This window comes from Martes martes (genome assembly GCF_963455335.1).
Source record: "Martes martes genome assembly, chromosome: 9".
Classification (NCBI taxonomy): Eukaryota; Metazoa; Chordata; class Mammalia; order Carnivora; family Mustelidae; genus Martes; species Martes martes.
The window spans coordinates 555,254-611,143 of record NC_137896.1 but is presented as its reverse complement, the minus strand read 5'-3'; the positions used below and the strand labels follow the sequence as shown (position 1 = coordinate 611,143).

At 66.0% G+C, this 55,890-nt stretch overlaps 5 protein-coding genes across 5 annotated transcripts; 2 read left to right on the top strand and 3 right to left on the bottom strand.

Moving 5' to 3' along the window:
• Positions 1-5,429: 5,429 nt before the first annotated feature.
• Positions 5,430-6,972, top strand: PPDPF (pancreatic progenitor cell differentiation and proliferation factor). The gene is made up of 5 exons (XM_080812694.1): positions 5,430-5,608; positions 6,014-6,094; positions 6,259-6,336; positions 6,432-6,528; positions 6,607-6,972. Exons 2-5 carry the CDS (start codon positions 6,040-6,042, stop codon positions 6,719-6,721), a joined length of 345 nt encoding a protein of 114 aa, XP_080668820.1. The 5' UTR covers positions 5,430-5,608; positions 6,014-6,039; the 3' UTR covers positions 6,722-6,972.
• Positions 6,973-8,545: 1,573 nt separating this feature from the next.
• Positions 8,546-15,076, bottom strand: PTK6 (protein tyrosine kinase 6; the record flags this gene model as incomplete). Its single annotated transcript, XM_080814715.1, is given in 13 exon segments — positions 8,546-8,754; positions 8,982-9,135; positions 10,284-10,462; positions 11,450-11,608; positions 12,097-12,156; positions 12,159-12,249; positions 12,923-12,978; positions 12,981-13,082; positions 13,330-13,336; positions 13,341-13,414; positions 14,227-14,288; positions 14,848-14,941; positions 14,944-15,076. Coding segments are annotated over 13 exon segments (1,380 nt in total).
• Positions 15,077-17,960: 2,884 nt separating this feature from the next.
• On the bottom strand, positions 17,961-24,375 carry SRMS (src-related kinase lacking C-terminal regulatory tyrosine and N-terminal myristylation sites; the record flags this gene model as incomplete). The annotated part of the gene is made up of 8 exons (XM_080813966.1): positions 17,961-18,154; positions 18,377-18,533; positions 18,617-18,798; positions 19,209-19,367; positions 19,467-19,650; positions 20,287-20,450; positions 20,894-21,015; positions 23,999-24,375. The coding sequence occupies 8 exons, from the start codon at positions 24,373-24,375 to the stop codon at positions 17,961-17,963; spliced, it is 1,539 nt and encodes a 512-aa protein (XP_080670092.1).
• A 6,573-nt stretch (positions 24,376-30,948) lies between these two features.
• On the top strand, positions 30,949-31,950 carry FNDC11 (fibronectin type III domain containing 11; the record flags this gene model as incomplete). The annotated part of the gene is made up of 1 exon (XM_080813837.1): positions 30,949-31,950. The coding sequence occupies one exon, from the start codon at positions 30,949-30,951 to the stop codon at positions 31,948-31,950; it is 1,002 nt and encodes a 333-aa protein (XP_080669963.1).
• A 2,505-nt stretch (positions 31,951-34,455) lies between these two features.
• Positions 34,456-49,215, bottom strand: HELZ2 (helicase with zinc finger 2). Its single transcript, XM_080813894.1, has 20 exons — positions 49,179-49,215; positions 47,213-48,310; positions 46,725-46,908; positions 46,540-46,647; positions 45,652-46,169; positions 44,936-45,577; positions 43,151-43,934; positions 42,813-42,888; positions 38,922-42,729; positions 38,675-38,793; positions 38,449-38,580; positions 38,203-38,364; positions 37,974-38,121; positions 37,767-37,883; positions 37,485-37,677; positions 37,193-37,327; positions 36,801-37,019; positions 36,492-36,648; positions 36,234-36,401; positions 34,456-35,960 (listed from the first exon to the last, which is right to left on the bottom strand). Exons 2-20 carry the CDS (start codon positions 48,226-48,228, stop codon positions 35,836-35,838), a joined length of 8,811 nt encoding a protein of 2,936 aa, XP_080670020.1. The 5' UTR covers positions 48,229-48,310; positions 49,179-49,215; the 3' UTR covers positions 34,456-35,835.
• Between the last annotated feature and the right edge of the window lie 6,675 nt (positions 49,216-55,890).

Genomic DNA, 55,890 nt, shown 5'->3' with positions numbered 1-55,890 from the left:
CTGTGCGTCTCCACAGCGTTGAGCTTTTCCTGCGCTTTTATGCCAAGTGATTTTGGATTTTATCCTGAAGTTCAGTATTTGTGATGAATAAACTCTTTTCAGCTTGTTGTGTGCCTTGGGTTGAACTTCAGAGCAGTAAAATGGTTGTTTCTGGTAGTTTTTCCGGCTTTATAGTTGCATTTTGGGGAGAATGTTTGCTGACCTCCTCACTCCTTCATGCTGGAGATCCGTAATATCTTTTAGCATTCGAGTCGCTCTTCCATCAGATATATTTAGTAAATGTCTGCGGCGTGACAGATCCTTTCTTGGCCGTGGGGAGCACAACAGATACAGTCTCTGTTCCCGCAGGCGGGGCCACCCGGCTAGGAAGCAAATTCGGTATTTGCAGCGGTGAAAAGCACTGTTAACGAAGCTCGTGTGTACCTTCGGCTGAGCACCTGCCCTGTGCTCGGTCCTGGTCTGCGTATTTACACGAAGGATCTTAACCTCGACGTAGCCTGTGAACCAGGCTCTGCCTGGCTGCTGCCCCAGGACATCATCTGGCCACACGAAGGCCCCCACGTAGTAAGTGCTCACCAAATAGTAGTCAGGAGCTTTATTTTCCTCTGCGGATGGTGACCTCACCTACAGAGGCTCGTGCTAGGGAAGGCGGCAGCCGCTGCCCTTCAGGAAGGAGACTTCTGACCCTGCAGGTTGGGGGCAGAACTGCTATGCCCCAGGCTCCTGGCTCAGTAAATGCAGCTTTTATGTTGACACCGGAAAGAGAAGTCATCTCCTTTCCCGTTCTCTGTCCTTGAGGATGCTGGGGAGGCTGCGGATATGGCAGCTTGCGTGGGGCCGGCCCCGCGGGCTGCGCGGCCCTGAGACGCGCTCCTGGAAGGAAGGGCTCGCCTGGCCGGGGGCGGCCGGCCCAGAGCCCTCGCAGCCCGCTCCTTCAGGGCTGGACTCGGCCGCAGAGCAGCCTTACCCCGGGACTCCCTCCTCTGGGCAACTGCTCTGGCTCTGAGTGACAGGAGCCAAAGGCCCTCCCAGCTGAGCCTGAGCAGGTCACCCCTGGTATGCCCTCTCGCCCCAGGCCCCCCACGGGCCCCACCGCCCCCGCCCCCCCAGCTCCCTCCCAAAAACACGCTGTGCGTCTCAGTCTCCGTCCCAGTGCCTGCTCCTGAGAACCTGGCCTGGGATACTTCCCCACGAGGGAGCCCCAGATGGGAGAAGGCCAGGCCAGGTGCCTTGCCTGCCCAGGCTGCCAGAAATGGCCTACCGCAGCGGGACCCTCGGCATGGCCGGGGCTCTGCTCAGTGCCCACAGCGCACATGTCTGCAACCAGCCAGAGGCGCGGGGGGCGGGGAGGGGTCGTGTGGCCTGAGCAGGCTGAGGAAGGGCCTGGCAGGTGGGGGTGAGAGCACCAGTGTGAACAGAACCAAATTCCATCCAGCCCACCGGCAGAGCACCAAACGGATTGTCTCCACGTGGTTGTAGGACAGGTTCTCAAACGTGGAAGAGGGAGAGGAAGAACCTCGGGAAGTCCCAGCTCCAGACGAGAGAGGCCCGGCCCGGGGATTCCTCCGGACCTCTGCTGTGAGCATCTGAAGCTTCTGCCCGGGATGGGGCTCTGGAGGAGGGTGTCAGGACCCCAACCGCCAGGCCCCTCCGCACTTCTCCCTGAACCTTCCACGCCCAGGGGCCCAGGCCTACACCTGGCCCGAGGAACCCTGGGGCCTGGGTCCCCTGGGGGGGCAGACGCTGCGGCAGCAGGGCTCTCCTGGGGGCCAAGCTCTGTTTGTGAGCCCAGCGCAAGGAGGGGCTTTGAGACCACGGGGCAGCCCTGCATGGGCTGCAAGGAGTGAGTGCTCTACCTAGTGTGCCCACTCTGGGTAGTCCCTGGGACACCTCGCCCACTGCTCCCTACCTGGAGGCAGGACAGAGTTTCAACCCCCCACACACACCTAGAGCCCAGCGTGCCAGGGATCTGGGGGCCGGGGCCCTGCACCTCCCAGCCTCAGGGCTGCCACAGCACCTTCTCCACCTCCGGGGACTGAGCTGGGGGCGGCCCGGCTGTCCACCCGCCCACCTCTACGTACACGGGCCTTGCACGGCCTGGCACATGGTGGGCTTCCCATCAGCTCCGGATGAACAGAGAGTTGGGTCCCAGCCAGGGAGCCCGACAGCAAGGCCAGACCGGCCCCCGGCCCCCGGCCCCTTGCCTCAGAAGCCCTGGCTGCCCTCCGCTGGCCCTATCCTTGGGCAGCCCCCAAGTCCCAGCTGTCCTCCTGCTCCCACTACTGCTCTCCCCGCCCCTGGGGAGCACTCTTCGACCCCCCAGGCCCCCAGGGATGACCTGAGCCCCCACTGACCCCCCACCTCCAAGCTCTGCCCCTTGTAACCACCATGCCCGGATTCAGAGCAGGCACCCCACCACCTCAGACACTGTGATCTGGCCGCAAGCCCAAGCCCCTCTTCCCGGCCCTGGGAGCTGTCCAAGGCCCTGGTGGCCCTCAAGCTGACCTCTCGAGCTTTGGGCCCGGAAACCACCGACCGTCCTGCAGGAGGCACAGGGGAGACACACCACAAGGCACCCACACACTCAGCCACGGACCGCGGCGACAAGGGAGTCTAGGGAAGGGGCAGAGCCCCATGGCTGAGGGTCCTTCAGAGAGGAACAAGCCTGGTTCTTTTTTTTTTTTTTTAAGATTTTATTTATTTATTTATTTATTTATTATTTATTTATTAGAGAGAAAGAGTGAAAGAGAGAGCGCGCGAGGGGGGAGGATCAGAGGGAGGAGCCGCAGACCCCCCGCTGAGCAGGGAGCCCGATGTGGGACTCAATCCTGGGACTCCAGGATCATGACCTGAGCCAAGGGCAGTTGCTTAACCAACTGAACCACCCAGGGGTCCCAACAAGCCTGGTTCTTACCAGAATGTTCCTCCCACCTGGGGTCAACGGCACTGACCCATCTGCCCTCTCAGTGACCTCAGCGGCCCAGCAGGCCTGGCCACCTCTCCAGGCTCAGGCCCTGCCACTGCGCTCCCCCATGCCAGGCTCTACTGGCTTCCCTGCTTGTCCTTCCCCCCATCTCCACCTGCCTCGGACCCCTGCTGTCTTGTCTCACCAGGTGGGGGCCCCTGCCCTCTGGACCGGCCCTTCCGCTGCAAGGAGCTCCGGGCTGTCCGGCTGAGCCATGGCTCACGGCGCATGCTCAACAAACCCACGTACCAAGTGTCACAACAGCACAAGGTCTGAGTCAGGGCCAGCCCCGTCCTCCCGGTGCCATGAGAGCCCCTCCCCACGTCTCACTCTGACACCCCCTCTCCAGCATCCCTGCCTGACTCTCTGTTCCTTACTGCCCGTGAAGGTAGGGGCTGTTGGCCCCCACAGTTTTGTGAACCCAAATACCAAATCCCATCACGATTTAAGCCCACCGGGAGCTGCCCCTCGCTCGGGGATGGGGCCCAGAGGCTGCCAGCACGCAGTCCTGCTTCTCAGGGGAGGCTGAGTCAGGAGAGGCACAGGCACCGGGCAAGCCTGCTGGGTGTATGCTGGCCGGCGGGGGCAGGGGGCTCTGCCGGCCACTTCAGGCTAGCATGTGGTCAGGGACTGGCTCAGAGCTGAGACCAGAGGAGGGAGGCTGCTGTCACCCAGTGGGTGGCTCCGGGGGCCCTGAGCAGAGATGGCTGCACCCCAGCATGGGCCCCGGAGAGCCAGGAACACAATGGTGTGGCTTTGGTGCACTTGACCCACTACCAGACTCTAGGTTGGGTGAGTGCAAGGGTGAGGCGGGGATGGCAGATGTCCCTCAAGAATTAAATTCGATTCACACTAAAGTCACACCTAGTTTATGATCCCGAATTAGCCCCCTGAAGGGGGCCAGGAAGCCAGCCCAGAGGCGCCGAGAGTCAGTGAGAGGGGAAGGTCCCCAGGCATGAAGCAGGTTTTGGGGAAGTGGCAGAACGTGAACCAGCTGGCGGGCGCCTGTGGCCATCCTGCCCAGTCAGGTTGTCCCCCTCGTGTGTGAGATCCCCCCGACCCTGGTGAGAACCTCTGCAGCGGGGACTGGCCCACCGGGAAGAGATAAAGGAGGTGGAGAAGGAGCTCCCCTCGGAGGCCCTAGACCACACTGCGGCCCAAGCCAAGTCCCGGTCAGGAAGTCTACAGCCCCAAGCCTCACCCAGCCCAACGAAGGGTCCTATCCAGGGACTGCCAGGCCCTCCCCTCCCAAGGCCTTGACTTCCTGTCTGCTGAGTGAGAGGTTGGGGTGGCGCCAGGAATCCTGGAGGGGTCCTTGAGGGGGCTTGAAGACGGGAAGGGCCCCGGGGGAAAAGGTTATGAGAGCTTCTCCCGGAAGCCCCTGCAGACTTCTCAACACCCGCCGGTCACGAGGGAAGAGACCCCCCCAGCCAGAGCCTAGAGTACAGAGGAGGCTGGGGCTTGGGGCCTGTGAGAAGGGACTGAGGGGCTGGGGGGAGGGCTGATCTCCACCCCAGAGGAGGAAGTCGTCCTCCCGATCTGCAGACCAGGTGTGGCAAGGCCCCACATGCTTCAGGGTTGCCCGGAATAGGGGGCCGCTCTTGACAACCGCCCGTTCAAATAAGCCTCCCTCTGTGCCCCTGCTGCCCTCCCGCTCCTGCCCTCTCTTGCAGCCTGGGCCTGGCCGGCAGCTGGGTGCAGGGAGGCTGAAGCCGGAGGCCGGGTGGGAGTTCCAGAGCCACCGAACTGTGGGGAGGGGACACCTGCTTTGAAGTCCGGAAGGGCAGCAGGGCCCCACGCACGCACACGGTAGCTTCCGGCTGCAGCCCGGTGCCCACCACTGGGGCGAGGGTATGCTGCTGGGGGCCTGCAGACCAGAGGCCCCAGTCTGTCCTGGATGAGAGTGGGACAGGCTCCATCCCCAAGGGAGGAGGCAGAGGAGAGGGTCACTGCAGAGGCTGAACCTCCCGGGCCGGGGTCCAGCGCCCCCACAGCCTCCGAAGGGCTGGAGAGGTTGAGACAGGGTGGACCACCCGCAGTCCCGGAAAGGCGAAGGAGCCTCGCTCTGGGACGGGAGAGAGGCCTCCTTTAGGGCAGGAGAGGTGGCGGGATAAGCCCTGCTCCGGGACCTGGTAGGAGGGTCATTTAATCACCCCAATCCCAGGCCAGGCCGCCCCAGCTTGGACTGACGCCGTGGGCCCGGCCCCCACCAGGGCGGGCGGAGGAGAGCCCGTCCGGGACCGGCCTCGCGGAGACGGGAGGCGGGAGGCGGGAGGCGGTGCGGGGAACGGTCTGGCATGAGCTGGGCGGGGCCGGGGCGGGGGCGGGGCCTGACCGAGCTGTGGGCGGGGCCGGGGCGGGCCGGGGCGGGGCCTGGTCGGGCGGGGGTTGGGGCCTGGCCAGGAGGGGGCGGGGCCTGGCCAGGGGGCGGGGCCTGGCCGGAGCCGAGGGTGCCCCCGCCCTCCGTGACGCGAGCGCGGCGCCGCGATCCAGGCCGGCGCGTCCGCGCGTGCGCACCCCGCGCGGGCTTCGGTCGCGGGGCGGCCCTCGGCGGTCTCTTCTGCAAATGGGCTCCGTGGCCTAGTGTCCCCGTCCCCGCCTCCTGTGGTCGCGCGCCGAGGCCCGCGAGGGGTCGCCGCCGAGGTGAGGCCCCTGGCGGCGCGTGAGTGGGGTCGTGCGGCCCGAGGGGGCACGGGGGACGGCCCCGGGCGCCGCGGCTGGCGGGACCCACCGACGGGCGGACGGAAGGCCGGACGGCCGGGGGCGCGGGGTAGGGCGGCCGCGCGGGCCGGACCGGCGGTTCCCGGAGCCCCAGGCCCGCGGCCCCGCGCACAAAGCGCCTTTGTTGCGGCCGGTGCGGGCCGGTTGGCGCCGCCCGGGACCCGCGCCGCCGCCGGGACTGGCGCTCCGGGAACCGCCCCCGCGGGTCCGTCTGGCCCGCGGCCCTGACCCCGGCGTCTGGATGGGGGCGGGTCGGCCCGAGGGGGGAACGCCCTTCCCGAGGGGCGGCGGGTGACCGGAGGGGCGCCCCGACCCCTGCGTGCGCAGGTCTCCGCCAGCCCCCAGGCGACGGCATGGCAGCCATCCCCTCCAGCGGCTCGCTCGTGGCCACCCACGACTACTACCGGCGTGAGTAAGCCCCTCGCCCTCTGCCCCACAGGCCTCCTCTGGGAGCGGGGAGGGCTGCTAGGGACCTGTGGCTCTGCCTGGGTGCTGCCAGCCTAGCCGGCGCTTGGTGGACAGGGCAGGGGTCGCGGTGCCCTGCGGAGCTGACCCGGGCCTCTCTTCTCCAGGCCGCCTGGGCTCCACGTCCAGTAACAGCTCCTGCGGAAGTGCGGAGTGCGCTGGGGAAGCCGTCCCTCACCCCCCGGGTGAGTGCAGGTCCACTCCCCGCCGGTGGTACCATCTGGGCGGGACCCCACCAGGAGTGGGCAGCAGCACCACGACTCCACTTTGTTCCTCTCAGGTCTCCCCAAGGCCGACCCGGGCCACTGGTGGGCAAGCTTCTTCTTTGGGAAGTCCACTGTCCCGTTCATGGCTACAGTGTTGGAGTCCCCAGAACGGTGAGAACACGTTCCTGGGGGCCAGCACGGGAGATGGGGGCAGGTGGAAGTCACCTCTGACCACAAGCTCTCCCCCAGCTCGGAGCCTCCCCAGGCCTCCAGCGGCACCATCACCAGCGACTCAGCTCTGGAAGCCGTGAGGAAGCAGCCTGGCGGCCGGCCTGGCAAAGCCCACGTGGGGCCGCCATCCTGAGGGCCGAGGCTGGGCTCGGGGAGGTGCTGCGCTCATCAGAGCCCCTCCCCTTCCCTCCCCCTCTTCCTGTAGACCAGGCCGCCTGGCTGCTGCGGGCAGAAGCAACCGGGTTTTATATCAAAATAGCAAAACACCAAAAAGGAAGTTGAGAGAATCCCACTCTTCACTGTCCAAGCCACACGCAAACCTTCCACACACCCTGGAACCATGTGCCTCGCACCAAGTGGAAAATAAACTCCAAGCAGCCAGTAGCCCTGACGGTGTGCGTGAGCTGTGTGCCCCGGGAGCCCTTCCCCACCTCACTTCTCAGCAGGGCAGGAAGTTGGTCTGGCCCAGGTTCACGTGGGCAGGCTGCTTCGGCGAGTGCGGACGGGGAGGGCTCCCCCAGAGCCTAGGGGAACAGGCAGTCCCGGGTGCAGAGGAGAAGCCTCCAGGGCAGCCGCTGAGGTTCGGGTCCTCAGACTTGGCCCCTGCCACTGGGTTCAGGAGCCCCCAGCGAGAGGGAACTAGTGCTCCCCCCAACTCTTGACACCAGGGAGGGCAGTAAGGGAACAGGACCAAGGCTGTCCCAGCTGGTGTGGAGCAGCCCACTGGGCCCTGCTATCTCCAGGTGCCTTCCTAGAACGGTTCTGCCTCTTCCCACCCGTTGTAAGACAAGTGCTGGTCAGGGCGCCCCCCGCCCCAGACACAGGGACCAGAAATTAACACCGAGTGGTAAGGGGTGTGGGGGCATTCCAGAGGGACCTTCTCACCACAGGTAACCCAGCTCTGGACAGACCAACCAGGGACCTGGGGAGGCTGTGGTTGTGCCATTCTCCACCCAGCTCCTCCGGCAGGCATGCTTGGTGGGCTGACAGTGTCCACACTCGCTTAGTGGCCAGCAGGGCTTGGCCCGGGTTGGTGGTTAGGAGAAGGGGGCTTAGTATGAGGTCAGGGGAGCCCGGCTCCCCTCCTGCCGGTCTTCCCCCGGGGCGCGCTGTCAACAGCTGTGCAGTTCCAGGCCGAGATGTCAGCAGAGCTCATGGGCCCTAGGGCTGCAGCCACCATCCTGTCTGCCTCTGTTGTGTCCAGGCAGGAGGATAGGTGGGGGAGGTCCACCTTCCCACCTCTCCAGATGGACCCAGAGTGTGGAGAGGTGCCCCAGAGTCTAGCCCGAGCACTAGCCGGCCTCCCCAGTGTCCAGTCTAGCCCAAGCACTAGCCGGCCTCCCCAGTGTCCAGTCTAGCCCGAGCACTAGCCGGCCTCCCCAGTGTCCAGATGAGTCCCTCGGAGCTCGTGTGGGCAGCTGCTGATCGCCTTGGCCACAGGCAGGAGACAGCAGTGCCCCACCGGCAAACAGTCCGTCTTCACGGAGTGCTGGGAAGTCTGTGTTTCCCCCAAGTCAGGAGCTTGGCATGGGCTGGGTGGCATAGGGTGAGCCTAGCCAGAGCCCAGATCCCTCCCATGCATCGCTGGGGAGGTCCTGACTGAGCTGGTGGGCTTTAGTTCAGGACCAGCAACAGTGCCGCTCCCTTTAGAAAGGAGGGTCTCCGGGCTTCTGCAGAGTTCGAGCTGGAGTTGACAGTGGCGGGCCCTGGCACTTGGCAGGAGCTGGTGTCTTGGGAGCAGACGGGAGGACGGGCAGCCTCAGCTCCCTGGCCGCAGAGGGCAGGCTTCCCCTGCCCCAGGAGAGGGCGGGCCCCCCAGTGTCCAGCCTAGTTCTGGAACTGTCAGCACCTTCAGTGGGCCCGTCCTCCTGATGGGAGGTCCAGGACGGCACTAGGCCCGTCTTCACGGGACCCGGCCTGGTGGCCTTCCGAAGCGGCAGCAGGGAGGGTGTCCCTCTCAGAGCAGGTTTCGGTACCTGCTGACACTGGAGAGCTCCCGCAGGGCTTGGAAGCAGGGCTGGTGCTCGGGGTCCCTGTGCCAGCACGAGAGCATTAGCTTGTATGCGGGGGCCGGGCACTCCAGGGGGCAGGGCGTGCGGTAGCCCAACTCCACCCTCAGGAAGGCCTCATGGTTGGACATGCTTGTGGGGGGGACGGCCAGAGGGGCTGCAGGGCCTGAAAGCTGGTGTCCAGCGAGCCTCTCCTCGCCCCTGGGACACCACGCTGCCCTCTGCCCCCTCCCAGGAAACCCTGGGCTGAGCTCCTGCCTGCTGCCCCCCTGCACACGGATGCCTCCGGAGTGCCACACCTGGGAGGCCGGCTGTGCAGGTGCCAAGTCGTGATGGCACCCCCCGCCCTGTCCACCGTCGGGGACGCTGTCGGGGGCCCAGTACCTGGATAGGGCATCTGATCGCGACTGAAAATCTCATGGAGGAGAATCCCGAAGGGCCAGACATCAGATTTGATGGAGTAAAGCCCTTGGGAGAGGGCCTCAGGGGTGGTCCACCTGTAGGGGATGTTGTGGTCGTGGGAAAGGTAGATGTTCTCCTGCAAGCGGACACGTGCTGAGCGGGCCTTGGCAGCTGCCCACAGCCCCCCCGCCGTGGCCGTGCGTGGGGAGTTGGGGTTCATGGGGGGCCGGTGCAGCTCGGGCCCCGATGCCCACCGTGGGGCCGCTGGAGCCGGTGCAGCTTTCCGTCCCGTTCAGGGCGGGGGGCGGGGCAGGTCAGGGCTGGCATGCACATGCTCTGGTCCCCACGTGGTGTCACTGCCCCGGGGGTGGGCCCATATGAGCACGTGCTTGGTCTGTGACTGCCATGGTGGCCCCTTGGGCGTGCTAGCTGCTTCACACAGCTGCCCCCGGCTCCCCTGGAACGCTCGGACGGCCCAGAGGAATCACGCTCAGCCTGCCTTTCCAGCTGCCGCTGAGTGCTGAGGGAATTGCCTTTCTAGAAGCAACCAGCTCACTATGAGGAAGGAACTGCAGCGTCAGGACAGCCACCCGAGAGCAAAGGGCCCCAGATGCCTGCTCTCAGGGCCCCGGAGCAGAGGGCGCCAGGAACAGCGGGAGAAGCCGTGGAGCCCGTGTGACCCCCGTCTGCTCCAGGAGCGAGCCAGTGACTTCGGGGCTTTCAAGAACTTGGAAACAGCTCTGAGAGGGCATGTGATGACTGTAAGAGATCCCCGTTAAGTGTCAAAAATGTGATTGTGGCTGAGATACTCAAGTGCGCACACGGGGACTTGGGTCTAACTGCGTGGAAGGAGTGGGGGCCTGCCTGGAGGGTCTGATGGGGACAGAGGACTCAGGACATCATTCTGTCCACTCCTGTCTTCTGTGTGTGGGGCGGGTGGGGAAGATGTCTCCCCTGAGCTCACAAGGCTCTCTAGCCTCTGCCCCCACCACACAGGCGAGGCAAACCGCCCAAATGAGCGAGCACAGGCACACCCACCTCCCCAGCCGCCCCTGCCCGTGTGCAGCCTCCCTTTCCTCCTGCGGTCCCTGCGAGCGCGGACGCCTCCCTTCCAGCCTTGGAACCCTCCGGAAAGCCTCCACTCCCCATGCGGCACAGCTCTGGCCCCAGAGCCCGGTATCTCGCCCTCCGGTCTCCCCGAGGCTGAAGGCAGGCAAGCCCCGGATGCCCCAGCTCCAGCCGCAGAGGACACCCTGCACCCCCGCCTCACACCCTGGGCCCTACCTGGACGAGCCTGGCTGGCCCAAAGTCACCCACTTTGCAGATGTTGTGGGTGCCCACAAGGCTGTTCCTGGTGGCCAGGTCCTGGTGGACATAGTTCTGTGACTGCAGGTAGCACATGCCCTCGGCCACCTGAGAGGCAATGTCCACCAGCTCCGAGACGGGCAGGGACCTCTCGGAGTCTGCAGGGCAGGGGGAGTGTGGTCAGAGGGGCTCTGCGTGCCACCGGGCTCAGGCGCCAGGCTGGGCCAGAGGGCAGCTGCCTGACATCACGCTGGACCAGGGGACCCGTCTCAGCCCTTCCAAGGAGGCAGTGAAGGGTTAGAGCCAGAGTGCAGCTGGCACACTCCCTCCACCGCACGCCCCGTTTCTTTTCTGGGAACCCGCACTAAGGCCATAGGAACTCCTCACAGCATTGTCTACAGAGCGGAAAACCTCAGAGCGGTTCCACACCAGGTAACTGGGGAAATGGGCACCGCTCCTGGACATGGTCATGGGCCTGCGGGCGCGCTGTCCCGAAGGACATCTGATTGCGGGGACCCAGCGGCAGTGGTCAGACTTGCCGTGAGAAACGTTCCGTTCCGCGTTCCAAACGTTACCGGGTAAAAATTGCCCGGGCCCACACTTCGCGCAGCACAAGCTTCTCGCCCCGGGGCCGCTCCGACATGCAGAACCCCCGGGGACCGCAGCGGTCGCGTTTGGTTTGGGAGGTAAACGAACAGGTCCTGTGACCAGGGTCTGTGAGTCCATGACATCCTCCGAGTGTGCGCACGCGTGTGTACATGCTCACATACGTCCGAACATGGTGGTGGGGGGGGGCAGCGCCTTCCAGAGAACAAAGAGCTGGGCTGGCGTGTTCTGGAAGCTGTGGCGGGGCAGGCCTCAGGACCTGTGGCTGAAGGGATTAGGGCTGTTCTTGTGTTACTTGTACTTCTCCGTGTTTTCTCCAGTTCCTACAATGAATTGGTGGTGTGTTTCCACAAGATACTTTAAATCCTTTCTCAAGCAGGGCCCGTGGACAAAGGCACCAGAGCTCCCTGGTGGCCTGTGCCTGGTTCGGGGCGATGTGGGTTTCCCCCGCTTTGTGCAAGTTTCCCACGCCCTCCAAAGCACGGGTCCCTTGGATCCCGGGAAAGGAGCCCCGAGTGCAGCCCAGCAGGCCGGCTCACCCCGCAGCAGCTCCAGCAGGTTCCCCTTGGCCATGAGCTCTGTGATGTACACGGGGTCCCCCACGGATGCCACGGCACACAGCGCCAGGATGTGCTTGTGCTGAAGCTTCTTCATGGCCTGGATCTCTGCCTGGAGCGTGTGCTGGTGCAGGAGGTTGTCTGCGGGGTCAGGTGGCCTCGGTGGGTGCAGCCCCAGGCCCAGCCTCCCCCACCCCACCCCCCCGCTGGGGGCCACGGGAAGGGGACGCTGGGCCCACCACCGCTCTCATCACACAGCGGACACCGTGAGTGTGACGCCTGCCCAAGCCCGATATGAGGCAGAGCACCCCCAAGTGTGTCCCCGTGAGCCCCTGATTTCTGAAGGGGGGGTCCAGACCCCTAATGGGTTTAAAGGAGATTTGAGGTGAATCTTCAAATTTCTAGTGGTCTATTTCTTTTACTGGTTTTCCATTCACCTTAAGAATTTAAAATTCCCTTTCTAAATAAATGCATTTAGGTGAAAACCTAGACATTGAAAGGAAAATGCCGCCGGAAGCTGTTGTAGATGCCACACACAGTGCACCCTGGGCCGGCATGTAGCACGCGGGACCCCACCCCCTGAGCAAGGCCAGGAGAGCCTGCTGGGTCCCTGGAGGGGGCCCACTCCCCTCGAGCGATCACCTTAATGGCCACTCGGACCCAGTCCTTCCAGACCCCTTCGAAGACCCCCCGAAGTACCCAGAGCCGAGCTTCCTGCAGAACGTGAACTCCTCGTGCGGTCTCTCCCCGTCTGCCCGGCACGGCGGGGGCTCAGGCTCGGGCTGCAGAGACAGGCGGGGGTGTGGGGCACCCAGCCCACCTTTCAGGAATTCCCCACTCTGACCCCACAACGGGCAGCCTCTGCTCTCTCCTCTGATGCAGGCAACCTCTTGCGGAGGTCCCAGGGTCCAGCACGCGGCCGGGCTTTCCCAGAGGCTGCCCCCGCCTCGGCCGCCCTCTGCCATATCCTGCAGACGCCCTCACCGCCCCTGCAGGGACGAGCCTCTGTGCGCCTCGAGGGCATTGTTGATGCTGTGATGTCGGCCACGGCCACGCAGACAAACCTCCCGGCCAGAGGGACGCAGGACCAGGCAGGAGCACAGCAGACCTTCCCTGTCCCAGGTGCGAGCACAGCCCCCGAGGAAGGCCAGTCCCAGCCCAGGCCGCCTGCTCCCACACCCACGTCTGTAGGACCACAGCGTCAGGACAGCGAGCGTCCCTGTGGCCAGGTCTCCCCGAGGCCCCTTGAGCCAGCGAGCACCCCGGGACCCACACCCGCCCCATGTGATGGGGAGGAGTGGGGGCACGGTGGGGGGCAAGAGGGGGGTGCGGCAGGCACCTCTACCTTCCGGCAGGGCACAGTCAGCCGCAGCCCGTGGGAAAGGCTCCGGCACCTCTACCTTCCGGCAGGGCACAGTCAGCCGCAGCCCGTGGGAAAGGCTCCGGCACCTCTACCTTCCGGCAGGGCACAGTCAGCCGCAGCCCGTGGGAAAGGCTCCGGGCTTTGTGGTCTCCAGGAGCTCGGCCAGGCTGGGGAAGGACGCGGCCTCGCTGAGGTGCAGCGGGCCGGCGCGACGCCAGACCCTGTAATGCCTCACCGCCTGCCTGTCCCGCGCTGCAGGGGTGAGGGGGGAAGCCCGTGGGCTGGGGCGCTCAGACAGCTGCTCCGGAGCCGGCCCTCCTGCCCCGCGGCACGTCCTGCCCCTCGGCACAGCTCCCAGGGACGCGGGACCCCGGGACAAGCCACCCCCTGGAGGGAAGGCCGGTGGGGGGGGGCAGGCAGCGAGAGGGGGCCAGGCCAGGGGCCAGGAGGTCAAGTGCAGGTGTGGCCACAGACGGGGAAAAGGTGCAGGAGGCCGTACCTGAGAGCATAGTCGGCGTCCGGCTTCTCGCTGACCCTGACCAGGAAGCGCCGCCCACTGCCCTCAGCCTGCGGGCGATGCTGCGCTTCCGAGCGGGGGCGGGGCCGGTCCTAAGCCTGTGCTGACCTTCAGCCCACGCCCTCTGACGCACGTCCTCTCACCCTGCCCACCCTGAATCCCAGCCCCCCTCACCCGACCGGCCACCTCCCCATGCCCCCAACCCTGACCCACAGCTCCCCACTGATACGGTCCCTGCCAGAGGCCACTTCATTGCCCATCAGAGACCCCAAATGTCCCAAGTGGCCGGTGTGGACACCAGGAAAGGCCTCAGTGACCCAGGAGGGGTGCAGGCGCCAGCCACCACCCTGCCCAGCATGTTCCCCAAGTGTAGGGTCAGAGCCACTCCTGTCCCAGAAACACACCTCCCATGCCATGAGTGGGGACCGCCTTGTCCTGTGACCTGGGCCACAGACGCTCTGCTCTAGAACCTTAGGACCTGGGGTTCGGCGTCTGAGTGGCTCTACACATGCACACTTAACGCACGTGCCCACCCGTGCTCCCACACACCAGCTGCCACGGCTCAGATAAGCCTGGACGGCAGGGTGGGGCTGCCGGTTGCTCTGCCCTTGGTCCCTACTCCCTCAGGCATCGCTGCCTGGAACCCCTCCCCCTCCCCGGGGTCCCATGAGGGTCACGCCCCACCCTGGCCCACTTAGCGTGTCTGGAATCTCATTTGCTCATTCCTCCAAGCACCCTGCCTCCTTCCTGCTTTTCGAAGGCACTAGGTTCTCAGGACCTCAGGGCTTTGCACCAGCCGTGCTCTGCATGTCCCCTGTCCCGGACGGCCCTCTGAAACCATGCTGTCTGTGACCGCGCGGCTTGTCTCCTCACGCGCACTTGCCCCGTTACTCCTCCGGAGCTTGGGGTCACAGGGGCGCAGGCGGGCAGCGGAGTCCCTCCTGCCGGACCCTCCTGGCCCAGAGCTCAGGCGGCTGCGCACACGCTCGCGTCGCAGTGACCCTCCCGCGTCCTCTAACTAGGTCACGCATCTGGTTTCAGCTGTTTGGAAGGTGGGTGATGCTTTGCTCCCCAAAAGGCCCAGTCCCTGCCGGGGCCTCCCACACAGACCCCCGCCTTGTCGGCCGCCCAGAAGCCCCTGTGGGTCCTTCCTTCCCCTCTGGGTCCTGTCATCACAAAGTGACTGTGGCGGAGCCCAGGGGCGGGGGCCACACGCCTCTGCAGCTCCGTATCATGTCACCCTGCGGGAGCCTAGTCAGCTCTCAGGGGACCGGGAGGGTGGGGTCCAGCCCCAGCCAGGGGGCACGGGGAGGCGGGGTCATGGGCCCCCTGTCCTCGCTGGCCTCCTGGAGGCTGGCCCAGCGCCCCGCCCCTCCCCAGCGCCCAGCAGCAGCGGCACAAAGCTCCCTCTGGAGGGCTGCCCTGCCCTGAGCTCTTGAGGGGCTGCAGGGGGCCAGGGGGCACCTTGAGGGGACCCACAAGGGCCACGGGGACACTCACAGCTCAGACTCCACCATCTCCTTCTCGGCCAGATAGTTGTGGGGGACGTAGCCCTCGATCGGCGGCCTGCCCGCCTCATCCAGCGGTGTGGCCCCCACCACTCCTCCTCCTTCCTGGCCACGCGGAACAGACCCCCCGCCCGGAAGGTCAGCTCCTCGGCCGTCCGGGCCTCAAAGTCCCAGAGGCCCACATACTGGGGGCCCCGGGGAGCCTGGCCCCAGGACGCCATGGCGGGTGCCACGGCAGGCCCGGCCTCCTGGCCTCACCGCCAGCTCCTGGGCGGCCCACAGCACCCCTTGTGGCTGGGAGCCGTGGGCGGGTGGGGCGGACCCTGACAGGCCGCCCCACCCAGCCGAGGGGCCAGCCCACGTCTGGTGAGGAGAGGCCCTGCCGGGCCACACCTGCTCCTGCCGGGGCTCCCTCCCTGGGCTGCCCAAACTCCCAGGGCTCCCCCGACCCTCCGACCTGCTGAGGCCACCCGGGAACTGCTCTTACCTGCTCCAGGATGTGTGCCCACCACGTGGGGGAGGGGAGGACTGAGTAAGCCATCAGACAGGGCCCTCCTGGGGTCCACTTTAGGGGTGGGGGCTCAGGGATGAGTGGAACCGAGGTGGGAGGGGGAGACGAGGGCTGGAGGCCTGTGGGTAAGTCACCCCTGCCCAACACTCCGGGGCCTCTGGGACGGCGCGGGACGGAGGGCCAGCGAGCTCACGGAGTCGTGGCTGGAGGCCCAGGGGGCTGCTGCCTTCCCCTCTGGACCCTGGAGCCTCTCACCACGGTCACGACCACCAACCACTGAGGGGAGCTGGGGTGGCCACACCCATCCCAGACGTTGGCCTCCAGGGGACAGTAAAGGGCAGGCAGGTGCTGGAAAGAGGGAGCCCACACGGGGGCCGTGGGCTGGGGGACAGCAGGGGCCACAGCAGAGAAGAGCCCTGCGGCGAGATGGGGACCAGGGCATGGAGAGGGCTCAGGGTGAGCGCCTTCGGTCCTCGGCCGCCCGTCTGAGGGGCTGTGGGGACTCTGGCCCATGACGGGAGCTCCAGGAGGAGGATGACCGGGGGAATCTTGTACTAAGCCTGACTTAAGCACCACTCACTCCATTTCGAGATCGAGAGGAACGTGTATTACGAGTAAGTGTGCGATCACCCTGGCGCCGCTTTCATTGCCGACGAGGGTGGGGAAGGGGCCAGGGAGCAAAGCACGGGGCAGGCTGGGGGGCGGGGTCTCCGCTGCGCCCGGGCTGCGTGTCCAGGCCTCATTGCTGGGCAGCATGCTCCGGTCACCCCCGCCCTCAGACCCGGTCGTGAGCTCATGCCCGGGGCCTTGGTGTGTCTCTCGGGGCGGACGTCCAGGGCTCTCCCAGGGCAACACGGGGAAGCGGGACAGTATTGAGACAGAAAGTCCCCGCCCCTCCTGGAGGCCCAGGCACCAAACCTGTTGGGCCTGTGGCTGACAGACCTGCCAGGAGTGCACCACTGACCACCACTGACCACCACGATCACCGCCTCTGGTCCCAAGCCCAGCACACCCCTTCCCTCAGGCCCGCGTCACACTCGCCTGCTGCTGTGTCGGGGGGCGGTAGGGGAAACGTCCAGCTTCATCCCTCACCGGGAGGCCGCTCAGCCCTCCCAGGGCAGGAGGGTTTGGTCAAGGCTGCCGGCCAAACCCTTCGCTCCCACCAGCCCCGCCCACGCTGGCACCCGAGGCTCAGCCCTGACCCAGGCTGGTCTGGCCTCAAGTGGCTCGTGCCCACCTCCTCCCTTTGTGTTGCCCTCACCCGTGGTGACCTCGGCACCCTCTCCCTCTCCTCCAGGAAGCCCCCCACCACTCCGGCCCTGCACAGCCTCTGTGCCCACCTAGGAGTCCCAGCTCCCCGCTGCGCCCGCCCCTGGGCAGGGCCGGTGTCCGTGGGGAGGGGCTAATGGGCCTCACGGTGCAGAGCTGACCCTGAACGGTGCGTAGAGGACTGTTCCCTCCGGGGACGAGCAGCAGAAGGCCTCTGCCCTTTCATCCCACAAGCCTTCCGGGGCACAGCTGCCACCATAGGGGTCACAGGACAGTGGGGGATGAGGACCCTGAACACAGACCCCACCTGCCTGGTCCCTGTGCCCCTCGGGTCCCTCTCGTGGTGACTAGAGCTGGCGGGGTGAGAGAGAACAGGCGTGTCCCACCCGGCTCCTCATTCAGTGACGCCAACAGTGGCTTGAAATCAGCCCGAGCAGGAGCAGGCATGTTGACCCGACGCCATGGGATCCAGCCCCACCCCTGTCTGACCCCGGGCCAGCACCCGGGGCCCAGAACCCTCGACCTCCGCCCCACCCCCAGAGAAGGACCTCGAGTCTCCCTGCCCCAGGAATGACCATGCAGCCTGCCCTGCCCGTGGCCTGACTCGGGCTCCCCCAGTTTCAATCCCAGCCCCAGGGAGATGGAGTGGGCTGCTTGGTCCTGCGGGGGTCCTGTTCCCTGGGGCGGGGCCCTGGGCCACGTGGGGGCCAGCTCTGCTTCCAGGGACCGGCTGGTGGACCTCCCCATCCGCTCCGGCTGCTGTTCCGGGTCTGGGCGCCGAGGCCCATGCACGATGCAGGTCTGAGTCCGTCGCCGCACGTTTTCCGAGCACTCAGGTCTGCACACAGCCAGCAGGGTGCCCAGCCCGTGCCGTGTCGGCCCCGTGCCGCCTCGGCCTGGGAGCCCAGCGTCGGCCATGGGGGGACTTTGCCAAAAACTGGGGAGCCTCTGGCTGTTGGCCCCGGGAGGAGTCGGGCTGCCCGGGGCAGCAGGGGTGGGCAGGGGGCCGTGACCCAGGCTCAGGTCTCCTCCGTCCAGCAAATCTCACGGCCGGACGACATTCCGGCGCCACCCCAACTGCTGTGCCGAGACCTCCCCTCGCCGGGACACCAGGTCCCGTGGAGCAGAGGACACCAGCCCTCCCGTCTGAGGGGACATCTTCACGTGTCGTGTGCCAGTCCATGCGTCTGTCAGGCTGTGAGGACCACAGCCAGAGGCTGCTCCAGGCCGCCGGCGCCCCTGGATGTGTCGACAGCCAGCATCGTCCTGGGGGGACACACCAGGCAGGGAGGCGTGGCCCCAGCCCCCGTGTCCAGCATCCCAGGTCACGTATGGGCAGGGGCGAGGCGCCTGTGGGCGGCACTCAGCTTCTCCCGCAGTGTAGCAAAGGCTGGCCTCTCCTCAGGGCTGCCCTTCCAGCACTCCAGCATGAGCGCGTAGACCCCCGCCGGGCAGGGGGCCGGGCGTGGCAGCCGGTACCCTCGCGTGACCTGCTGCAGGGTCTCGTGGTTGCTCAGTCCTGCAGAGGGGCCACAAGAGGAGCTGGGCACCCTGCCTCTGCGCTGGGTCACGGTGCCCACCTCCCCCCAGCTCCTGGCCGGACCTGGCCCAGCAGGTGGCCTGGAGGCGTGGTGCCCCTTCTGGAACTGGGGACTCCCCGGGGCAGGCTGTGCCTCCTCCCTCAGACTACATAGGCCTTGTTGAGGCCTTGCCTCCTCCCTCAGGCTCCCTCGCAGCCCACCTTCATAGGGACACTGGCCATAGGTGAAAACTTCATAGAGCAGAACTCCGAAGGACCAGACGTCTGACTTCTGAGAATAGATGCGATAGTTGGCCGCCTCGGGCGCCGTCCACTTGACGGGGATCTTGGAGCTGCTGCTTGGGGAGTAGATGTCGTCCTGGGTGTGGGGAGACCAGGGGTGGGTGGACCAAGCGGCTCCCTCCCTTCCGAGCCACGGCGGGGTTGGGGGCCCGAACCGACCTTGAGCAGCCGGGCCAGGCCGAAGTCAGCCACCTTGCACGCCAGGTCGTCACCAACGAGCACGTTCCTGGCCGCCAGGTCACGGTGTACGATGCGTCGACCCTCCAGGTAGCTCATGCCCTCGGCCACCTGGCAGGCAAAGCTCAGCAGGAGAGGCAGGCCCAGGGCCCGTCCCTCGGGGCCTGTGGGGCGAGGTGGACGGTCAGGGGGGCAGGGTCTGCACTGTCACCTCCCCCCACGCCTCAGTGTCCTAATCCCTCAGATGGAGTGAGATCGGCGCCCCCAGCCCAGGCCACGCGGCGGGAGTGGGCCGTGCTGTACAGTGACCGCTCCTGGGCCCCCAGAGAGACCAGAGCCAGGGAGGGGCACAAGAATGGGGACACCGAGGCGCCCAAGCCCACTGCTCTCGGCTCCACTCGGAGCACAAGGCTCTGACTGTGCCCCGGGGCCCGAACCCACGGGCCAGAGCCCATTGCACCCCTCTGAGCCTCAGACAGTCAAGCCTGGTGCAGCCTCGGAGGGTCACGGTTGTGCATGGAAGCCTGGGCCCCCCGGACAGTCACCAGCGGGGGGCGGGGAACCAGCCACTCACTCCCCAGGAAGGCCTGCAGGCTGCCCTTGCGCATGAGCTCCGTGACGATGTACACGGGCTGGCCCGCCGAGCACACGGCGTGCAGCTGGATGAGACGCTCGTGCCTCAGGCTCTTGAGGGTCTGGATCTCCTTGCTGAGGTCCGCGAGCTTCATGTAGGCTGCGGGAGAGGGCACAGCTCCGGGACCCCCCCACACCACCCTGTGGCTGCCCCAGGGCTCCAGGGGTCCGAGGGCAGGGGCGGGCAGGCCTCACCCACCTGACTTGATGACCTTGACCGCCACTGGTGTGGAGCCGAGCCACAGGCCCTCCCACACCTCCCCGAAGTAGCCTTCACCCAGCTTCCTCCGCAAGGCAAACTCGGAGCGAGGCCGCTCCCACGCGTCCTGCTGGGGGGGCTTCTGAGGGGGCGGGGGACACTCCGGGCCTCTGCCTGCTGCTCCCTGGAAAGGGGGGGGCGGTGTCTCCCAGAGCGCCAGGCCTCCAGCCCCTCTGCCTGGCCAAGGCCGGAGCAGCCAGGTGTGGACCTCCTGAAGCCTGGCCCTAAGTGGCACCTTTGCTGGGGGTGGACACCCATCCACGAATAGTCACGGCCGGGCTGTCATTAGCAACCAGAACAACCGGTTTGCTGCCTGGCCCCGGCGGGACGGCTCGGCCCCGAGAGCCGGGGTGCCACTGCCCAAGCCAGGGCACACGGCCCAGGGAGCGTCCCCTCCTACAGCTTCCGTCTGGGGCCTGCGGCTGCTGCGAGCGCCCCCCCCAGACGCCTCCCTAGGCTTGTCCCCAGCCCTCATGGCCCCTCTGCAGAGCTGGGTCTGGGACTGGGGGACCCTCCAGGTCTCATCCCACCCCTGCCCCAGAAGTCCCCAGAGGTGGAGATGCTGCCCCCACGAGGGCAAACCCAACCCCAGGCAGGGCCCTGGCCAGAGTGCGGAGGCGTGGCCAGGGCTCTCAGGGCCCCCAGGCCTTTTCGGACCCCCCAGCCATGCTCAGAGACCGGCCTGGGCCTCCTGCCTGGCTCACAGCCCCGGACGTGTGCTGGCCAGTCGGGCGAGAGGTGCGGCCGGGGCGCGGCTCACCTGGGCCACGCAGGGCTGCCGCGGCGGGCTCTGGGTCAGCTTCCAGCCGGCCTTGTAGTAGGCGAGCAGCTCCTCCAGGCTGGGGAAGAGCCGGCCCTTCTGCAGGTAGAGACCGTCGGCCGCCGTGGAGATGCGGTAGTGGTGGACTTCGGCCTGCGCCCGGACTGGCAGTGGGCACAGGTGAGGGCCACGTCTCGGCGGCAGCCTGCCCCAGCCCCTCCCAGCACCCTGGCCGGAGAAGCACCACAACCTTCCCCGGGCCGGGCTCAGGTCGGGCCTCGGCGCCTCGCGGGAAAGTGGGGAGTGTGGGCAGCTGCAAGCTGGGGGGCAGTGAGGGGGCCGCAGGGCGGGCACTCGGGGGACGCTCAGCGCACGGATGAGTCCGAGAGTGAGCGGACATGGGAGGGGAGGGTGAGTGAGGAGAGAGCCCCGGTGGGGGATGGGCAGGGGAGGGAAGGGGGTGGGGGCCGGAGGGTGAGCCTGCAGGCCGGCAGACTAGCAGGCGAGGGGCGTGAGGTGCCCAGGCCGGACGTGGGGCCGGCAAAGCCCGGGGAGCACTGACCCCGAGGTCAGCGCGGGGACAGAGGCGCGAGCGGCCGTCCAGTACCTGAGAGCGAATAGTCCCCACGGCTGCTCTCGCTGGGCCGGACGAGGAAGGCGCCCGGGGCGCTGGCCGGGGACAGGAGCAGCTGCTGGGCGCGGGCGCGGCTCATGCCGCTGAAGTACCAGCTGCGGAGGGCGGGTGCGGCGGTCACCACCGGGCCGGCCCGATGGGCCGCTGTCCCCATGCTGCTCAGAGGCCCTGATGCCCGACGTCCCTGTTGCTCAGAGTCAGGGGCTCCCAGAGCCCAGGGCCAGGGGCCCGGCCCCGGGTCTGCACCTGCCCCAGCCCTCGGTGCCCCCAACTCTGGAGCCATCAGGGAGGAGACAGGAGGCCCTCTTGGGCCAACACAGAGCTCCCACGGCCACCGACGGTGACCTGAGTCAGGTGAGACGTCTGTCCACATGCCTCAGCCCCGGTGAGGGGCCCCGGCTAACAGCCTCAGTGCCCGTTAGCCCTGCTCCCAGAAGGGCCCAACCCCAGCCAGGGGCTAACATGCCAGGCTCAAGACTGCTGAGCTCCTACTGGAGGGGGGGTCCACCGGGAGCCTGGGGGCCCTGATGAGCCGCCCCCAGCCTGCAGAGAGAGGTGGACCGTGGGGACGACAGAAGCGTGGCCAGGAAGGCCCTGGGGGAGGCAGCGGTGCCAGGCTGGGCAGGGACTCTGGGGAGGCTGGAGGAGGCTCAGAGCATCCCATGGCTGCCGAGAAGGGGCCCTGCCTGGTGCAGGCCAGCCCGAGCCCCTGGCCCTCTGCATCTACAGAGATGCTCCCTCTCTGAGCACGCAGGCGGCAGGGACTCCCAAGGGCCTGCTCCTCGGTCTGAGGGAGTTCCCCAAGGCCGGGAGCCCACACAGCTGCGCATGGACAAGGACAGGGGAGAGCCTGCTGGGACCCCCGGCTGACACCCCACCTGGGCTGTGGTCACCCAAGTCACACCACATGCATCTCCCCGGCTCCACATTCTTAGAAGGGGAGCGGGATGGCCCCTGGCCCCACCCCATCTCCTGTGTCTGCTTCCCAAGGTCCAGGGAGGGGAACCCCCCACCTGAGTCGGCTTCCCAGCCTGGAACCTCCTGCTTCCTGCAGATTCTGGGGACCCTGGGGCAGGAGGCCTGCTCCCTAAGGGAGAGCCTCAACCACGCGGGCAACAGCCCTGTGCGCATGGCCCTTGTCTCCTCTAAAGTGGGGGAAACGGAGGGCCGGGGGCTAGCTCTGACCCCTGCACTGCAGGAGCAGCACTTACCCCAGAGGACCTAAAGCATGACTCAGAGTGAGTGGACACAGGAGGCGGTGCCCTGAAAAGACGGGGCTGGGTGGATGGGAGCTGCTGGAACCTGGGGGGAGGCCGCGGACGGGCAGGAGGGGGACCGAGATGCGCCCGCTCTTGGCAGAGAGGCCCACGCACCCCATGAAGAGCCGCAGGGAGGGAGTGGGAACCAGCGCGGCCAGAGCTGGCCCTGGGGCTGGGCTGAGGGGCTGCCCCGAGGGTAAACCTGGAGACTGAAGAATGGGGCGACGGCAGACAGGGAGAGGCCCCCGCGACACCAGAAGGGAAGACCGGCAGGCAGGGCAGAGAAGGGTCGAGGACCCGGGGACGCGGGTCCCCAAGACCAGACCTGGTTGGGCAGCAGGCTTCTGGAAAGCTGACAGACTCCTTTCGAGACACACTGATTAGGAGCGAGAGCTACAGCCCCCTAAGGCCCCGGGGCTCCATCCGCCAAGGGCCCCTGCAGCCAGGCGCTGCCCCCTGACACCCGGTGGCCAGGAGAGCTCCCAGGGGCAGGGCCGCCGAGGCCCTTCACAGGACAGCAGGGCTGCGGGCGCACAGAGAACCGGAAGCGCCCTCGTCCCCAGCCCTCCCCCGGAGCCGAGGGCCAGGGATGTTCTGGGAATCTCTCCCTGGGGTGGGGCAGCGGCCAGGATGACACTGGGGAAGCCTCACTATCAGGGTTGATGGTCCTCCCCCTGCCCGGCCAGTCTGGGCCAGGTGTCTAGGGCTAATGACACCGCCAGTGTGGCCAGCCCTTTGATCCCCGGCCCAGGCAAACAGTCATTAGCGCTTCCTCCCGGCACCGCCCCGTTTCGACCCTCCAAGAGCAGCTCATGGGATCTGTCCTCCACTCGCAGAGGGCTCTGGGCCCCCTCCCTATCAGAATGGCTGCCTGGTCCTTCCCACCCCTCCCAGCAGGCTGGGCCAGGGGCTAGGGTCCAGAGTCCCCTCAGAAGGGGCCTTCCTGGGACTCGGGCTTTTCCCATGCCACGTACAAACCCCCCAGGAGGCTGTGGGAGAGCCGAGGGGCTCTGTCTCCAGGGACAGGGCCCAGGCGAAGACGGCTCACAGCTGTGCCGGGAGGCCACCCTGTCCTGTTGACCCTAAGCCTGGGCTGAGAGGTCATCTCTTCCCCAGGCCCTGTGGGAGAGCCTCTACTCTCTGCCTCCCCTCCGTAATTGCAGAGTGGGTGAGCAAACAGCCGGCCTCTGGCCGGCCAGCCAGCCTGTGGACTGCCCAGGCCCTGGGGGCTTTGGGCATGTTGGGGGGAATGGCTGAGTTCCCCCTACCTGCATCTCTCAAAACAAGCCTCTTTGGGAGCAATTCCAAAGGCCGGCCATGTGTGCCCCATACCTGGCCCGGTGCAGCAGGGAGAGTGCCGGGTGAATGTGGACCAGTGAGGGGGCAGACAAGCTCTCCCCTCGGACTCAGCACATCAGCCCCTGCACCCACTGGTCACCCTCTCCTCCCTCACAGCATCTGGACAGCCTCTCTTATGTCCTCATCGGGAGCCCCTGGCTAGCTGGACCATGCCCCAGAGGGCCCGCCGTGCTGCATGCCCAGCCAGTGGCATGCACACACGCTGTCCAGCTGACTCCCCACTGGCCCTGACTGCTCCTGCTGGACTCATTCGCTCTTAGCCGTACTGGGACACAGTCCCTGGTGTCTGTCCCCCACCCCTGTGTGTTTGCCCACCGCTGCGTGGCAAGGCCTGGAGGGTCCTGGCCCCAGAAGGAGGGAGGGAGGGAGGGAGGGAAGGAAAGCAGGACGGCTCCTGGACATGCGATCCTGGGACTCAGTCCCGCCCTTTCCCCTGACTGCCCCGGCAGGTGATACTCACGGGTGGTCTGAGAGCGTCTCCGGGGTGGCCCTGGCCAGGTGGGTGATGGGTACCAGCCCAGTACTGGGCGGGCCCGAGAGCCTGCGGGCAAAGATGTAGTCGCCGTCCTCTCTGAGGGCGCAGAGCCTGTCCCCGCGGCTGACGCTCAGCTCTGCCGAGCACCGCGCGGTGAAGTCGGAGAGTGCCCTGAAGAGCTGTGCGGGCGCCGGGGGCCTGCAGGGCTCCGTGGCGGGGGGCTCCGTGGCGGGGGGCTCCGGCCCAGCGCTGGCCGCGGGGTCGGGGAGCCCCGGGACGCCGTCGTCCCGCGCGGCCACCGGCCAGATCTTGTCCCAGAGGAAGGACAGGAAGGTCAGCCGCCTCCTGAGGAAGGGCTCCATGCTCCCGGGCCGCCGGCGCGGAGCCTGGGGTCGCGCAGGGGGGCGGCCGCAGCGGCGGGGCTTAGGACTCGCCCGACAGAAACCAGAAGGGCCGACGGCCGCCGAGCGTCCGAGCCTTACTGCTGGCGTCCCTGGTGGCGCAGAGTGTGGGGACAGGTCACTCCAGAGGACCCTCCAACAAGGCGCGCGACCCCGCTCCCCGCCCGCCTCCTGGGCCGGGGCTCAGACCAGGTGGGGCGCAAAGTGGCCCTCCAAGCCCCCCCGGCTACACGACGGCCGCTCCTGTGCTCGACCTCTGGGGTGTCTCGTCCCCCACCGCTCCGAGCGCTCTTCGGGGCTGGGGCTGGGACGGGTCCGCCCGGGTCCGGCCCGGGACGCGCCTCGGGGGGCGGGGCCTCGGGGCTTCGGGGGCGGGGCTTCGGGGCGGGGCTGTGGGAGCGCAAGTGGGTCGCGGTGGGGAAGGGGGTCAGCGCAGGTGAACTGCGTGCCCACCCTTGTCCTCAGAGACGTGGGGTTCCATGACCCGGGCAGCCGCCGTGCAGCACGAGCCCCTGGTTGCCTAGAAGGGAGCTGGATTTGTGTAAAAGCGGCCTGATTTCGGGGCGCCTGGGGGGCTCAGGCTGTGATCCCAGGGTGCTGGGGTGGAGCCCCGCCTCGGGCTCCCTGCGAGCCTGCCTCTCCCTCTGCCTGCCGCTCACTGCCCTTGCTTCTTCTGCCAAATAAACAAGACCTTTAGGAAGGAGGGAGGGAGGGAGGGAGGGAGGAGACTGTTCTTTAAATGTCGGTCAAATCCGTCAATATAAAAATTCTATGTAGGGCAGAGCCTTGCGCGCTCAGCCAGGAGGCCCTGCGGCCAAGGCGGGAGCTGGGACTGCTGGGGGCAGCCTGGGACTCTGGGGAGGGAGGGAGGCTCCCTCCACGGGGGTCGTTACAAGATAACGTGGGACAGCGGGGTGCTCAGTGAGCCGCAGAAGGGCTTCATAGGTGCTGCACGGGTGATGCGCCATATGCCTTCTGGGCCACTGTGAGCCAGGAGACCCCCCCCACAGCCACTGCTGGGCTGGGGGAGGCTCTGACACCCGACTCCCACCTCAGGGCTGGGAATGGGGGTGCTATAGCACACAAGGGTGGCGGGTGACCCTGGGAGGGCCTGCGCCACCCCTCTTACTCAGCTCCCTGGAAGGGGCCAGGCCCCTGCTCGTGGAGGCACACTCTGCCTGCTGCCAGCTCAGCGTCTGTTTCCTGGCCAGACGGAGAGAGCAAACTCTGGGGGCCCTGGGGCTGAGTCTGTGGGAGGTGGGCTCCCAGCCCCAGGACCACCGGCATGCTCCTGCCCCTGCTGGCCTCCCCCGAGCGCAGCCCGGTCAGTACCCGTGGTCGTGACTGAGCCCATCCCTCCTTCCCAGTCCCACCCTGGATCAACGGCTGAGTGTGCGTGTTCGGTGTTTGCAAGTGGCCAGCAAACAGGGGTGACGACTGTTTGACCCGGGAGAAGCCGGACCCCCACTCCCCGCCCCCAGAGCTGCAGCAGACCACCTCCCCCTGAAACACCCTGGGCGCTCCCTGGGGCCCGCGTCCAGATGACCAGCTCGTCCGCTGTGCGAGCTGTAATGTGGCGATGCGGCCAGGAGCTGGCCCTCCCCGGCGTCCGAGCAGCTCTCTGGGGCTCCCACGGCCTGGAGGGGGCAGGGCCCCCCCCCAGGGGCAGGCTCTGTGGAGCAGAGACTCATCCTGGGGGAAGGCGGTCACTGAGAGGAATGCAGGTGAATTACAAATCCAAACAGGGAAGGGTCTGCAAGGGCCCCGAAGCCTCTACTCCACCAGCCTGGCGGGGAATTGGTCTGCCCCACCCCACCACGCGCCCCTCCCTTTATACCTACGCGCTCCTCTCCTGGGAAACCACGCTTCGAGCCTCTGGCCCCTTCGGCCGCAGGAAGGCCCTCTCAGGTCATGGGAGGGTCCCGCTTGTGCTGGCCGTGCTCGGTCAAGCGCTCAGAGCACTGGGCACGGATTCCTCCTGGACACTCCCAGGCCCTCAGAGCCATAGTGACCCAGCTGCTAGGACTCAGCACACCCCACCTGGTGCCCAAGGCACGCAGGGAGGGACCTCCTCAGTCCTCAGGCCTCCATGCTCAGCACCCAGGCCTCCTGTCGGCCCAAGCAAAGCCCGAATGGGGTCGGGTCGGAGGAGCGCAGTGGGTTGTGCTGCAAATCTCCGCCCCCCCCAGTGGCATCCTACAGAAACAAGGTTCTGTGCGCTCTCCTTGAGGTCAGAGCGGGGGCATTTTCCAGCAGGAACACGTGCTGGGCAGTGGGGGCCTGGCTGGTCAGGAATGCCTGGCCCATCTCCAGATGATGGTCCCCGGAGGGAGAAAGGCTCCTCTTCGCCTGTCCCCGGGCAGTGGGCTCTGTAGGGAGCACCCCACGCACGGCCATATCCCTGCCAGGGCTAACCTCCATCCCGTCACCCCCAAGTCCCCAGAGCACCTCTCTTCACTCATCGGTCCCCTCCAAGCAGCCTATGGCTCTTGTGCGCACACACTCCAGGCCAGGGGGCCGGCAGCAAGAGCCACTTTTTTTTTTTTTAAGATTTATTTGTTTGACAGAGAGAGCAAGCACGGGTAGGCAGAGCAGCAGACAGAGGCAGAGGGAGAAGCAGGCTCTCTGCGAGCAGGGGGCCCAACACGGGGCTCGATCCCAGGACCTTGGAATCATGACCCGAGCCACAGGCAGGCGCTTAACCGACAGAGCCCCCCAGGCGCCCCAAGAGCCACCTCTGTCCGTCTCTCCGTCTTGCTGTCAGCAGCTATTAGAGTCGCCTCACCCCTGCTGGCCTGCCCCCCAAGCTCCAGCGTCCCTGCCTCACCTTACGCACCTGGCTCGGCAGCGCGCCCAGGCCCCAAGGACGACCCTGCCCTGACCCGGCCGCTCTCCCGTTAGCCTCACCTCCTCCAACAGCCCCAACCACAGAGAACGGTGCTGGTGGGGCTGGGGAGGTGCGTGAGGGAGGGGGAGGACCCCCCACCTTGGGATGGGGTCAGAGGACAGGGTTCGGATCCCGCTGTCAGACTCACTAGCCATATGACCTCAGGGAAGGTGCTAGACCTCACTGCCTCCATTTCCCCATCTCTAAGAGCACTGAGCCTGCAGGGGCTGAGTGAGGGCTCCGACCAGTTCTGCTGGGACAAGGGGGGGGGCTTCCTGGGCACTCCGCCAAGGCCGGCGGCCCAGAGCAGCCCACCATGGAAGGCACGCTCTGGGGTCTGTGGGGGATAGACCCCAGAGCATGAGACACCCCCCCCCGTGATCTCACCACCACCAGGCTCCCACCCTCATGGCTCCGAGGGCTCAGGGCAGCGCAGCCTGGTACCCCGCCTCACAGCAAGGACCGCCGCTCGGAGGTGGGAGGAAATTCGCCCAGCGGAGGGCTCCCGAGGGCTGCGCGTCGTCCGCTCCTTCACGCAGGGGCTTCAGAAGCCGAGAGGCCAGTAGTGGCTGCCGGCGGAGAGGAGTGGTTGGGGGGCTGCTCGAGGCAATGTGGGGGTCCCTGGGGGACAGGCCAGTCCTGTATCTCACTGTGTCACTCTCAGGATCCTGGGTGACCTTCCATGACCAGATGTTCTGACAGATGTTTCCACTGGGGAAGTAGGACAAGAATCATGGGATCTTCGTGGTGTTCCTTACAACTGCGTGTGAGTCTATAATTCTCCTAAAATTAAGAATTTAATTTTTTAAGTTAAATAGAAAAAAGGGGGTGGGGCCAAGGAGATGGCAGAGGTCCAAGACGCGCTTGGCCCAGAAGAGCAGGGGAGAGGGGGGTCTCTCTGTCCCTCCTTAGGGTGGGCTGCAGGGTGGGGGGTGTCTTCCTCCTCTCCCCACCTTCTAGTGCCAGCCTCCCCCTCCACCCTCAGACAGCACCCCTCTTTCCACATAACAGCATTTACCGGGAGCCCAAAACAGGAAGAGGGGGCAGAAATGGCATCCACCCCCCGCCCCAGATCGGACCTCCCGGGGCCTCCACGCCCACCCAGCTCTGGACCCGAGGATGAACTGATGCACCGCTCGCCAGGGAAGTCTCCTCCCAAGAATGGGGTCACCGGGGGGGTACAATGGTGGGAAAGGGCAGGCTCTGGACATAAGGACAGACTGGCAGAGGAACTGAGGGACTGATGCCCTATCCTGGAAGGGGCCCACCACTGTCCTCCCCGCCTGCCCCCAGGGCAGACACACCCATAGGCAGGGCATCCCTCCCTCCCTCCCCCATCCTCCCCAGGGTGGTCCACCTAGTGCCAGACCACTGCCCCGGGGGAGCCCCAACTTGCTGAGAGATCCCAGAGGTCCTGGGGCCACCTGGGGTCTAGAGATGGGGTTCAAGGAGGGAGCTGAGAACTCGTCTGACGGGCTCCCTGGAGCTGTGTGGAGACCCCTCTGTCCAGACCCAGGTGAGGAGTATCAGCCCTGTGGGCAGAAGTGGCTGCTCCCATCCCTGTTCTGTTCCCTGGGTGACAAGGGTCACCCACCTGCCAGTTCCTTCATGAGGTCACTGCTGCTCCCCCCAGTTCTTCCCAGGGGTTCCTGGAGCGGGGCACAGGCTGGGACGGGGAGCAGGAGCCCTCTTCCCTGAGTTCACCCCTCCAAGCCTGGACTAAGCCCCGTGCCACAAGTGTCCCCGCTAAGCCGCCAGCCTCAGTTTACTCGGCTCGGCTGAACCCTCCTTTGGGCTTGGCTTTCGGAATAGCCACTTGCGGTGGTTCCCAAGTCGGGCGCGGGTCCCCCCGGGAGGAACCAGGTTCCCCAGGGAGGGAGCGAAGCCTCCGGACAGTTCTGTCCACCTGAGACCCGGGTGGAGGGCGGGGTCGGGGGCCGGAGGAGGGGCTCCTAGAGTCCGAGTCCCAGTCCGGGTCTTGGGATCAGACAGGGCCCCGCGCCCCCGCCCCGCGCCCCGGCCTCCGCCCCGCGCGGTCTTCCCCAAGCTCTTCGAGTGGACGCCCCACCCGGCGGGGTCTCCTCGCACTCCGGGGCCCTGGGCTACCGCCCCACCCTGCCCCCACCCCCGGGCCGGGCGGGGCGTCACAGAGGCCGGCGGTCCCCATGGCAACCCGCGGGACGCGGCGGCGCGCGCTGGGCGCACAGGCAGCCGGTTGGCTCTCTCCGCTCCGGGAGGCAGGGCAAGTGGGCGCGCCTGGAGGCTGGCGGCTGGGCGCGGGCCGGGGAGGCGGGCTGCGGGCTGCGGGCTGGGAAGGGGAGAGGGAGGTCTGGGGGCTTCTGGAAGGCCCAGGAGGCTGTAGGTCTGGGAGCCGGGCCAGAGCACAGAGCGGCCCCCTCCCGAATGCACGACCAGCCCCTCTGGGATTTTCCAACAGAGACTGTTGGCGACTGGGAGACCTCCCTGAACCCACAGTCAGACCCAGGGGCCAAAGCGGGACTGGGATTCCTCGGGTCGTGCTTCGCCTCATCCCAGATACCCTCTCTGTTGTACTCAGGGCCTGGTCTGGTTTCTCTGCCCCAGGAAGGCAAAGAGCTGGCCTTTGGGGAGGCGGGCGGACTTGGGTCCCAACCTTACTGCCACTCAGCAGTGTGGCCTTGGGCAGTGACCTGGCCTGTCAGCTTTCTTTGTAACTCATCCAGCCCTTGGGTTGCCGGGACCACATGAGCCCTCAAGCGAAGCCGCTGGCCTGGCTGTGTGAAGGGGCCGTCTCACCGTCCTGGGGCGGCTGGGACCAATCCCGCTGGATTGCTGGCCCCTTCTCCAAGGAGCCCCCGCTTACAGAGCCAGTCCTCACAGCCCCCCAGAGGTGGGAGCCCAGGAAGGGGTAGCACAGAAGGCAAATCCGGCCCTAGAGCCGATGGCCGGCCTCAAACCCTGAGTGAGAGCTACCAGGCATTTTCGCCTCAGGCCCCCCGTCTGTGAGATGGGGTGACAGGACCTCACCGCTGAGGGGCTCCAAGGCATAGAGTGGGGCTCAGTCACTAGAAGTTGGGGCCTGGGGCCGCCCTGCCTCCTCCGCCAGCTCCAGCCACCGCCTGGCCTTGTCTTTGGGTGAGCCCTGGCCCTTTGCTCTGACCCGCAGTGACAGGGAGGCACGGAAGGTCCACAGGGACATGGTGTTCCCCAGGGGGAGTGCGGTGCCCCACAGACAGGATCCCACTGACCCCTGTCAGCAACGAGGGAGCACCTTCACCCCATTCACACGACGACCTGAGGCTGTGGCCAGCCCACACAGCTGGTCAGTGGCTGGGGCTCCTAGAGCCCATTGTGTCAGCCCTCCCCGTGTCCCTGTGTCATCACAATGGACAATCAGTAGAGGGGCCGCCCCTCAGCGTCCACTTCTACCTGGGTCAGCCACAGGCCCGCCTGGCCCCCCGGCAGCCTCTTCCCAGAGAGACGTGCTCTCCCCACGAGCTCTTCCCCCGCGGAGGGACAGAGGGCCCAGTATGGACGGCGGTGGGCCTGAAGCCACACCTGCCTGCGCACGCGCACGCTGTGACTGAGTGAGCCCCGGGGGGGCGGGGGCGGCAGAGCCCCGCGGGCCGCGTCCGCTCACACCGCCCCCTCCACCCCTGCTCCCAGACATGAGCTTCCGGGTGCCGGGCCCGGGCCTGGGCAAGATGAAGCTGGACAGTGCGCAGTGCCCCCTGGACCAGGAGGAGGCCGAGGAGGCGGAGGACCGGCAGCTGCTGCAGCCGGAGGCCTGGCGGGCCTACGTGGAGCGCCGCACGGCGCTGCGCGAGTTCCTGACCGCGGACCTGAGCCCGCACCTGCTCAGGCGCCACCACGGGCGCATGGAGCTGCTCCAGAAGTGCTCCTTCCACATTGAGATTCTCCCCAAGCACCTGGCCCTGGGCGACCAGAACCCCCTGGTGCTGCCCAGCACCATGCTCCAGCTCATCGACCCCTGGAAGTTCCAGCGCATGAAGAAGGTGGGCACCGCCCAGACCAAGATCCAGCTGCTGCTGCTCGGGGACCTGCTAGAGCAGCTGGACCGGGGCCGCGCCGAGCTGGGAGCCCTGCTGGAGTCGCCCGACCCTCGGCCCTTCCTAGCGGGCTGGGGGCTGGTGGCGCGGAGGCTGGCGGAGCTGTCGGCCGTCATGGACAGCTTCCTGGCCATGATGGTGCCCGGGCGCCTGCACATGAAGCACCGGCTGGTGTCCGACATCGGCGCCACCAAGATCCCGCACATCCGGCTGATGCTGAGCACCAAGATGCCCGTCATGTTCGACCGCAAGGGGTCGGTGGCCCACCAGGACTGGGCCAGCCTGCGCTGGTTTGTCACCATCCAGCCGGCGGCCCCCGAGCAGTTTGAGCTGCGCTTCAAGCTGCTGGACCCGCGGACGCAGCAGGAGTCCACGCAGTGCGGCACCATCCCCGTGGCAGCCTGTGCCTTCGACATCCACAACCTGCTACCCAACCGCTCTTACAGGTTCACGGTCAAGAGAGCAGAGAGCTACACGCTGGTGTACGAGCCGTGGCGGGACAGCCTCACCCTGCAGACCAGGCCGGGGCCCCCAGAAGGGCCCAGCCCTAGTCGGCTAGGCAAGCCAGGCCTGCCCCTGACCACACTTTCTGAGAGATGATTTTCTAATATTTATCCACTAATAAAGACTATAAACACACACACACAACTAAAGAAACAAACCTTACGTTTGACAGGCAGCCGCCGCCATGGGAGTGTTTGCTCAGATGCTGTCCAGCCCAACCCCCAGCCCCAGGCCCCCCAGGCTCCTGCCCCCTTCGCCAGGGGGCACCCCAGGCTGCACCTTCCAGGATAGCTGCCCCTAGAGCGAGATGACTGCTGAGAGCTTCTCCAAGGGGCCCTGCTGTGTCTGCCCCTCCCGCATCTCCCTGACCCTCTGGCACAGTAAGCAGCCCTGCGACCTTGGCCCTGGCCCTGGCTACCTTGCCCTTGGCTACCTTGTCCCAGGCCAGGGTTCCCCAAGGGGAACAAAAACCTCGTTGGGGGCAGTCGTGCCCCTTCCTGTGGCTCCCAGCATCACTGGAGTCAGGGTCGTGGGTGCCCAGACCAAGAGGACGTTTTGTTTTTTAAATGACACAGTCTTCTCCCCAAAAGGAGCTGAACCACATCTGTGCTCCTGTCCCAAGGTGGGTGGGGGCCCGAGGCAAGGGAGTCCGGCAGAGGGCCTCCCCAGGACGCAGGCTGGTGCCCAGCTGTTGTGTGGCGGCCCTCCCCACCAGCTGCCACGCCCAGCCCCCCAGAAGGGGACCAGCCCCTCACTGCTGCCACCAGAGGCTGTCCTTGACCCAGGCAAGGCCATGCCACCACCAGTGTGCCAGCAGCTCCCTCGTTCCCCACGCTCACGTCCGCGTCCTGACACAGGTGAGGCGAAGGTCAGCATCTGTCTGCTGCTGCAGCTGGGCTGTGTCCAGGTCCAGGAGGGACAGCACCGTGTGCCGTGGCACAGGGGAGCTGCCAGTACTCTGACCCCTCCTCCACACCCTTGTCCACCATGGGGGTCTCTAGGCCTTCTAAGAGCCAAAGGCCTGGGCAGGCAAGATGACCAGGAACAGGGACCGCCTCCCCCACCGGCAGAGGGGTGGTTTGGAGAGAGAGCAGGTGCCCAGCTGTCCCCAGGACTGGTCCCCGCCCCCAGGTCTTGAGAGGTGGGTGGGGTCCTCCCAGGCCTCTCCAGTTCCTGACCCACTCTGTGTCACTGCACGCCACTCCAGGTCAAGCCAGCCTGTCACACACACTGTGGCATCGTGTGTCTATGGGGCAGGCACTCCTGGGTGTTCCTCAGGGTCCGGTCAGCCCGAGGCATCCTGGGGAGGGGGGAAGGCAGGGGAGGAGTCGAGAGCAGAGCCCGGTGCTCCTCCCGAGCCGCCCCGCCCCCCCCCCCACCGCGGTAGAGAGGGCTGGCTCGGGGGTGGGAGGGCAGGGAGAGAAGCAAAGCTGGGCAGGGACCAGGGATGGGGCTTTGCGCCAGGTCATACCAATCCCAGCGAGAAGGAGGCAGGTTGGAGTCAGGGTTGGTGGAGGGAGGCGTTTGTGGGTAAGGCGACTGAGGGTCCTCCGGGGTCCCTGCGCCTCCAGCCGTCACCAGGGACGGCAGCTGCCCAGAGGCCGGCCCCGCGGGAGGCCCCCGCTGTGAGGGCCCCGCAGCAGCAGGCCTGGCGCGCTCGCGTCTTTGAACCTCGCCCGCGCCCAAGGCCAAGCGCTCTTCCGCTGTGCCGAGCTCCGTCTGGTTCGTGGCCTTGCAGGAGAAAGTGCCTGACTTGAAACCTTGACCCCTCTGCGGCGAGGCCCGCCCTCTGCCTTCGGCCCCGCCTCGCGCCGCCGCCTCGGCCTGACCGCCCAGTTTCCCCGCCAGTCCGCGCGCACGCGCGTGCTCGGGGCTTCAAAGCCCGCTCCTCCAAGAAGCCCTCCCTGGTTCCAGGCGGAAGAGGTCCTGACTTTCTGCCTCAGGGCGCCTGGTGGTCCTCCTTTCCAATGTTTTTGACCAGATGGTAAAACTCCATGCCTGTCTGGCTCCCTCAGCAGTCTCACAGGGAACACAGCGGCCTTGGAGAAGGCCTTTGACTCTTGGACTCTGTGACCTCCACACGGGTCTGATACCCGCGCAGGCCCTCAGGGAAGCCAGGCCCAGACACGCCTTCCTCTGCACAGCCGGTGCTGTTGGAGGCCTTGAGCGCTGAGCAACAGACCAGACACAGGACGGCTGGAGTCGGCTTAGAGGAGGCGTGCAGCATGCAAGTGTCCTCGGGGAGCACTCAGACCCTGGGCCACGCAGGACGCCGGCAGGGCTGGCCGCCTCGGGGATTTGGACTCGGCCTGGGGTCGGCGTTCAGGCGGCTGGGCATGCCTGCGTCTGCAGGGCCCAGCCCGTCCCTGTCGGCCATCTTGGCCCAGTCAGCCCCCGGGCAGCTTCCGCTGTCCAGCCGCAGACCCCGCTCAGCCCGCTGGCCGTGCTGTCAGCGGCGACACAGGGACACCAGCCTCTCCCAGAGCGCTTGCTTGTCCGGCACCTGGCTAGAATGGGCTCTGGATTCCTGGCAGACTCAGGAGCTACCCTACAACCCAAAACAAGAGGAGGTGCCCCCAATAAAACCTCAAACACCCAGATGTGAGAAACACATCCAGAGTAGTCTTTATGTAAAATTAGTATTGAATCATATAACACAGAGTCCAAGAAAAGATATAAAAATTGGAATGTAGAAATTGATTTGTAGAAAACATCAGAACATCACTCCCCCCACCCCATCCCTACCCGCCCCCCCCCGCCCCACCGCTGGCAGAAAGTTCTGCAGCAAGGCCACAGAAGGGGGGGTGCGGGCGCAAGCCCCTCCTAGCGTAAGCAGCTTGTCTGCCACATCCCCCAGGCCACAGGACGAGGATGTGCGGAGACTCTGGGTCAGGGCTGCCTTGCAGCGGGGGCTGAGGGTTTGCTGCGGTTAGGGCAGATACCAAGGCAAGGGTTTCCAGACCAGGCAGAACAGAAATGTACCCTGAGGGACAGGGGGAGTTCCTCAGCCTTGCAAAGACAGACACAGAGGACAGGTTGTCCCAGAAGCCCTGACCTGGGAGCAGGCTTGAGTTTGCAAAGGGGAGGCAGAGCTCAGGCTGAAGGCACAAGGCTGCCCACCCAGGGGCACCCCAGTCTCGGTCCCCACCCACATACCCATGGTCCGGGCAAGGTTGTGTGTGCATCTGGTTCTGGTCTGCCCTTCTGCCTGCAAGGGCAGGTGGCCCCTGAAGGACACAGGGCTGTGGGCCCCAGTAAAACAGGGTAGTGGGGACAGAAAAAAAGGCCCTCTCTTCCAGGGAGGCCTCTTTGTCTAAGTTTGGGATAAGGAACCTGTCCCAGTAAAAAAGACACTGGCGTCTGGTTTATTTTAGAAAATAGAAAACTGGGGGGCCTGGCTGGCTTAGTTGGTAGAACACGCAGCTCTTAATCTCAGGGCCATGAGTTCAAGCACACACTGGGCAGGGAGCCTACTTGTAAAAAAAGAAAAAAGGAAAGAAAGAAGGCTGAGCCCCGCAGCCGGCACCCAGCGTGGTCAGGGACGGCATCCAAAGACCAAAGAGTAACCCTGCGAGGATTTCCTTCCCCACCCCAAACCTTCCCAGCAACACCAGAAGGGCCAGAGGGCCCCCCCCCCGGGTCCCACACCCCTGAGATGTTCCCTGCAAAACGTCCCAGCAAAGGCAGCAAGCAGGGACACGGGGGAGTCCCTCTCTCCCAAGCGCAGGCACGTGCTGGCAGGGCAGGGCCTGGCCTGCCCCCTGTCGCGGGAGAGGCCGAGGCTCCAGAAGAGGATTATTGCTCAGAACCCCAGCACGGACCCAACCGGGTCGGCGGGGCGGCCAGCAGTACCTAACCCTAACCGAAGGCACGTGGGGTTCTGCTGAGTGCGGCCTGACAGGGCAGGCTGCAGAAGAGGGGTGGGGACTTTGCCTCGAAGTCCTGGCAGCCTGAGGGCAGTGGGCAGGCGGAGTGGGCTCTTCAGGGAGACAGGGCAGGCCTCCTCCGAACGCGCACCTGGCTGGCGGGCGCGAGGCTCTGCTGGTCCTCACAGAAGTCCAGGAATCTCCGCCAGAGCGGGCAACAACGCAGGAGGCGGTGGTCCCCTGAGCAGGTCGACGGACGGGGTCGGTGGTGGGCCCCAGCCCCGCCCTGGCCCTCCCTGCCCCGCCCTGGCCCTCCTTGCCCCGCCCTGGCCCTCCTGCCCCCAGCCGGTCCGCCACTCCCCCAGGGAAAAGCCCCGCCCCGCCCCGCCCCCAGCCGCGCAGCCACACCCCCAGGGAACGCCTCGCCCCGCCCCCAGCCGCGCAGCCACACCCCCAGGGAAAAGCCCCGCCCCGCCCCGCCCCGCCCCCAGCCGAGCCGCCCAGCAGCCCTACCAATGAAGCAGAGACCCTCTTTGGCCCGGGTCATGGCCACGTTCACTTGATTGGGGTCCACCACAAAGCCCAGGAACCTCTTCAGCCAGCTCTTCGTCGGCCGCTGGTCCAGGTCACTCTCGGGGCACGTGCGCACGGTGCTCACCAGCACGTAGCGCCACTCGCTCCCTGCGCAGTTGGGCGCACGTGATGAGGCCCCTCCCAGGTCCCGCACCCACCCGCTGGCCCGCGAGGCCCCTGCCCCACAGCCGCGCTCACCCTGGCTCTTGGTGATGGAGCACACGCTCACTCCGGTGACACCCTCTTGCCCAAGCCTCTTGCCGATCTCCGCGGCCTGAGCATTGTAGGGCGTGAGAATGGCAACGTCCTTGGGGTCCACGGTCCTGCCCAGGATCAGCTGCTTAGCAATGCGGACCTGAGGGACAAGGGGGTGCTGCTGGAGCAGGCCCTGGCACCTCTCCTGCCCTGGACACCGGAGCCTCACCTGTTCCCTCAGTCCCTCTGCCTCCTCCTCCAGGAAGCCCTCCCTGACCAAGGGGCACCAGGGAAAGTCTCACTGACACTCACCACCTCGGCCGCCTCCTCCGGGTTGGCCTTGGAGTTTTCATTCCCTTCATCTGTGGACACCAGTAGGCTCTGCTCATGGCCCTGCACATGGCCAAAGATGACAGAGCAGCTCTCCTTGCCAGTGTGGCCCAGGACGCTGGGCGGCCGCTTCAGGCCCGGCCAGGTGTTCAGCTTCTTCCGGTAGAACTCCGCGGAGGGAAAGGCACAGATGTCCGCGTGCTGCAAGGCAGGGCACGAGCCTGGTCCCCTGTCTAGCTGTCCCGGGGCCAAGAGCTGGGGGTCTTGGAGGCCAGGGTGGACACAGGAGGTCGAGGTGTGGGCAGCAACCCCTTGGGCATCCCTGGCCTCAGACCACACCGCAGCCAGAGACGACGAGGCTGGGACCGGCTCACCATGCGGTACTGTGTGTCCAGCAGGTAGGCGTCCGCGTGATACCTCTCGAAGAGAGACCGGTCCAGCCCCAGATTCTGCAGCTGCTCACTCCTGACCACAGGCCGCAGCTGCTTGTGGTCCCCCAGGAGAACTACCTGCAGACACAGGCAGCCACAGTCCTGACACCTGCAGACCTCGAGGTGCCGGCCCAAGGCGTGGCCACTCCACCACCAGGAGGCTGTCCTCCTCGGCGAAAGGCCACATCCACTGTCACCCGCCTGGGGCTCCCAGCTCAGCGCCCAGCTCACTCACCTTCTCCACCCCTGAGAAGGCCACCAGCGGGATGAGGGTCTCGGGCTCCGTGGCCATGCCTGCTTCGTCAATGAGGACCTGCCGCACAGCCAGCCTCCTGAGGCCAGCTGAGGCCGCACACGAGCACGTACACAAGACCACCCGGTGCCGCTCCAGCTCGAACTTCCGTGCCTTCCCCAGCACCTGCTTGTACCTGCATGGGGACAGCTCTCGGTCACACAGGGAACCCCCCCACACACGCATCTTCACCATGGACACAACGGCACGGCCCCAGCGGCTTACCGGTTGAGGTCATCCTTGGAAAAGACCTCCCCCTTCTGCACCCGAGCGTCGAACCCCCTGATGTCCGCCGCGTAGGGGTTGGAGGCCTGCCGGACCCTGTGGTGCAGGGTGATGCTCCTGCGGTGGGAGGGAGAGCCGCGAAGCCCCGCGTTAGACCCCGACAGGACTGTGGGGGTCCTGCACCCACAGACTGCCAAGAGACTGCACCTGAGGCTCTGGTTGGGCCTCCCCTCCCGAGGGGTCTTCCTGGGCGGGCCGCTGCCGCCCACACTGGGCACCGGGAATTCAGTGGCCTCGGCCTGCTCACTGTACACTCGCAGCGGCTTCAGCTCTGCTCTCCTGCTCAGCAACAGTCCTGGCGGCAACAGGACACGAGTCACCATCCCCCGGGGCCAGCACCGTCAGGCAAAGCCCCCACACATCCAGCCCAGCGCACCTGCCAGGACGTCCACTGACTTGTTAGAGGGACCGCAATACAAGACGCACGGGCCCCCCAGCAGCTCCTCCTCCCTGGGGGCGCCCCCGGCCATCACCTGCTCCTCGTTTGCCTTGTGAAACCAGAACACGATGTGGAAACCCACCACCGTCTTCCCCGTGCCTGCGGGCAGAAAGCGTCATGAACAGAGCCCCTGGCCGCCAGCGCAGGCAGCCGAAGGCCCCAGCCCTGCAGCACTGGCCCCACCTGGCGGGCCCTGGATCACTGTGAACGGCTTCTGCAGGGCTGCCCTGACAGCCCGGTTCTGGCTGGAGTTCAGCGTGCGGCAGCCTCCGGGGAGGTCGAACGTGCGTTTCTCCAGGAGCCTGCTGTACGTCCCTAAGGAAGGGTCAGGCCTGCCTGAGCAGGGGCGCAGGGCAGGACCCAGGCAGGACGAAGGGACGTGGGAGAGCTGGAGGGTCCCGGGACCTACCTCTGTGGAGGGTCTGCTCGGAAGCAAGGCGGCAGGGCGGGGGGATGGGCCGGCCCAGGGCAATGCTGACGACCAGCGGGGATGCACGGTCCAACCTACTCACGGCTTCTTCCTTGCGACTGGGGGCAGGAGGCAGTGAAGAGGGACCCGGGGACATGCACAGGATTCCCCCCAGGCGGGACCCAGGGAGTTCTTGCCCCCACCCGGCCCGCTTTTCCCCGCTTTTCTCCCTGTGGAAGCTACTCACATGTCAGGAAGCTGCTTGGGCAGCAGCTCAATGGTGAATCGGGTGCCCGGGCTCAGCACCTCTTCTGGAACTTTCTCCATGGGCATGTGCTGGACGAAGAAGTACACCTGCCTGGAGGTCTCCTGGCGGTCGGCCTGGCCCTCCTTCAGATCCCAGTGTTCCGTCAGCCCGTGGGCCACCCACGTGTACGTGTCAGGGTCGATGCTCAGGAGGGGAGGCTGGCCAGGGTCAGCTGGGGGGTGCGGCTCCCCTGCAACGGGCATGGCCGGCAGCCCCTCGAGCCGGATGCAGAGGTAGCAGTGGCCAAAGCTGAGGTCAATGCCGTGCTCGCTGAGGAAGGACGGCTCCAGGCAGAAGGCGCCGCGCAGCTGCCCCCGCGCCACCTGCTTTGCGTCCCAGGCCACGCCGACGTGCTGCAGCGTGATGGAGTCACCCTCCGAGACGGTGCCTATGGCCGACTCCAGAGAGCAGAACGGCCCCCACACGCGGGCGTACTCGCCCTCATCGAGACACCGGTCCTGCGCCGCCCGGGGCGCCTGATCCAGGAAGCAGTGGTCAGGCCGCTCCACGTGCTGCAGGCAGAGGGTGAGGCCGGGCGCCACGGTGCACAGCTGCAGGCTTGGCACCAGGAAGCCCCGCTGCAGGCCGGCGCTGAGCTGCACCTGCAGCACGTCCCCGCTGCCCAGCTCCCGGGACACCTCCACGAAGTGGCCGCAGCGGCTGTGCCTCACGCTGCCCAGCTCCCGGGGCGGGGGCTCCGCCGTGCCCAGCTCCCGCACCAGGGCCGCTGCCTCAGGCCACCGCTCCGCCTGCACTAGCTCCAGCAGCTGCTCCCACGGGGCAGCGTCCACCCGCCGGGTGTGGGGGTCCAGCAGGGCACCGGGCCGCGGGGAGCGCAGCCCTTCCGCCCGCAGGGAGTAGATGCGGCGCCGCCATTCCAGCCGCAGGCCCGGCCGCCCGGCCAGGTCCCTGGGGTGCTCGGCCAGCTGCAGGGCGCGGTACTGCACAGGGCAGGGGTCAGGCAGGGTCTCGGGGTTGGTGGGGAAGAGCAGCTTGAAGCCGCGGGCGCCCGTCTCCACGCCCGCCACGACGCCCAGCTTGCCCCGCGGCTGGACCCTGAGCTGCGCTGCCAGATGCAGGCTTCGGGCCTGGCGCTGATAGGCCTGGGCGCGCGCGTGCTGGTGGCTGAATTCCTGGCACAGCCCGTCGATGTCCCTGGCGGAGTAGGGGGCGCCCCCGTGGCCCAGCGCCAGCAGGACCTGCCGCTGCAGTACCACGTCCAGGTACCTGCGGATGGGCGAGGTGGCCCACGTGTACCAGTCCACCCGCAGCGCATAGTGCCCCGCCGCCTGCTGCTCGCCCTGGCGGGAGCGGCCAAACACAGAGCGGCCCAGGGCCTTGCGGAGGTCGAGGCCCACGGGAGCCAGGGAGGGGTGCACGTCATCTGTGGTGATGAGGTCCGCCAGCAGATTGCGGTCCCCGGCACGGGCGGCGCCCTGCAGGTGCCTCCACAGGGCGCCCAGGAGGTAGACCTGTCGGCCCGGGGACCCACAGCCCCGCAGGTGGTGGCGCAGGTGCAGGGACAGGGGCACCAGCTCCCTGTGCTTCTCCCCCAGCTCCGTGAGCTGGCGCTCACCGGGCGCGGGCTGCCACCGCAGCGGCGTGGCCGTCCGTGTGCACTCGCTGCTCACGAGGAGCTCGGCCACCAGGCTGTTGAACTGGATCATGTACTCCTTGACCATGGTGTGGGCCGCGCGGAAGCCCAGCACGCCGTCCTCACTGGGGTGCTCGTAGTGCGCGTCGGTCCCCAGGCGGGCTCGGCGCAGCACCCGGGAGAAGTGGCAGGCGGCCACGACACAGGCGTCCACAGAGTCCAAGAGGCTGGGCAGCTCCCTGCCGGCGCCCGGGTGCCGCCGGATGACGTGCTCGGCCTCCTCGTAGGACAGCTGGCGGTCAGAGCAGATCACAGAGGGCGCGAAGTGCAGGCCTTTGAGCCGGTCGCTGCCCTTCTCAACCGTGAGGAAGAGGGAGACGGCCAAGCGATCCCGGCCCGGCAGGAGGCTGAGCGCGTCCTGGCAGAGGCTGGCCGGCAGCATGGGTTGCGGCTCCCGGTCAGGGGCGTAGAACGTCACGCCCCGTCTGCGGGCCTCCAGGTCCAGAGGCCCGTCCCTGGGGACAGCGCTGGCCACGTCGGCGATGTGCACGGCCACCTCGTACTTGGAGCCCAGATCTCGGACACTGAGCGCATCGTCCAGGTAGCGGGCACCCTGGGGGTCCACGGTGAAGGTCAGAAAGCTGCGGCAGTCCTCCCGGCGGTCGGGCGCCCGGCTGAGCTCTGCCCGGTACTTCTGCAGCGCCTTGCTGACGGAGGCCGACTCCGGCCCCGGCGCCCTCAGGCCATGCTCCAGGTCCAGGATGCGGAGGCCCTGCTCCCAGGTGGTGGCCTCGGGTAGCACCTCCAGGATGATGCCCAGGGGGTAGTAGAAGCGGGGCCGCCACAGGACAACACGCACCAAGAAGAGCCGGCCGCCGCGGGCCTCGGCGGGGAGCCGCTCGTACCCCACGCGCCGCACGCGGCCCTGCTGGACACAGTGCACGGGAACCTGCAGCGGGTCCTTCAGCTCGGCCACGAAGATCTTGGTCACGGAGCCGTCGATGGGGGTCATGATGCGAGGGTCCCACTCGTCCGTGCGGCACACGAACACCAGCTCCCGCCGCTTCCTCTTCAGCACGCCCACCACGCGGCCCTGCGGCCTCCCCGAGGGGCCTCTGTCTGTGCCCAGTACCTCCACCAGGACCTCGTCCCCGCTGAAGGCCATCCCACAGTGCAGGCGGCCCCTGATGTGGATGGGGCCGCAGTCCGCGTCGTCCAGCGGGACGGCCAGCGCCCGCTCGAAGGTCTCCTGCACGAAGGCGCAGGGGCGGTACAGCTCAGGCTCCAAGCTCAGCAGCTTCCGCAGCGCAGCCCGCGGCAGGCTCCTGTACTGCCGGGCCTGCTGTGGGGACTCGGGCCGGGCGACAGCGTCCAGCAGCCCGTCTTCCCGGACGGTCACCGCCACGTTCCGGGCTTCATCCAGGAGCTCCTGCAGGATGGAGTCGTCCGCGTTGAGCTCCGTGTCAGAGGGCCAGAAGTCCGACTCGGAGTCCTCGAGGTCCTCGGGGTCCCCCTCTTCCGTGGCCGCCAGCCCGGCCACGGCCTTCCCCGGGGCCACGTCCCCCATCGACGAGTTCCCTGCTGAGGTCGTGTCCTCCGCCTCTGGGGGCACCATGGCGGTCTCCCTCACCGCCCGGCAGCCCCCTGCCACAGACCCCAGTGCCGCGTCCCCAGCCTCTATGCTCCGTGTGGCTTCGTCTCCCGCTGCCAAGGTCTCGGAAGGGGACGTCCTCCCTTCAGCCCCTGGTGCCACCTTGTCCGTGGCCACGTGCTCTGTGGCTAGAGCCCCTGCTGTGCCCTCTTCCGGGACAGCGTCCTGGGCCACGGCAGCCACAGATCTCTCTGCTTGGAGGGCCCAGAGCTGCCTCCTGCTCTGGACCGCGCTCTGCTCGATGTGCTCCAGGGACAGGCTCTCGGGCCAGACGCTGTGGTGCTTCACGCACTCGCGGATGAAGCTCTTCCAGACCTTGCTACAGGCCCCGAAGGAGCAGAGGGCCACGGCGTTGCCCACAGCCACCACCTGGGACTGGGCGCGCGTCATGACGGTGTTGAGCACGCGGGCATCGGTGAAGAAGCCCAGGGCGGGCGCCCCCGAGCTCAGCAGGCTGCTGTGGCTGTGCACGGTGCTCAGCACCACAGCCCGGAACTCCCGCCCTGCGAGGGGGCGTGGTCAGGCCAGGGAGGAGAGCCCGTGGGGCTCGCACCTGCCCCTCCCCACCACAGCACTCATCACCCACCTGGCAGGATCTCAAAGCTGCCCACAGACACCTGGCCCAGGCCCCTCCTCCTCAGCTCCTGCCTCAGCGCGCCCACCTGCAGACACACACGGCCAGAGCAGCCGGCCCGAGTGAGCCCCTGCGGGGGGACACGAGGCCCACGGCCCGGAGCCCCGGCCCCGGTCGCGGGGTTCAAGCCCCACACCGTGGCCTGGCAGAGTCATCCCTCGGCCCCTCTCTCAGGAGGAGCCACTGAGGCCGAGGAGGTCCCCCCTCCGACCACAGAGGGACCCGCGCCCTCCTCCGGGCGTCCCTGCCAGAAGTGGGGAGGTGGGCTGTTGCGGGCGGCAGGGGCTCACCTGGGCTCCGTGGGACACGGCACAGATGTGCCTCTGCTCGCGGCTGCCCCAGCAGGGGGGCCAGCTCTGGTAGATCTCCTGCACCTTCTCGACGACCTGGGCGACCTCCGCCGCGTTCAGCCAGGACGCGCGTGACAGGTCCCGCTCGGGGTTGCCCGCCACGTGGCAGAACATGAGAGGGTAGTGCGTGGGGTGGCGAGGGACCCGGCCGCTGGCGTGGATGGGGCTACCCTCGGCCAGGTAGAAGTGCCGCGAGACGAAGTGGAGGATGGCCTCGGTGCAGCGGTAGTTCTCGTGGAAGACGAGCCGGCTGCGCCGCGCCACGGCGTGGGCCTCCCGCTGGTAGTGCCAGAAGAGGCGGCAGAGCAGGGTGTGGCCAGCGGCCTGGGCGCCCGGCACGCTGAAGAGCCTGGGCGTGACCTGCCGGTGGTCCCCCGCCAGCACCAGGCGCGTGCCGGGCCCGGCGTAGCGCAGTGGGGTGAGCGCCTCGCACTCCAGCATCTGGGCGGCCTCGTCGATGAGGATGTGGGAGAAGAAGCCGCTGGGCACCCTGAGCTCGCGCGCCTGGGACGCCGTGGCCACCACAATGCGGTGCTGCTCCAGCTCGGCCCGTGTCGGGGCGCGGAAGGCCCGGCGGTCCCCCGTCAGGAGGCAGTAGCGCAGCGTGGCCGCGTCTGTCTGGCTGGGCGGGCGGTCCGTGAACATCACCCGGAGTGGAGTGGCTTCGGGGTGGCCGCTGCTCACGTAGCGGTGGAAATGCTCCTCGATGTAGATGTCGGCCGCACTGAGGGGGAGGGCACATGGTCCACCAAAGCACGTCCTGTGAGCCCGGCCCGGCCTGGACGCCGGGAATTCAGCAGAGGCACACAGACCCGCCCCACACAGCTTTGACGCCAGCAGAGGGGACAGAGGACAAGGTCAGAGTCGGACGAGAACTGGCAACAGCACAGAGGGTCTGGGTGGTCAGGGAGGGATCCCAGGAGGAGGAGGTGAAGGAGCTGAGCGTGCAGAGAGGCAGAGAGGGGGACCGCAGGGGCCCCTGCCTGAGAGAGCCCGGGTGGCCAGAGGCTGTGCTTGGCCCGGAGCTCAGCTCCCAGGGGGCTGTCAGCGGGTGGGCAGTGACGAGCACCAGCTCTCGGGAGCCGATGGAGAAGCACCGAGGCCAGGGTATCCTGGGGACATGCGAGCGCCCCCGGGCATCCCTGCAGGGACCTGCTCCCCGGGACCCCAAGGATCCCCAGGCCCGCCGTGGGAGACACGCCGCCTGGGCAGCGGGAAGCGCCGGGAGGGTCCCACCAGCCCTGGCGGATCCGTTCAGAGCGGCTGAGGGAAGATGACAGCAGAGCCTGGCCCTGGCAGCTGCTGGACGGGCTGCGCCGGACGCCCCCCCAGCAACTCTGGTCTGGGGTCTCTGTGGAGGCACCCACAGCCCCGCCCACAGACAGCAGACCCTGACCCCCCAGAGCACCTTGCACCGGGCCCGAAGCACAAATGTCCCGTCTCTTTTAGCCCAGGGAAAGTCCCAAGGGTCAGAGTGACCCTGACCGCCCTAAGAGCTGCACTGTCCCTTACCCCGGCAGCGTCCGCGGGGCAGCCAGAGGACGCAGGCCCAGCCTAGACCCTGCTTTGCCGATGGCCAGGCAAGGCGGGCGACCCACTCTAGCACAGGCTGCCCAGGCCTCCAGGGACCCTGGGAATGCCCGGCTCCCCTCCTCCTCACAGGGACGCAGCAGCCAGCGGCACGCTGGCCCCGGCCCAGCAAGCAGGCGGCGGCTCTGGGCTCACCTGTTGGTGTGCGTGCAGATGAGCACCCTGGTGCGGGGCTGCCGGATTACCTCCAGGGAGGCCATGGCCAGTGTGTAGGTCTTGCCTGTGCCAAAGGGGCCGTAGATGAGCAGGGGGGCAACGGGCCGGACGCCCCCCGGGCTACTGCCCGCAATGAGCGCCACGGCCAGCTTCTGCTTGTGGTTGCCGTGCATCGCGGGGGGCGCGGGCAGAGGCCGGGGCAAGGAGCACATCGGCAGGTCCGGCACCACCAGTCGCACGTCAGGCAGCGCGTCTACCGCCTGGTGCCAGAAGCGGAAGGTCAGCGGGTCGATCTGGAACTGCACCTCGAGGAGGGGGCTGGTTTCGGGCCGCAGCCCCAGGGCCACGCAGCAGCGGGCGGGCAGCAGCAGCCACAGCGCCTGCTCCGAGCTAGCCCGCGTTTCCAGCTGCACTTCAAACACCGTGCGGTTGGGCGCAGGGACGGGGGCCACCAGGGCTGTGCTGACCGCCCGGCCCAGTAGAAAGCCCTCGTCCGTGTCCGGCGTCCGCGAGGAGGGTGTGGGGACCTCGGCATAGAGGGCCCCTGATGGCGGGAAGAGCATGCCCAGGGCCGGCGTCTCCAGGGCCGTCCGCAGGGACACCGGGCCCCGGAAGTTCAGCCTGGCGGGTGAGAATGGGGTCAGCGCTCCGGGGCCGGGACTCTGCGGCCCCACAGCCCAACGGCCCTCACTCACCTGGCCACCAGCCGCTGCTGAGCCGCCTCCTCCTCATAGAGAAACTGGTGCACCCTCGGGCGGTAGTCGGCGCAGGACATGGGGCCTGGGGCGGGGCCCCCGGGACGGAAGTCCAGCGCCAGGGCGGGCACCTTGTACTTGGCCACCAGGGCCACCTGCTCGGCCGTCCGCTCCACACCGGGCACCACGTGGCGGTTGCCCGTGTGCCAGCGCTCCAGCTCCTCGGCGTGGCCGCACACCAGCCTGCCCTGCGGCCCCGGGCAGCGCACCTGGCCCAGCAGCAGCCCCAGCTTCCGTAGCAGGGCAGGCCGGCGGCCGAAGTCGAAAACCACCCACTGCTCGAAGCAGCCGAAGGAGGCGCCCTGCACTCGCACCTCCACCTGGAACCTGGCTGGGGGGGCGCGCACTCGGAAGCGCTCCCCCTTTGCATAGCGCTGGCCCGGCGGGAGGCGGGGGGCCACCAGCGAGAAGTCTGCTCCCAGCTCCTGCTTGAGCAGGGCCACGTGCAGCAGGGGTTCCTGGGGGAGAGACTGGATGGGGAGGCGGCCCCAGACCCTGCCCGCCCATCAGCGTCCAGGTGGACACTCAGGCCCCTCCCCACACAGCTGGGCTTCCTGGCTGCGACCCCAGAAGGGCGCTCGGCCTGTCTGAACCTTGGGGTCCCTCCCTGCAAATGGGGTTCCAGAGCAGCCCCTGTGGAGGGTGAGCGAGGGGAGGGTGTAGCACGGGGCGCCCAGGGCACACGAGCTAACTCGCCTGGTCCTCGCTCTCTGAACCAGACACTCCCACCAGCTCGGCCCAGAGACCCATGCACTGCTTCAGACCACACAGGCGGCTCCAAACCCGGAGCCCAACCGCCTCCCCTCCCCGGCCGAGCCGACGCCTCACCTCAGAGCGGATGTCAAATACCCAGCTGTGCTGAGTCTTCTTCTCGGGCGCCTGATGCACCAAGGGCTGGTTGCACGTGACAGACACGCCATCAACGGTCTCCGCCAGCTGCACGGAAGCCGGGCCCTCAGCAGTGGGGCTCTGGCCCCGGCAACCCCTTGCCCACCTGCCTGGTCCCCACTTACCACCAGGACCTCGCTTCGACTTCGCTGGTACTCAGCCAGCAGCCGGGCCTGGTAGGACACCAGCCCCTCCTGCCAGGCGGCCTGCTCCCTCCGCTCCAGGCCCTGTGCCCGCTGCACCCACTCCTGCAGCTCCGGCTCAGAGTGGGCCTTGGTGCAGGCACCCCCGTACTCACAGAGCTCGGGTCTGGGAAACGGAGGTCAGCAAGAAGAGCAGGGGTCAGCCCCTGTCAGCCCTGTCAGCCCAGTGCTGGCCTGTGGCGGGAGGCAGGGTCGATTCCAGGCCTGGGGCAGGGCAGGGTGGGAACAGGGCTCCCCTCCATCCTGTGCCCACGAGAGAAGGCCTCCGTGCGCCTCCCTCAACCACCCTCCCGAGGCCGGGGCAGGGACCAGCCGATAGCACAGAGGGGATAGAGATAGAGATAGAGATAGAGATAGAGATAGAGGCTGAAGGGGGGCTTGTCCCCCCACCCCCACCCCACGGTCCTCACTTGGGGCAGAGCTCAAACGTGGAGAGCCCCGTGGGTGGGCTGCGGTGCTCCCAGAGCTCGGCCGGGTCCAAGGCCACCATCTGCGCGTGCTCCAGGGATGCGCAGTGGTTCTCGAAGGCCTCCTGGGAGGGGCAGGTGACCAGGCAGGCACGGCAGTACAGCCGGACGCGGGGAGGCTGGCCGCAGGGGGCTGCACGTTCGTCCCCTCTGGCGGCAGTGGGCGAGAGCAGGTCCCGCCGCTGGAGCCCCCCCAGCTGCTCGGCCTCCCACACGGCCATCTCCACTGCGCTGTGTGCGTACTGGCAGCGGGAGGCCCCGTGCCGGCACGGCCGCCCGCGCCCCACGTACATGCAGTAGGCCAGCGGCTGGCCGTACTGGGGCTGCGGCCGCACCTCCACTACCTGCTGCTTGCGGCGGCCCTCGGTGCTCACGTGGGCCAGGAGTGAAGGGCAGGCCCCATGCTGGGGGCAGTGGCCCTGGGCGTCCATGGGGCAGAGGCGCGGAGGACAGCTCCGGAAGCAGTGGGAGCAGAGCAGCTGGAAGTGACCGCCGTGCTCGGTGCGGATGGCGTCCGCAGGGCTGTGCTCCCCCTTGGCACCCCCGCCCTGCAGCTCAGTCTTGAGCCACAGACGCCCGACGTTGTGCTCACGCTCGAAGTTCCAGACCAGGGCCTCCTCCGGGCTGCGGGCGAAGGTGCACTGGTTGCCGTGCCGCCGGCAGCCGAGCCCCGGGCGGTAGTACCAGCAGACGTCATAGCGGGCAGGCCTCGGGAAGCCGGGCCGGCGGGCCACCTTGCGCCACACCCGGCTCTTGGTGGCTCGCCTGAAGCGGGCCAGCAGGGTCTCTCGGGGACAGCGGTGCTCTGTCCGGCGCAGCACGTAGGTGCTCTCATTGAGGCGCTGAGTACAGCGGGGGCAGCCCAAGTGCAGGTCCACCTGGGCACACAGCCTGGCCAGAGACTGCTCTTTGGTGGCCATGGGGCTGGTGGGTGACGAACCAGACCCTGGGGACAGCATGCCTGGCCTGGATCTGCGGAGGGCCGTCCGAGGCTCACAGCATCACCCGGTCCTCTGGGGCTGTTGGTCCATGATGAGAAGTCTGGAGCGGGAGGAGCAAGGAGCACGGTCAGACCCTGAGGCCAGGAGCCCCACAGGCACCCAGGCAGGGGCTCGGTCACACTCTGCCTCTTCGCCAGGCCGGGCAGAATTCTGTCCGGCAGAGGGGAGGAGGGGCTTTTTCCTCCAAGAAGCTGGGCCCCACTGACCTTGACCCAACCAAGACCCGCCCCACTTCGGGGGTCTCTGGGCCGGCCTGTGGGAGGAAGGGTACCCTGGCAACAGGAGTCCTGGGGGCCCACGGGCTCTCGGGGCTCGCCGGGAGCCTCCCCTCCACGCCCTCCAGCACCGGCTCGCGCAAGCACAGGGCAGCCCTGCTCCGCGGGGCCAGGCTGGCTCGGGCGACCTCCGCGCACGGCGGGGGCCCGCAGGACGGCACCGCGCTCGGGCAGGAAGTGGGGAAGCCCCGCGCGAATGGACCTGGCCGGGGAAACTCTGAGCGCGACACCAGCGGTGTTTTGAAAGGAAGCGGTCGCAGCCTCCGCCTGGAGCGGGGACGCCCAGCCCGGTCCGGCTGCAGAGGGACGGGGCGGAGAGCCCAAGCCCGGGGGACGCCCCGAAACGCGACGACACTCGGGTTCCGGCCTCCGGGCGCAGAGATCGCGGCCCCTCCCCAGGCGGGGGCCAGGGTCGCAGCGACCCGGCTGCCCCGCTGCCCCGCTGCCCCCCGGGGGCCGGGCCGGGGGGCGCGCAGGTGGCTTCCGGGAGCCCCCGCCGCCCGCCGCCCGCCACCGCGCCGCACGCCCCTCCCGCGGAGCGCGGCCGCCCCCTCCGCTCCCTCGCGCCTGGGGGGTCCCACGGAGCCCGCCCCGGAGGGCGCCCGAGACCCCGGCCCCTCGCCCGGCGCTTACCCTGCGCGCGGAGCCGCCCGCGCCACCGGCGCCCGCCCCGCGCCGAGCGATCACTTTCGTTTCTGCCCGCGGGTGACTCGGAGCGCTGACGCCCCAGCGCGGAAATTACCTCACCGCCCCCCCCGCCCCGCCCCCCCCGCCGCCCTCCCCGCCCCCGGCGCCGCCCCCTCCCCCCACCCCCGCCCTCGGCCGCGGCGGCCAGGGCCCCTGAGGTCCACCCCGGCCCCAGGTGCCCCGCGCGCGCGCACAGCCGCGGGGCGCCCCGGCCCGGCAGTTTGCAGAAGGGGCCAAGCCCGCGGCGGCGGTGAGGAAGCGGACAGCAGCGCAGGGGGGAAAGGGGCTTCGGCCCGTGCGCCCCTCGGCTGTGGAGCCGCTCCACGGCACACCGACCTGTCCGGACTGGGTGGGGGGCCCTGCTCGACCTGTCCGGACTGGGTGGGGGGCCCGGCTCGAGGGCTGGGAAGGGGAGGGGCACGGGGAGGCTTTCCTAAATGGCTCCATCCAGGCTAGGTCGGAGGGACCTGCCCACCCTCCTCCCGGGCGAGGTTCTTACTGAGGGTGCCCTGGGGTTACATGCAACCCCTGCACAGTGAGCGCTCCCCCATGCCAGACTGGCCGCAGGGTCGGGACCACTTTGCGGCCTGATTGCATTTGACCCCCCAACTTCCTGCACGGGCACCATCCTCAGTCACCCTTGAGGAAACTGAGGCCCTGCCCTCACGGGCTGAGGCCCAGCAGTCAGCTAGCTAGCAGAGCACCCAGTCCCCCCACCGCCACCTGATGCGACCCCAAGGATCCTGGCTTCCCAGATTCGTAACCTTGTAGAGTCCCCTTGAACAATGAAGAGAGTCAACAGACTCGGCAGAAGTTTGACGGCCAAGACTGGGCCAGAGGACACGGCATCCTCCCAGCTCGCTCAGGCTGACCGTGGGGCACGCCGGCCACTGCGGCCTGAGGGCACCTGAGCAGCCTGGCCCACAGTCCCCTGTGCCGAGAAGGACGGAGGCCCCCTGCCGAAGCCCAGCACCAGCCGTCTGGCGTGTCTGTGAGTCACCCGCGAGAGGACCCTCCGGAGGACTGCAGTCCCAGCTCCGCCGCAGCCGGAGCCCCCACACCCGGGCCTCCAGCCGGCTTCCAACTGCGAGAGGACACGTGCTCAACGTCGTTTCAGGCCCACAAGTCTTGCGGCGACTGCTCACACAGCCGTGGAGAGCCGGTACCCCAAGACTGTTCCCAGTGAGAGGCGGCTGTCCCAGAGCAGGGCTAGCATCATGTTGGGGGGGCAATAATGGAAGGGTCCCGTCGAATTCAGGAAGCTGCCTGGGTGCACCATTATTAATCATACTAGGAGCCTCAAGATGCACAAGCATCAAGTTCGAGGACATAATAAAGTCTTCCATAAATGACAGCAACAGAAGACCTAGGGATGAGCTTACCAAGAAGCAAAACCGTGAAATGTTCCCAAGAGACACAACGGAACACCACCGACAATGGAACAGAATCCTAGGAGACTTAATATCACATAAAGATATTAATTCTTCCCAAGCTTATCTAGGAACTTAATACAATCCCAATAAAAATACTAAGAAGAATTGGGGGATAGACTAGCTGATTTTAAAATTCATTAAGAAAAACATTATACACAGGGCGCCTGGGTGGCTCAGTGGGTTAAGCCTCTGCCTCCGGCTCAGGTCATGATCCCAGGGGCCTGGAATCCGGCCCCGCGCGGGGGGTCCCCAGTCCCTTCATTCCTCCCTGATGTAGCACTGGAAGTCCTAGGCACAGCAATTAGGGAAGAAACAGAAATAAAAAGTGTCCGTGTCAGAAAGGAAGAAGTAGAACCACTTCTGTGCGCGGGTGGTGTGATCTTGCATATAAAAAATCCTAAAGACTCCACTAAAAAACTGTAAGAACATGAATGAACTTAGTAAAGTTTCAGGTCATAAAATCAACACACAGAAACTGTTTGCACTTCTACATGCTTACAACAAACTATCTGAAAAAGAAATAAAGAAGCAATCCTACTTACAAAAGTATCAAAAATAGTAAAATATTTAGGAATACGTTTAACCAAGGAGGTGAAAGATCTGTACGCCGAAGCCTGTGAGATTCTGATGAAGAAACCGAAAAAGACACACAAGCAAAAATGGCGAGATATTCTGTGCTCGTGGATTGGAAAAATTCATGTGAAAACATCCATTCTACCCAAATCGATCGACAGAGTCCCTGTGATCGTAATGAAAATTCCAATGGCATTTTCCATAGAAATAGAAAAAAACTATCCTAAAATTTATTTGGAACCACAAAAGACCCCAAATGGTCACAGTGAGAAAAAAAGAACAAAGCTGGAGGCATCACACTCCCTGGCTTCAAGCTATAAGACAAAGCTGTAGAAATCCAAACAGTACGGTCTTGGCACATGTACAGGCACACAGACCAGAGGGCTAGACAGAGAGCCCAGACATACACCCACACACGTACAGTCGGCTGATTTCTTAGAAGGGGAAAGGACCATCTCTTCCATGGGTGGTGTTGGGAGGACTGGACATCCACCTGTACAAGAAGGAAGACTGGTCCCCGCTCACAAAAATTAACTCAAAACAGATCGGAGATTAAATGTAAGACCTAAAGCCATAAAACTTCCAGAAAAAAAAACATGGGGAGAAAGACCCTTGACGCTTGTCTTGGCAATGATTTCCTCCATGGGACACCAAGAGCCCAGGCGGCAGACACCAGAACAAACAGGTGGGACGACCCCAGACCACAGAGCACAGCAGAGGCCACCGTCAGTCCATGGAGTCATCTGTGGGATGCAAACACATAGCCACAAACCATGTATCTGATGGAGGCGAATATCCAAAACCCACGAGGAACACATACAGCTCAACAGTGAAGAAATAAATAATCAAATTTAAAAACGTGCAAAGGGGGCGCCTGGGTGGCTCAGTCGTTAAGCGTCTGCCTTGGGCTCAGGTCATGATCTCAGGGTCCTGGGACTGAGCCCCGCATCGGGCTCCCTGCTCCGCGGGGAGCCTGCTTCCCCCCTCTCCCGCTCCCCCTGTTTGTGTTCCCTCTCTCGCTGTGTCCCTGTCAAATAAATAAAATCTAAATAAATAAAGAATAAAAAAATTAAAAAAGTGTGCAAAGGACCCGAACAGACTCATTTCCAAAGAAGACGTACAAACGGCCAACAGGTCTGTGAAAAGATGCTCCACGTGACTTATCAGCAGGGAAATGCAAATCAAAACCACAGGGAGATCCCACCTCACGCCAGTCAGAACGGCTAGAATTTAACCAGTCAGGAAGCGACAGACGCTGGCGAGGATGCGGAGAAAGGGGGACCCTCCCGCACTGCCGGCGGGGACGCAGGCTGGTGCGGCCACTCTGGAGAACAGCACGGAGCTTCCTCAAAGTTGACAACAGAGCCGCCCTACGACCCAGCAACCAACCGCGCTACAGGTACTTCCCCCAAAGGTGCGGACGCAGTGACGCGAAGGGGCCCCCCGCACCCCAAGTCCCATCACTGGGAGCCACCCCTCCTTCACTGGCACCCCCTCCCTGTGCCCCAAACAACTCTGAGGCCATAAAAGGGGCAGCATCTGAAATGTGGTGGAACGTGTTTTTTTTCCAAGATACCTCGTTAAAGAAGAAAACTGAAGTGACCACAATGCATCCTGGGTTTTTAAAAAAAGAACTGTAAAGTTTATAAAGTTCAGAGGCGCCTGGGGGCACAGTCGGATGAGCACCTGACTCTCGGCTTCAGCTCAGTCACAGTCGTAGGGTCATGGGGTCGAGGCTCTCTGCCTCTCGTACCTAGAGAGAGGGCTCAGAACTCAGTTACAGAGTCAGAAGAATCAGGACTGTACGGCCAGGACAGGGGGAAGACTTACTTTTTTCCCTCTACCTTCTTGGACGTTGAGTTCGTATTAAGTGCTCATATTCCTTACTCAGATACAAATGAAAACTGTAAAAGGCACCAGGTACCGAATCGTGAACCCTTGCCGAGTTTCCTCTGCCCTTTCCCAGGGGCTCGTAAATGGGGATGACAGCCCTTCACCTTCTGGCCTCGCAGACCCTTCGGAGGCTGATGGTGACAACTGTCCTCTTCCACAGGGATCCCTCCCTGAAACCCAGACTCACACCTCACACTGCACTGGGCCCCAACCTTCCCCACCTGCTCCCCCAACAGCCTCCCAGTTCAGCAGATGAGTACCCCATCCTCCCTGGTGCCTGGACCCCTCCTCACACCCCACCTCCAACCATCAGCAAATGCCCAGCCCCAAAGCCGAGCAGACATGGAAAGCAGAGAGCCCTGCGGCAGCCTCCTGACCTCCACGTCCACACCCCTCCCTGCTGGGAACACAGCAGTCCTTCCAAACTCTGCTCGGCAGAGTCAATGCAGAGGGACAAATGGAAATGGATGGGGATGACATTTGCAACCATCACAGTAATAATAGAGACAGGGTGTCCATGCAGCCTCAAGGGCATCTCCCCTGGGAGACCTCGTGCTTATGGCAGAGAAACTGTCAGACCTCGCCTGGCCTTGGGATCGGGGGTCCCATCACCAGCAACAGGACAGATTGACATCGTGCACCCCGGGCACGGCACTTGGAAGACACACACCACTCCCATAATTCCAGCCCAAAATGCAAAACCTCACACCAGTCCCAAGGAAGCATCACAGTCTCTACAAAACGACCACCTCCAGAGAAACGTCCAGACCACAAAAGACGGCAAAAGGCTGGGGCATTGCAGATTCTTGGACTAAAAGCCACATGCGCATATATGTGGATCTATGAGCAGCGAAAGGGGAAACGTGGCCGTGGGCTATCAGGAACGTGGCATCCAGGCCAAGAGTCCTGGTTTGATGAGTCACAAAGTACACGTTCTAGGAAGCAGATGCTAAGGGGTCAAGGGTCAAGAGCTCCGTGAGTTCCACTCGCTCCCAGACGCCCCAGACTTCAGTTCACTTACATTGTGGACTAAATGGGACAAGACGTTAGAAATTGAGAATCTAGAGGAAGAGTATACAGAAGTCCTTTGCACTCTGTTTCCAGCTTCAGTGTAAATTTGAAATTATACCAAAGTAAAGACAAATAAGGCATCAGCCAGCACCGCCACCCCCCCCCGCCCCCCCGGCTTCACCAGGCCTTCCTCACCGGAGAATTTCCTCGTGGCTGAGGCTCAGCCCTCCATGGCCCTCTGCCACCCCCTCTGGAAAGCTCCGGACACCCTCTCCAGCATCACTTTGGAGAGCGGTGCTCAAGGTGGGTCCCGGGGCTCAGCTAGTCCTCGCAGGCTCAGGCTAACACTTACCCAAAGAGAACTCAATACCTGGGTACAGGCCCACAAGGACCCGCCCAGGGGCCCTCCCCCCCCCCCCCAGCCAGAAAGTCACACCCTGGCCTGGGAGCGTGAAGGCCACTGAGGTGGGAGGGTTCCAGTTTTGCCTGGGGGCAGGGACACAGCCTTAGGAGGGTCCATGGGGCTATCCTACCTGACATGGGGGCCAGGAAGGGGGATGTCTCACCCCAGGAAAGTTCTACACAGCCGGGTGATCCCAGCTGCTCTTTCCACCCTGACCCTAGGGGGGGCTCTACCCCACCCTCTGTGCACCCCCACCCCACACTTGGAACCCTTCCTGGAGCCCCCAGACCAGGCCCTGAGCCCCTGGAGAGTGAGCTTTGCAGAGCTGATGAGGTTGGTCACTGTGAAGATTGAGGACAATCCCCAAAACCCCCCCAATACGTCCCCAGAAAAGGGGAGAGGAACTGGCCAGCCTCACCGGGGGCAGGGCTTTGTGAAGCTGGGTGAGACCCCTCCCAGCCAGCTGGCCAGGTGGAGGGCGTGTCTGCAGGTGGAGGGCGTGTCTGCAGGTGGAGGGCGTGTCTGCTCTCCCGACAAAGGGAGGAGCCGCTCCTGTTGGGGGACTGGCTCTCTTGGGGGAGCTACAGACCCAGCTTAGATCCCCAGCCTCCTGCCTGCACCTCACCACTCTGTTTGACTGGATACCGGGTGTGCTGTCAAGTGGGCTGTACCCGCCTTGACCCCAGCCTCCTGGGCAGAGAGGAAAGGAAGCTGAAGCCACCAAGGAGGCAGGTTGAAGGGTGGGAGGAGGTCCTCAGAGGCCAGAGTCCTGGGTCTCCTCTGGGGAAACACAGACATGGCCAGAGGCTCAAGTCCACATGCCTGACCTCTGGGCCTCTGTCCTCAGCCAGCCAGCCTTGTCACTTCCCAGGCAGGTCCAATCCGCAGCCACCCATGGCCTCCAGGACCTGGTGTGGTCAGAGGGCCCGGTCATGGAAAGGCAAGTTCAGGACGAGGAGCGCTGACTGCGCAGCAGGCGCTGGGGAGACACAGGAAGTCCCCTGCAATCCGGAAAGGTAGAATGCGGATCACGGTGTCACGGCAAAGGTCAGGAGCGCAACTGGGACTGACCCACAGCCAGACCTTCCGAAAGTCCAGGCTTCCCAGCAGCTGATGCGGGGGCAGGAGCCGAGCCCTACCTCACACCACACGAAACTGACTCCCCGTGGGTCATCTCGGTGTCAAAGCCCAACTGTAAGGCTTCTACAAGAACACGGAAGAAATCTCACAGCCTCGGGGAGGGCAAACGTCCCTACAAGAACATGGGGACGCCTGGGCCTTTGGCTCAGGTCATGATCCCAGGGTCCTCGGAACGAGTCCCAGGCCGGGCTTCCTGCTGCTCAGA

What these genes read in the sequence shown, in the direction of transcription:
- PPDPF (XM_080812694.1), top strand. Translation starts at nt 6,040, where the DNA reads ATGGCAGCCATCCCCTCCAGCGGCTCGCTCGTGGCCACCCACGACTAC. An exon ending in AGCCGTCCCTCACCCCCCGG is followed by an intron (nt 6,337 to 6,431) that starts GTGAGTGCAGGT and finishes TGTTCCTCTCAG; the next exon opens with GTCTCCCCAAGGCCGACCCG. An exon ending in GTGTTGGAGTCCCCAGAACG is followed by an intron (nt 6,529 to 6,606) that starts GTGAGAACACGT and finishes GCTCTCCCCCAG; the next exon opens with CTCGGAGCCTCCCCAGGCCT.
- HELZ2 (XM_080813894.1), bottom strand. Translation starts at nt 48,228, where the DNA reads ATGCTGTCCCCAGGGTCTGGTTCGTCACCCACCAGCCCCATGGCCACC. An exon ending in CGGAGGAGGCGGCCGAGGTG is followed by an intron (nt 36,649 to 36,800) that starts GTGAGTGTCAGT and finishes CTTGTCCCTCAG; the next exon opens with GTCCGCATTGCTAAGCAGCT. An exon ending in CTCCATCACCAAGAGCCAGG is followed by an intron (nt 36,402 to 36,491) that starts GTGAGCGCGGCT and finishes CCAACTGCGCAG; the next exon opens with GGAGCGAGTGGCGCTACGTG.